We start from the raw sequence: 72089 nt of genomic DNA, 5'->3' as shown, positions 1-72089 counted from the left end.
ACCTTTGTTCCCGGTTCGTGGCACCAACCGGGACCAATGCCACCCCTTTAGTGCCGGTTCGTGCCACCAACCGGGACCAAAGGAGACCTTTGGTCCCGGTTGGTGCCACCAACCGGGACTAAAGGGGGGCACTGGTCCCGGTTGGTGGCATGAACCGGGACCAATGCTCCGTCTATATATACAACACTTGTGAAAATTTTCGTTCAGTTCTTCGATCCCGCCCCGACGACGCCGTCAGGCTGCCCCTCTGCCTCGCCGTCGCCGTCGTCGCCCCTGCCTCCGACGCCATCCCGCGCCGCCCCGACGCCGTCCCGCCTCTCCCCGACGCCGCCGGCCCTGCCTCCTCTCGTCGCCCGTCGCCGCGCCCCAACCCCACTGTCGCCGTCGCTGTGCCCTGCTTCCTCGTCGCCGTCGCCGTGCCCTGCTTCCTCGTCGCCGTCGCCGTCCCCGTGCCCTGCCTCCTCATCGCTGTCCCCGTGCCCTGCCTCCTCGTCCCCGTGAGCTCATTCTCCTCGTCGCCGGGCGCCCTATCTGCATATGCATTTTCTAGCTAATTAAGTTTAGATGTGTAGTTGTATTAATTTAGATGTGTAGTTGTATTAATTTAGATGTTTAGTTGTTGTAATTTGTTCATAAAAGAATATGCAAAGTTAAATTTTTTTTTCTGTTCATAGATTTTTTGGGTGATATTATTGTTGAATATGCAAATGTTTGTATGTTCATATGCAAAGAATATGTCGATTTTTTCATAGAATTTTTATGGTTTTTTTCTGTTGTAATTTTGTTCATAGAATTTTTATGATTTTTTCTGTTGTAATTTTGTTCATAGAATTTTTATGTTTTTTTGTTCATAAAATTTTCTTTGTCAATTTATGTATATGTTCATATTGTGTATGTATAGGAAAATTGTGTATGATCAGAGTCATTTATGTATATGTTCATATTTAGAAGAAAAAGCAGGAGAGGAAAAAGGAAAATAAGAAGAGGAAGAAAGAGAAGGAGAAGAAGAAGAAGAAGAAGAAGAAGAAGAAGAAGAAGAAGAAGAGGAGGAGGAGGAGAGGAAGAAGAGGAGAAATAAATAAGAAGATGAAAAAGAAGAAGAAAAAAGAGGAGAAATAAATATTCAATTTCTTCTTCTTCTCCTCTATTCCTTCTTCTTCTCCTCTATTCCTTCTTCTTCTCCTCTTTTTTTTCTTCGATCTCCTCCTCTATTAATTTCTTCTTCTCCTCTTTTTTTCTTCTTCTTCCTCTTCTTATTTTTATCGGGTATGTAGTTGTCGATATACCCCCCCTCCCCGATAACTTTTAGTAAGTACTACTTAGAAAGTGTTTAATATAATTAGTTAGAAAAATAATATAACTAGTTAAACTAGTTTGTTTTTAGTAAGTACTACTTTATTTTATTTATAGTAAGTGCTTAGTTGTTGAACTAGTTGATTTAATAAAACTACTTTATTTTACTATAGAAGTAGTTTATTTTTAGTAAGTACTACTTTATTTATTTATAGTAAGTGCTTAGTAGTTGAACTAGTTGATTTAATAAAACTACTTTATTTTACTATAGAAGTAGTTTATTTTTAGCAAGAAAATTAATAGAACTAGTTTATTTTTTAGTTCAAGCAATTATTCCCGCATCGACGTCGACGATGCCTATCCCGCATCCTTCGTCGTCGACTCGGCGGAGGAGGCCTGCTTGATCAGAGGGGCCATGTCCGGGACTAGGCTCCCCCGGGCTGGTATTGGGAGGTGCTACCTTCCGGGGGGCGTAGGTTGGTGAGGAGCCAGCCCGTCGTTGACCCGATCCTTGTTTGGTGGCGGTCGCGTGGGCCAGTGACGGTGCCGAGGCTTCCGGACACCGCGGAGGTGGTACGTCACCGTGTCAGCGAGGAGGACGAGCACGTCCGTCGCTACATGGTTGCGTTGGAGGGCAGGTTCGACAATACCTGGCAGGTTCTTCAGGGATCTCACTGGAGCTATGATCCTGTGATGGTTCCTTCTCTTTGGGTGTCCACCGCCCGCGCCGATACCCGTCGGGCGCTACGGTTCTAGCTGTATTAGCGATGCTATATGTATGATAGTATTCGAGGTGTATTAGTGATAATATTCGACGATGTACGGACGCAAGAGATGATGTAGTTTTGCTTATAATTGAATGCATGCTAATTTGAATACTACTTTATTTTACGATTTGGTTTTGCTTATTGAATGCTCAAATTGGAAAACTACTCCTACTTTGAATGCTAAAATTGGAGAGCACTATGCAAGGCGTATGCATTTGATTAGTTGATAGCTTATAGGGTTTTTGTTTTTGCAGAAATCTAGGAGCCCCCTCCATCATCCCCGCCGTCGTCCCCGTCACCGACCCCCCTCCGACCTCGAGGTGAGACCAGCCAAATCTCCATGTCAATATGAGTCCTATAAGATATTTTGAAATGTTTTTGCTCATATTTTCAACCATTGAAATGTAATGGCCATCAAGTTTGAATGCTCATATGATGTAGATAAAAACATGTATATTTTCGTTCCGGCAAATTTCAGGCGCTCGATATGTCCTTTTTTAGAAAGATAATTAAACGATATTTCGGGTTGACTTTAAGTCTGTCGAGTCTCCACCATATATGAGAGGACGAAGAATCCCGACTGTTGTCGTGGGGGTAGCTTATCGTTCGTTCCCGTGTGCTAAACAATTTGGTGTAATGCACTCGGGAACGAAAGGAGGAGCTACCATCACCGACGGTCGCAAATGTCAGAGAGGAATCAGTGAGGGAGAGTCTCCACCATATATATATATGAGAGGACGAAGAATCCCAACTGTTGTCATGGGGGTAGCTTCTCCTTCATTCCCGTGTGCTAGACAATTTGGTGTAATGCACTCGGGAATGAAAGGAGGAGCTATCATCACCAACGGTCGAATATGTACACCACGTGAGCTGAGAGTTTTCAAGAAAAGACTCGACAGACCGATAGTCAACCCGTGATGAATAATAATGATCTAATTTAGGTTTTTTAGTACATATATTTAATTGTACAAGTTTAATATTTGAATTATGAACAGAAATATCATACTCGGACGACAAAAGTCTCCCGGGGGAGTGCGACTGGTGCCACGACAACCGAGGTATGTGCGACAGGCCTCACCTAGACGAAGATCGGCGCTTTAGCATTAAGCTCGAGGAGACCTTCGATGTTGAAACGGTACGCAACGACGACAAGTGTTTTTTTCGTAATTAAGCACGACTTCAGCTATTTCAACATGTAATTTTCATCTTTTACAATTCGATTAGTTTATCCCATGCCATGCAAGACGCTATGTCTTGTAGAGGATGGGTTTTGAAGACCATGAAAGTATGGAAACAAAGAAAATTCGCCTAAGGACCCATCATGGTATGGATTTCGAAGTAAATCTGTACAATTCTGAGAGCGTAACCCATTTTGGTTGCAAAAAATGGGAAGCACTTTGCAAGATGTATGGTTTTCATGAGGATATATTTGTCACCATGGATCTTGGTGATCCTGAAATCGACCAAGACAATATAGACATTTGGGTCCTTGTTGATACGCCTCCAATTCTACCGCTATGTGAGTTTCTCAAACATAGTTATTAACTAATTTATATTGTTTATTTCAAAATAGTTGACAGCTTATTTCCATTGACATCTTATTTTCATTCTTCAAAGAATGTGCGGAAGATGGTAGACAAAACCCACTACACCGAGGGCTCTGAATAACTTATCATGAGAAAAATCATCTGATCGCATTTTGTACTGATATTGAGAATTATAATATCTACAATCAAACTCCTCAACATTATGGTCAATACGTGCCACTAGTGCACGTGTTGAACTACGGTAACTACCATGGAGATACCCTGGTAAGATTTTTACTATTACGACATCCGTGCATCTTTTGCATACTTCGAAAACTAGTACATCATTGCTAACTATGAACTTATTGCTATGTTTTTCAACAGAGAATCCTGATGGATTGTGTGCCTCATTTGATGTATCAGAATGGTAGCCTTGATGTTTTGAACATACATCCAGGTCATCCTACGAATCTCAACTGTCCATACCGGATTTCTAAAAGAAGTGGAGACATGCAATCAAAGAATGGAAAAAATGTATGGACAGTCGTAAGGAGGTTCTTGGAAGCAAAAGGAAGCGAAGCGCAAGAATTGGAGACAGGATGATCTCCATTCTCCATAATGGAGAGTCAGGGTCTATATTGTTTTATGCTATTTTACCTTAAAGAGGGTATTTAGGTCCTACCTAATACTGATGATCATGTGCTAAGAACAATTAAGTAGGGTTGGTTCGATGACTATGAGGATGATGATCGTATGACTTGTTATTAATAACGAGTAGAAGTTGTATGATGATGATTAGTAGGACTTGTTATTATGATGATGCATGATGCGAGCATGAAGAGTTATTATATATCAGTGGGTGAAATGAACATGGATTGGATTGAAGTGAAGGCAACATGCATGTGGTGCATGTCGAAAGTAGTACAATCCAAACTTTATCAAGTTAGGAATAGTATTACTTTCGACATGCACCACATGTTGCCTTCACTTCAATCTAATCCATGTTTAGGCATAGAAGTAGCGTTGGTAAACCAAGCATGGAGATAAGAGATGACACTTCTCTCTATTAGCTAGCTAACAACCTAAATTAACCCCCAAAACCCCTAAACCACCCCCTTTTAAAAAAACAAAAACCTCAGCTCCTGCCAGCTGCTGACGCGTGGATGCCTTTTGGTCCTGGTTGGTGCCACCAACCGGGACCAAAGGCCCTCCTGCCTGGGCTCGCCGCAGCGGCCACGTGGAGGCTCATCTGTCCTAGTTCGTGTAAGAACCGGGACTAAAGGCCTAGGGCTTTAGTAACGACCCTTTAGTCCCGATTCCACAACTGGGATAGATGGGCCTTAAGAACAGGGGCAAATGGCCCTTTTTCTACTAGTGACCCGTTCTCCGCCCTCGTCCGGAAGTTCCCGGTCTGAAACGGAGCTCGGCTCGCACGCATCTCTGCGATTGGACTGGGCCATTCCTTCCCCGCCCGTCGGCCCGCATCCGTTCATCCACTAGCGCCGGCAGCTCCTCTGAGTCCGGCCGCCACCGCCACCTCAAGGCTGAGCGGTTCGTCCGCCAACATCTCCACGAAGCGGTGCTCTGCTTCACCGGCCGTGGATCCCCCAGTAATCCAGCCATGGCTTCAGCTTCTATGGTTTTCGCCGGCAAAGCTATTGCAACGTCAGTCATCACCAATATTATCAACAAGGCCCACTGGTAGAAAATGGGCCTTTAGTCCCGGTTCGCAAAGGCCTTTAGTCCCGGCTGTGCAACCGGGACTAAATATGCGCGACTAAAGACCCCCCCCCCCCCTTTAGTCGCGCCTCTTACGAACCGCGACTAAAGGCCCGTCCACGTGGGCGCCAGGGGTCCATCGGGGCGGAGGACCTTTAGTCCCGGTTCTCGTGGCTAACCGGGACTAAAGGCCCGTCCACGTGGGCGCTAGGGGTCCGTCGGGGCGGAGGACCTTTAGTCCCAGTTCTCGTGGCTAACCGGGACTAAAGGCCTCCTCCGCAGGTTTAGGGTTTTAGCCCCCCTAAACCTGGTTTCTTTTTAATTTGTAGTGTTTTATTTCTTTTATATTTTATTTTAATTTTGATGAAGTTTCAGTACACATATTCTACGCTACTATATACATGCATATGAAATTTCAAACAAGAAGAATTCAAGAGGAATATATAATATATATTCAATCTCGGGTGACCATATACAACTTCGAACAAGTTTCCATACACAATTAGGATGGATGACCATATACAACTTCGAACAAGTTTCAATCTCGGGTATGCATATAAATTTCTTCGTCCTCGGTATAGTGTTCTCCTTTAGGATTGATGACTTCCCTCATGAAAAATCCTGCTAATTCATCTTGAATTGGTCGGAAGCGAGCTTCTGGACTAAGCCTCCTCCGCAAGTTATCCGTCGCCTTCCGCACGCTATCCGATGCCTTCCGCTCAGAGGTGTGTCTCCGGATGTTCTCACAAACATAGTATCCACATAGATTGGTCCCTGGTGGCTGCTTATCCACATTAACTAACCTTCTAAAATCTAGCTCATGTTTGAATTCACCGACAATTTCTTCTGAGAACCGTCTCCAAACCCTACAGGGCAAAGAAAATTAAATGAACAAGGGAGTTATTAGTTACTTGATATTAGGAAATGAACGAAAGAGACCGATCGATATAGAGCTCAAATGATTGAAAATAATTACTTTTGCAGCATTTTTCTCATGTCGGCCCAACGCTTTGGATCCGAATCCATAGAGTCCATGATTAGAACTCTGGAGGTGTGAAGTTCAATATTTAGCAGAATCCAGTGGAACCTGCGGACACGTTACATGCACAGTCATGCATAACTCATCGATTAGACATACCATGCATGGAGTAAACAAAAGAGAATGGGCACAAGAGAGAAACACTCACCCAAAATGGTAAGGAAATAGAATATGACTTTTGAGTTGATGCTTTCTAAGAAACTTGTACAAGTCTTTCTCCACGTCTTCGGGGTGATTTTGTAACACATGTCCATTAACGATATGTGGGTCAATGAACCCAACATCATGGATGTTTCTTATTTTGCATTCCCAAATCTTCAATCTGCATAATAGCGTACGCAACAATATAGTTAGGACAATATATATATATATATATATATATATATATATATATATATATAGTGCAGGCAATGAAGAACGAGATGAGGTAGAAATAAATCACTTACAGAACGTAGCAACTCAGCATAGATTTGTCGAGGTCGCGCAGATTGAACAGCTGGAACAATTCACTCATATGAACTTGTACAGAGTACCGTTTGGTGTGATGCTCCTCTGTAACATCCGCATAAACATATTCTTTGTCGGCCCATGTTATGAATTGCTTGTACCAACGTAGCAGATTTCGCATTTGTGGTGGTAGACTCTTTTCCCGCGCAGGCTCGACGAGAGGCCCATTCCGCACATATTGTAATGCTATCTCACATACTGGCGCATCCTCAAGGCCTAAGAAGGCACGAAGAGTCAAACCCATCTCGGACGCTTGTTTCATGGCACTCGCTACAATCAATCCAAGTGCTGCCGCAGCTGCTATGATCTCGGGGTCCTCTTCCGGACCGGCTTTCACTATGAGCGGGGGGATCGATTGTTTATTCTGCATCCTGAGCTGGTCAACTTGTTTCCCTCTTTTTTTACTTTCTTCTTTCTCCTCCTTCAATATTTTTGCTTGCCTACGAATTTCATGTCCATAGTCGTCAGGCATATTCAGCTCGGCTTGGGACGGTGTCGTCAAAAAATCCTTAGCCCACTTCTTTTGCTTCTCAGTGAATACTTGCTTGGGCTCAGGCTCTTTTATCGCCTTCATATCCGCCTTCCATTTCTCATAATGAGCAGACGCGGCCAATTTGGTTTCAGCTTCACTAAGTTCCCAAGGCCTTGGGAGGAGAGGCTTCAGTGATGGCTCCGGTACCCTTGTGGTCTTAGGTACATAAGGGTCCGGGTTAATAGTCCAGGAGCGGGTTTCCTTGCTGTGCGCCTGCTTCTGCTTCTTCGTCGGAGGTGGATTGGGGGGCGTCGTACCCGCCGGAGGAGGATTGGGGGGCGTCGTACCCGCCGGAGGTTGTGGATCGGGGGACGGCGTCGAATGGCGTGAAGGAGGTGTAGGTGAACCACCACGACCACCACCACCGCCACCACCACCACCACCACCATCGGAGGGGGGTGGACTTGTTAGCCTTGGCGCCTCGCCTGGAAACACTATGTACTTCTTTTTCCATAGAATGATCTGGCGCTTGACATCTCCAAGTCTTCTCTCCCCTTCGGGTGTAGCTTTGTCAATCTCCAGGTCCTCAAACCCTTGGACTATGTCTTCCACCGTGACACGAGCATAGCCATATGCAATGGGGTTGTTGTGGTGGAGTGCTCCAGGTGTACAGGGTAAAGCACTGCCGCTAGCTACCTTCGTGGAAACGTTCCCCACGGGATAATGCAGATCACATTCTTTCATCTCCTTTACATCATCCACGGGGTAGTGAGGCTCCGGTGCACGAATCTCGATCATCGGTGCACTAGCACCAGGCGGGGCATCCGTGGAAGCCACGCTGCTTCTCCGCTGCTGGGTTCCGCGATCCGCTTCATGATCTTCATGCGGCCCTGCAGCCGATTTTTCTTTTACTAGTTCATGCACGGTCTGCTTCAACTCATGGAGTTCCGATGCAAACTTCGCCATAAGATCTGCATCCCGGTCCGTCTTTCTCTTACGGCTTCTGTAACAGTACGGGTCATTGTCCTGGGAAAACCCTACTTTCCACGGAACTTTGCCTTTGCCTCGTACACGTCCTCCGTGTTCATCATTCCCGAGGGCTGTTGTCAGTGCGTCTTTCTCTCTGTTGAACTTGATCAAGCCCTCTTGAGCTTGGGTCATTGCGTCAATAAGGGCTTGGGTGGGAGCAAACTTTTTCTTCCGGTGAACACACACCCCTGTCTCCGGGTCTAGCGATCCCCCATGCTCGTACCACCAGCTTTTGGCCCTTGGGTCCCATCCCTCTGTACCTAGAGGGATTCCTCGCACCCTCAGGTCCTCCTCCATCTTCTGCCACTTAGGCTCCGAAAGGCGGTATCCTCCTGGCCCCATAATATGATGGAACTTTTTCTTACTCGCATTATCCTTATTTTTTTCGATATTTCCTTGAAATCCTCCGATTGCTTCTGCCTCACAAATTCTGGCCAATCATCTTTCAGTTTCTCATGTTGTCCATTGAAATCCGGAGTCTTGCCCTTGTTGACATAGTCACGGGTTAAATTTTTCTTGAAGTTCCGGAATGCTTCGCCCATCTTCTGAAGAGCGAACTCTTTAACTAGCCTCCTCCTCTCACGTCCACCCGGAACCTCGTTACCGAATTCATCGACTTTGTTGTATTCCGGAGGTAGAATGAAATGTTCCATAAGCTTTCTCCAGCAATCCTTTTTCGTTCTCTTGTCGACAAAACGGAAACCAAGACGTGCCTTCTTTGGCTCCTTCCATTCCTGGATGGTGATCGGGACGTTGTCTCTAACAACGACTCCGCATTGGTTGATAAACTTTGAGGTGTGTTGTAGGGGCTTGCCGGTTTCACTGACAAACTCAATGGCATATGTTTCTCCTATTTTCATCGCCTTGGATTTGCCACGCTTTGTCGTACTCGATCCGGCCGAGGGCTAAAAAAAGAAAGAGAGTCGCGCGCGTTAATACATATGTATTCACATTTCAGTAAGTTTGTATCACGAGAGGCTCAATGTATATATATACCTCGCCGGAGGTGGTTGCTACTTGTAGGGGAACGCAGCAGAAAACAAAAAATTTCTGACCTACGCACCAGCCCAGGACCACTATGGAGACTACATACATGGTTTGATCTTTTTTCGTTACCGACTCGTAGCGCAGCGGGAAGTAGAGTCGATGACGATCGGCGGTGCAGATCCCCGCAGCTAGGATTTACAACCTCCCAACCGCGAAGATGTGTACCCTCATCTGCTCCTCAGACAGCCCTCCGGGAGGCGGTCGAACAGCCCCCCCGGACGGTGTCGCGGACAGCCCTTCGGGAGGACCTTCGAAACTCGAACGGTCACTCGGACAGCCCTTCGGGAGGACCTTCGAAACTCGGAGGTCACACGGACAGCCCTTCGGGAGGCACTCACGAACTAAGACCGAAACTACGATCTCTCTACAGAGTTGCACACATACGGTGTCATCTATCCAGCAGGGCTTCGCCGTCTAGAACTAGTTCCTGCCGGAACCCAGACAGCCTTACGGCTCTACGAAACTCTTTTCGTGGGAGGGAGAGAAGAAGCAAGATAATGCATGGCATGTGTATGAGAGCAAGGGATGAGTGTGGAGGGCTGCCCCTCCACCTCTATTTATAGGAAATCCCAAGGGGGTAGGGTAGTTTCACAAAAAACCCAAAATGCACATGAATGAAGTCCTTCCACAAGGACCTAGGAGTGAAACCAAGGAACAAGAGGGTCCCCAAGGGGGGATACCTCATGTGGCCGGCCACACCCCCATGAGGGGCCCAAAAAATGGCTCCTATCCATCCATGTCATCCCCAAGATCTTTTGGAGCAAAGCCCCAAAAGGTGGCTTTCCATAAAGTAACCATAAAGCTGATTTTCACTATTCACGATGACATTTTTCAGCGTCTGATCGAACTGAAAATATTTATGTGGGCTAAGAACATTTCCAGTACCCACTAAAATGATTTTCAACGCGTTCCGAAACAATTCCGGTTTTAGTGATTTTCATCTGCGAAACGCATCTGAAGTGGCTCCGGCAGCTCCGAAACATTTTCGGTTTTTATCTCAGAAAATTCCAAAAAGCTTCCAGAATGATTCTGGCATCCTCCAAGAATTATCAGGCATGTGCCGAAACCAATTTGACTTAATGGTGTATCCCGAAACAACTTTTCGGTATCATCGAAACTTATCCGATGACCTCTCTCTGCGGTACGATTCCGCTGTCCGAAACTTTTCGGTGTCCGAAACTTTTTCGGTGATTTTCTCTCAGACTGCCTGTCTAGTATTCAGCAGATAGATGACCCTTAAGCGTGTGACCCTATAGGTTCGGTGAAGTATAGACATGACCCGGAACCCCTTCCGATCAATGATCAACATCGGAGCCGTGGACACCCATATTGACCCCTATACCCACACGAATAAATATTCGAGTGAACCTCCAGTTGCCGTGTGCTATTCCTGTTGCTTCGCGATATGTTACAAATACCCGAGGTGAGACATGTTGGCATTCCCGTGGATCAACAACTTGTCCACTATGCTAGTTACCTCGTTAGCGGTATTGTTCTCTTTTCTCGTTATCGTGTTCCGGCATCCCCGTGATCAAATCACAAAGTGTCTGGCCAGACGATGATGGATACCGTAACACCGAGAGGGCCCAGAGATATCTCTCCATCGTCGGAGGAGCAAATCCCAATCTTGAGCTATCAAGTTACTTGACACACTTTTCCATGAACCCGTAAGCCGCCGTAATAGCCACCCATTTACGGATGACGTTTAACAAACCCCAAAGTTCATGAAGCAAGCATGAAGAAACTCGATACTCTCATGGTCTAAGGAATCATGCAAACGTTAACCATCTCTGTGTTATGTACCAATAAACTTGTGACGAATGAATCTCATAGCATAACATCAATCCGGGTCGATTCAGCACAAATGTTCTCTTAACATTGTGCCCTCAAAGTTGCTGGCATAGACATGCCCATGACCAGGAAAACAGAATCATCATGCAACACTTGAGCTAGTCTTAGAGGCCAGACTAGGAATACTTCTTACCGTTTATTATTCCACACGTGCATTTGAGTCTTCCTCCGAGCCTCGTGGATATTGCAGACTCGAGAATCATTGCAGTTATAGCATGGAACATAAACATAATTATGAACTCGGAGATAAATAATATCATTTATTATTGCCTCTAGGGCATATCTCCTACACTACTTGCAATTCGAGATCGTCGTTTGTTGACGGTTGACCTCCGTCGACAATGTCCGTTCCTTCACCTTCTTGATCATCGACAATGTCTGTTCCACCGTCAAGGTTCAGAAAAGAAGAGACTACATCCTCTTCTTGCTCATATTCTGAGCCTGGCACATAAGGAATCTCGTTGTTGATGATGCCCATTAAATAACGTTCAGCCTCCGGATCCCTAAGCGGCTCGGCTCTATCGTCCGCCATATGTCACTCCTGCATGTAGTAAAAATTCTTTAAGTATAAAGGAATTAAAAAATAAGATTAAGGGGTCATAGAGGAGGAGGAATTAAAAAATAAGATTATTGAGCACTAATTTGCATAGAAGTTTTTGTTTCGCACTGCCAAGTATTTTGTTTTTCCTTTTCTTTTTTCTTTTCTTTTTCCTTTTCTTATTTTGTTTTTCCTTTTCTTCTTCCTTTTCTTTTTCCTTTTCTTCTTCTTTTTCTTCTTCCTTTTCTTATTTTGTTTTTCCTTTTCTTCTTCCTTTTCTTCTTCCTTTTCTTATTTTGTTTTTCCTTTTCTTCTTCCTTTTCTTCTTCCTTTTCTTTTTCCTTTTCTTATTTTGTTTTTCCTTTTCTTCTTCCTTTTCTTCTTCCTTTTCTTTTTCCTTTTCTTCCTGCTTTTCTTTTTCCTTTTCTTTTTTTTTCCTTTTCTTTTTCCTTTTCTTCTTCCTTTTCTTTTTTCCTTTTCTTCTTCCTTTTCTTCTTCCTTTTCTTCTTTTGTTTTTCCTTTTCTTCTTCCTTTTCTTCTTCCTTTTCTTTTTCCTTTTCTTATTTTGTTTTTCCTTTTCTTCTTCCTTTTCTTTTTCCTTTTCTTATTTTCTTTTTCCTTTTCTTTTTTTCTTTTTCCTTTTCTTCTTCCTTTTCTTATTTTGTTTTTCCTTTTCTTCTTCCTTTTCTTTTTCCTTTTCTTATTCTGTTTTTCCTTTTCTTATTTTCTTTTTCCTTTTCTTATTTTCTTTTTCCTTTTCTTCTTCCTTTTCTTTTTCCTTTTCTTCTTCCTTTTGTTCTTCCTTTTCTTTGTTTGAGGAGGACGGCGGCGGGCGGGCGGCGGGAGGCAGGCGGCGGCAGGGGCAGGGGCAGCGACGGGAGGCAGGCGGCGGCGGCAGGGGCAGGGGCAGCGGCGGGCGTTGGCGACGGCGAGGAGGAGCGGGCGGCGACGGGGCAAGGCGCGGCAACTGCGAGAGTGCAGGGCGTCGGAGCTCACTGGGGGCAGGGCGAGGTCGGGGAGGCGTTGACGACGGCGAGGTCGGGGAGGCGTTGACGACGGCGAGGTCGGGGAGGCGTTGGCGTTGGCGACGGCGAGGAGGAGCGGGCGGCGATGGGGCAGGGCGCGGCAACGGCGACAGCGACGAGGAGCAGCCTGGCGGCGTCGAAGCACAGGGGCGTTGGCGTCGGGGGAGAATGTGGAAAAATCCTAAGTGCCACCTATATAGGAAAAGCATTAGTCCCGGTTGGGGAGACCAACCGCGACTAAAGGTACCCTTTAGTCCCGGTTGGGGACACCAACCGCGACTAAAGGATACCTTTAGTCGCGGTTGGTGTCCCCAACCGGGACTAAAGGTTCTTTCGCGCCGCTTTCGTTCCCGCGCGGAAAGAGCCTTTAGTCGCGGTTCGTGTCACGAACCGCGACTAAAGGTCCTTTTTCATATAAAATAAAACTAATTCATTTTAAAATCTTAAAAATACAAATAATATATCAAAAAAATCAGAAAAATAAAACTAATTCATTTTAAAATCTTAAAAATACAATTATATATCAAAAAATCAGAAAAACAAAACTAATTCATTTTAAAATCTTAAAAATACAAATAATATATCAAAAAATTCAGAAAAATAAAACTAATTCATTTTAAAATCTTAAAAATACAAATAATATATCAAAAAAATCAGAAAAATAAAACTAATTCATTTTAAAATCTTGAAAATACAAATAATATACCAAAAAATTCAGAAAAATAAAACTAATTCATTTTAAAATCTTAAAAATACAATTATATATCAAAAAAATCAGAAAAATAAAACTAATTCATTTTAAAATCTTAAAAATACAAATAATATATCAAAAAAATCAGAAAAATAAAACTAATTCATTTTAAAATCTTAAAAATACAAATAATATATCAAAAAATTCAGTTCATCGATCCCTTGAAGGTTTGACAAAAGGTTTGATACATCATTCAGTTCATCGACCAAATACAAATCATCCGGATTTGCCATCATACGTTTTAATTCACATGATCCATTCAACAAAGTTTGGTACAATAAATTATTACACATCAATTCTTCCCTTGTGTCCCTGCTTGCTTACGATTGTGCCATATCTCCTCTATGTAACCATAATATGTGACCTTTTGCCCATTCTCGGTTGCTGCATCAAAGCGGACACCACTGTTTTGGTTGGTGCTCTTTTTATCTTGGGCGATGGTGTAAAATGTATTCCCATTTATCTCGTACCCTTGGAAAATCGTTATAATCGAAGATGGTTTCTTGGCCAACATGTACAGCTGATCTCCAACATCATTGTCATTCATTAAATGTTTTCGCAACCAACTGCCGAAAGTCTCCATGTGGGCCTTTCTAATCCAGGATTCAGGCTTCCCCGGGTTGTCCGAACGTAAAATATTCTTGTGTTGCTCGAAGAACGGAGCCACCAAGCTGGAATTTTGCAGAACTGTGTGGTGTGCTTCAGTCATAGAATGACCGTCCATACATATCGTTGATTTCCTTCCGATCGTGCCTTTTCCACTTAGTCTCCCCTCGTGCCGCGATTGAGGAATACCAATCGGCTTAAGGTCAGGAACATAGTCAATACAGAACTCAATTACCTCCTCATTTCCATAGCCCTTGACGATGCTTCCTTCTGGCCTAGCACGGTTACGAACATTTTCTTTAATACTCCCATGAACCTCTCAAAGGGGAACATATTGTGTAGAAATACAGGACCGAGAATGGAAATCTCTTCGACTAGGTGGAGCAGGAGGTGCGTCATAATATTGAAGAAGGATGGTGGGAACACCAACTCGAAACCGACAAGGCATTGGACCACATCGTTCTGTAACCGTGGTAGATCTTCTGGATTGATTACCTTCTGAGAGATTGCATTGAGGAATGCACATAGCTTCACAATGGCTACTCGAACATTTTCCGGTAGGAGCCCCCTCAAAGCAATCGGAAGCAATTGCGTCATAATCACATGGCAGTCGTGAGACTTCAGGTTTTGGAACTTTTTCTCCGCCATGTTTATTATTCCCTTTATATTCGACGAGAAGCCAGACGGGACCTTCATACTGCTCAGGCATTCAAAAAAAATGACCTTCTCTTCTTTGGTAAGAGCGTAGCTGGCACGACCTTGAAACCATTCCGGATGCCGGTCATCTGGGTCTTTCAAAAGTTGCTGGTCCTGCCGTGCTTCCTTTGTATCATTTGTCTTCCCATACACGCCCAAGAAGCTTAGCAGGTTCACGCAAATATTCTTCGTAACATGCATCACGTCGATTGCAGAGCGGACATCTAGGACTTTCCAATATTCTAGCTCCCAAAATATAGATTTCTTCTTCCACATGGGTGCGTGCCCGTCAACTCCCCGCGGAACTGATTGTCCGCCAGGACCCTTTCCAAAGATGACTTTCAAATCCTTGACCATATCAAATATCTCAGCACCAGTACGTTCCGCAGGCTTCGGCCGGTGATCTGCCTTGCCGTTGAAATGCTTGCCTTTCTTTCTTACGTTATGATTTCGGGGAAGAAATCGACGATGACCCAGGTACACGTTCTTCTTACAATTAACCAAACGTACACTTTCAGTCTCATGTAAGCAGTGCGTGCATGCATTGTATCCCTTATTTGTCTGTCCTGAAAGGTTACTGAGAGCAGGCCAATCGTTGATGGTTACAAAAAGCAACGCTCGTAGGTCAAATTCCTCTCCTTTGTGCTCATCCCAGACATGTACACCAGGTCTGGCCCACAACTGTAAAAGTTCATCAACTAATGGCCTTAGGTACACATCGATGTCGTTCCCGGGTTGCTTTGGACCTTGGATGAGCACTGGCATCATAATGAACTTCCGCTTCATGCACAACCAAGGAGGAAGGTTGTAGATGCATAGAGTCACGGGCCAGGTGCTATGGCTGGAGCTCTGCTCGCCCAAAGGATTCATGCCATCAGTACTTAGACCAAATCTTATGTTCCTTGCGTCAGCTGCAAAATCTTTGAACACTCTGTCGATCTTTATCCATTGCGTTCCATCAGCGGTGTGTCTCAACTCCCCGTCGGACTTACGGTCCTCTTTGTGCCATCGCAACGACTTGGCATGCTTTTTGTTCCTGAACAGACGTTTCAACCGTGGTATTATAGGAGCATACCACATCACCTTGGCGGGAACCCTCTTCCTGGGTTTCTCGCCCTCAAATCGTCACCAGGGTCATCGCCTCTAATCTTATAACGCAATGCAGTGCATACAGGGCATTCATTCAAATTCTCGTATTCACCGCGGTAGAGAATGCAGTCGTTAATGCATGCATGTATCTTCAGAACCTCTAAACCTAGAGGGCAGACAACCTTCTTTGCTTCGTACGTACTGGCGGGCAACTCGTTATTCTTCGGAAACATATTCTTCAACATTTTCAGCAAATTTTCAAATGATGAGTCACCTACACCTTCCTGTGCCTTCCATTTTAGCAAATCCAGTGTGCAGCCCAGCTTTTTCAGACTATTATCGCATCCTGGATACAACGACTTTTTGTGATCCTCTAACATGCGATCCAAATTCTCCCTATCCTTGTCAGTTTCGCAGCGTCTCCGTGCATCAGCAATGGTCCGACCAAGATCATCAGCGGGCTCATCATGTGCCTCTTCTTCACCTTCACCTAACCCTTCCCCACCTTCAGCATCATCCTCCATGAAAGTTTCACCGAAATGATCATGATAGTTGTCATCGATATCATCCCCTTCTTCATCTTCTTCCATTCTAACCCCTCTTTCTCCATGCTTGGTCCAACAATTATAGCTTCGCATGAAACCGTGCCGAAGCAGGTGCATGTGAACGTCTCTTGAGGAGGAGTAACCCTTCTGATTCTTACAGACAGCACATGGACAGATAATAAAACCTTGCTGCTTGTTCGCATTTGCCACTACGAGGAAATCTTTCAAACCCGTAGTGAACTCGCCGGAGAGTCGGGGACCGTACATCCATTGCCGATTCATCTGCATTATTATTATTATATAAAGTATATAATTAACCATCATGCATTTGTTAAACTAACTAGCTAGAAATAATACAAGTTAAACAATGAACTACACACATGCATATTTTATCAATGACACATGAAAGGTTCAAGTTGCTAACCGCGATCGCGGAGGAAAAATAAATGAGAAAGCTCAAGTGTGGCTCGGACACTTCATATCATGTTTGTTTCAGGCTCTCGGGCATTTCATCGAACACCTTGTGTGCATAGGAGGAACCAAAAGCAAACCCACCACCCCCTTCTGAATATTGTGAAGTGAGCTGAGTGAAGTGAAGTGAGCTGAGTCCTATATATAGGGATGGGCCTTTAGTCCCGGTTGGCCTGGCCAACCGTGACTAAAGGCCTTCGGGGACCTTTAGTCCCGGTTGGCCAGGCCAACCGGGCCAACCGGGACTAAAGCCCCTCCCGTCCGCCAGCTGTCGACCGAGCGCGCTGGGCCCAGATAGTTGGTCGCGGGTCTCCTCCCGAACCGCGACTAAAGACCCCTTTTGTCGCGGTTCGATTATTTTGGGGACTAATGGGGGCGTATGGAAGCCTCTTTTTCTACTAGTGGCCTTTGACTATTTAAAAGACAACCAGAAAGCTGGAGGGCTCAAGACCACCAGAGAGAGGCTGCTCCCACAGATACAGGTGTCTTTGATGCCGTTCATGCCGAGGAAATCAGGGATCAGAGCAACGCGTTGGATGCATGGCTGTGGCAGCTCCGAGATGCCATCGAGGAAGCTGAAGACGCTCTTGATGAGCTTGACTACTACAGGCTCGAGGAGGAGGTGCAGGTGCCAAGGCAAGATAACAAGGTGCGTCGCTCTCTCCGTAAGTACAAGCGCAAGGTCATTCAAGGTTTCAATCGTGCATTCAACATGGGGTCACTAGAGAGGCTGAGAAATTCAGTCACGACTTTGGATGATGTTGGGGCGGGTGTAGAGCGTTTCTTCCAGGTTCTCAACCACTTGAATAATGATAAGATGAAGGAACATAAACGGGACATGGAGTTTAGAAACTCGCGCCAGACAAGCTCACAGCCTCGTGGCCTTTTGCTTGGTAGGGAGGAAGAGAGGAAGATTATAGTCCAGTGGTTGACCAAGCCTGAAACTAGTGCCAGCGATATTGCTCTGTTTTCTGTAATTGGTATCTGTGGGATAGGGAAGACGACACTTGCTCAAGATATATGCACCGCTGGGGATGTCAAAGAGCAATTTTATTTCGTCATCTGGGTTTGTGTTTCTCACGATTTCGACATTGAGACACTAACAAAAAAGATCCTTGACGACATAACTGGAAGAGAGACAACCATGGTTGGTCTAAATGCGCTACACAAAGCACTCAAGGAGAGGCTGAGTTCCAAGACCTTTCTCCTTATACTGGATGATGTGTGGAATGATGAGAGGTATGAGGAGTGGGTGAATTTTTTATGTCCATTGAAATGTGGGAAGGAAGGAAGCAAGATCCTGCTGACAACCCAAATGCAGTCGCTAGCTGATGTTGCTGCAAGAGCAGTGCAGCGGGAAAGAACACAACAGGTGGAATGCCAGTCTTTAAGATTTTTTGGGTTGGAAGAAACTGACCTCCTGCTTCTTTTGAACAGGCATGCATTTTTTGGTGTTAATCCTGATGATTACAGGAACCTACAACAGATCAGCTAGAAAATGGTAAACAAACTAAGTGGTTCTCCATTGGCCGCAAAAGTTCTTGGTGGATTCTTGAACGGCAACAGGGATAGTAGCACGTGGAACAGAATTTTGGACTTGGGTGTTCATAATGTACAATAGGGAAGTGAAGGGATTATGACGGTGTTGAGGCTAAGTTATCAACATTTACCAACACATTTGCAGGTGTGTTTCAGGTATTGCATTTTATTTAATAAAGACTGAGTTCACAAAGAAAGAATTGGTGTACTTATGGATGAGTTCAGGACTGATCCAGCCATTGGTGGATGACATGATACAACCAGAGGATATTGGAATGGAGTATTTAGACACATTGTGCAGAAAGTCCTTTTTTGACATAAAATCAAAGCCTCATGATAGTCGCGTTATCAAATGTTGTTTATATGATGAATATTATGAAGAAAGATTTGTTATGCATGATCTCTTGCATGAGTTGGCCCAGTCTGTGTCAGCGAGTGAATGCACAAGAGTGGACTTACATTTCTCTGGTTCTATTCCGAAGACTATCCGTCGTATATGCATTGAAATGATAAACCCTGCTGTTGTTGAACAGATTTCTCATGCAAAGAGACTGCACACACTTCTTATGCATTTTGAAGACCAAGACGAGGTAGATCAAGTGCACATCCCTCTTTTGTGCGCCTCCCCTCCTCCATGTTCGGCGTGCGGGCCATCCTCGTCGGGCCGCGCTTCCTTGGGTCGCCGGTTCTGTATAGGAGGCGCTGCTGGTGGCGGGGATCTAGTTCGGGCGAAATCCCTGGTCGGCCATGGCCGGCCGCGTCGACGGCGACGCCTGAGGGCGTCGTTCCCCTCCTTGGAGGCGTCGGTATGGACTGATCCCCTCACTTCCCCTTCCCCTAGGTCTCCCGGGCGAAAGCCCTAACTTTGTTGGGCGGCGACGGCGCTCACGGCGTCGTTCTCTTCTTCAAGGCGCCGCTTTGGGAACCTTGGGACTGGGTGACGATTGTGGGTGGGGGGCGACGGCGGTGGTGCGGCCCTATCCTAGCATGGATCTGCGTCCGTTGCTTGTAGATGGACTCGCGTAGGTGGATGTCGTCGTTTGGCATCATGATGGCGTTGATGGCAGAGGTACCTTCCAAGGTTGGCACCTCAATCTGCTCTGAAGATGGAGCAGTGAAAGATGGTGGCGACGACACATGTGAGTGTGTCGGACCGGTTTGTGCCTCGGACCCGGTATGTGGCTCGGTCGGGGCCTCCGGCTTTAGATGTTAGGCTTAGGTGAGAGGTCTGGGTATTTGGCCCAGCTTGCACCCCTTCATCATATGGATTGGAGTAGCGGCAGATGTTGCCAAGATGGCGGATTCAGGCATATTGTTGTACTGCTTTGTAAGGTCCTCGAGAATAATCAATAAAATGGCCGCATGCATCTCCCAGATGCAGAGGCCGGGGGTCATCCTCCTTTTCTAAAAAAAAGATCAAGTGCACATAATCAGTAAAGTTTTGCGTGTGGCCAGAAGCTTACGGGTGTTATCCATAATAAAAAAGTCACCGTGTAAGCTTCCTGATTCAGTGGGTGGTTTAATGCACCTTCGTTATTTGTCTCTTAAGTGGGCCTGATAAAAATGACACATTTGTGTTGGTTTCCGAAGCTTGTGTACAAGCTTTATCACTTACAAATAATGAAGTTCGATGATCGCCAACTCGCAGCTCCTTGGAAAAGGGAAATGGACAGAGTGTCCAACCTAGTTAATTTACGCCATCTGCACCTATATTCCGGAATAATACCAATGATTCCTTGTGTAGGAAAGCTTACTTCTCTCCATGAGCTATATGGTTTCTGCATCAAACAACAAGATGGTTACACTACTGGTGAACTAAAGAATCTGATGAACATCCATCATTTATATGTTTCTGGTCTTGACAAGGTAAACAGCGTAGAAGAAGCTGCTGAAGTTATGTTCGACCAGAAAAGGTGTCTGTCAGCAGTAACTTTAAATTGGTCCCAGGCTCTTCAAATTCATGCATGCCAAGCCAAGCTGAGTTGGTTCTTGATAAACTTGAACCACACCATAATTTACATATAAATTGATGATTCATGGATATCCTGGTTCTCGGTCTCCATGTTGGCTGCAAAACCCCACTCTCATTAATTTGACATATGTTTCCATACGCAATTGTGAAAGATTGCAGCATCTTCCACCTCTTGGTCAGTTACATTCTCTACAATATATTTACATAATTAACTTGGAATTAGTAGAGGGTGTGGATTCTTTGTTTTATGGAAGTGAAAAGCCTTGTGAATTGCAATATCTGAAGGTGCTAGAGATTGAAAGCATGCCAAGATGCCTGGAATGGGTTGGATTGGAGGGTAAGAATGTATTCCCTAGGCTTGAGATGCTAAAAGTTCGTGACTGTGATGCGCTGAGAACATTGCCAAGTGTACCTACCAGTATTCGCCATGTTGAAATCCATAAAGCTGGTCTGTTGGCTATGCCAGAATATTTTGGTAGTTCTGATACAACCTCGTCACCATCATTGGACCTAGCTCTCTCTAAGCTCATGATTTGAAACTGCCAAAATCTAGAAACTTTATGGCAGGGATGTTCTCTATCTGCACTCGAGGAGTTGTCCATCCAACAATGCCCAAGCTTGTCATGTCTACCGAAGGATTCATTTGGTTCACTTGCCTCCCTAAAAACCTTTAAAGTAGTGAAGTGCCCAAATTTAAGGACAGGAGAGATTAGGTTGCCCCCTACCGTGAAATACATTACTTTAGGATTGTGCGGTGAAGCTGAACAACCACTAGTTCATTCACTGAAAGGTCTTGATTCGTTGGTAGTGTTATTCTTAGATGGTTGTGCACTGTCACTTTTCCCTTCAGAAGTGTTTACATGTTTGGCAGGGCTAACTATTATGGTGTTTGGTAATTGTGCAATTACATCTCTTCCCTTGGCTGAAGCCTTCGCAACATTGACAAATCTTGAAAACCTATCCATATGGGATTGCCAAGAGCTAGTTTCAATCAATGGGATCCTTGGGAGTCCATCACTACTGTCACTGCAAATCGAGGGATGCAATAAGATCACCGCAGATCAGTGGGTGGATGACGCTGCTAGTTTTTCTAGCCTATATGAGCTTGATATTGACAATCCGCTGCTCTTGCTAAGCGAGCCATTACAAAGCATCTCGTGTGTCAAGAAACTTATAATTGCTGGTGGTCCTGAACTGAGATACTTACCTGAGGATTGGTTACTGCAAAATGAGGCACTAAAAGAACTAAAAGTATCTGATGCTTCTCACCTGATATGTCTGCCCCCACAAATGACGAGTCTGAGCTCTGTCGAATTATTCGATATATCCAATGCGAAATTGATCCAGAGTTTGCCAGACATGCCTGCTTCTCTAAGGAGTCTACGAATAAACGATTGCCACTCTGAGCTCAAGAAGCGATGCCAAAAGAATAAGGGACTTGATTGGGATAAGATTGCACATATCTGTAACATAGATATTAGCTAAGAGGTAGCAAAAGGTTATGATTCCTGACCTGCAATATGATTGGCCAAACCTAAACGCAGGCCAGTGTATGTTGGTTTCGATGGTGTTTGCCTTAATCTGTAAATAGCCAATGTGCCTGCGTACGCTCTCCAAAGAATGCACTGTTTTGGTATGTCCAAACTTCCCAATTCTTGTATTTTTCTTGTAATATGATCTGCCAAAACCTAGGAGCTTTAATATAATCTGCCAACACCTAGTTGCACTTCTGTATTTTACCTTTTTATTTTAACACACGTGGGAGCACACGATGTTAATGAGAAAGTGTTAAGATAGCGCAAAGTAGCAAATATAAAAGTATTTGCTTTAAAAACGGAAGAAGAAAGTATGTGTATTGCATTATCTTTCTACCATAATCAGGCTCACATGCATCAACCGTATCACTATGGAGCATTTGGTTCTGTGGTCTCGCTAACTATTTTTGTACTGACTACTGAACCGATCATTTGTGTTTCTTGAAAGTTGCAAAGTAAATATTATTTTTTATTTGAACTGGGCTAACCCCCTTTCCATTGCATAGAACGGAAATACACCAGTCTTACAAAGATAACAGGAGACGGGAAGGGAGGGAAGCGAGTTCAACGCACTACTGGGAAACCAGCTGTTTCCAGCTGAATGAACTGGAGAAATAATCCAATGATCTTATCAGGTACTACCGGTCTTCAATCTGCATTAAATTGGCTTATGGAACATGGAAGTGACCCAGACGTTAATTAGCTACCATTGGTTTGTTTGGTACGAACATTCGTACATACCCTTATTACTTTACTCGTGAGGAGACGAATGCATTCTATATTTTAGATTTTGTTTTTGAGCTTGGATACAATAGTTTCACATGACTACATGGTAGTGTACAGACACCCTCTTCAATTTTTTTGCGGGGGTACAGACACCCTGTTTAAACAGTATGCAGACTTCTTCACAATAAGTTTTTTCCTTGTTGTGACATGATAATTCTCTCATTTCTCCTGGTTTTGCTAAGGCTGTACAACCATGTACAATATGTAGTGGTATGTTATATGTGTATTCCTCCAATGCTTACTTTGTAATGCAGAGTATCAAATAGCTCAGTCAGTACATGTTAGTAGTGTCAAGTGAAAGCCAATTTGAAATTCATTAATGCAAAGAATAAATTTATTTTTAGACAGAACTTTTGTTGCTGTAGGGAATATCTGGTGTGTTCTTTGCGTGTGGTGACGATGATGAGACTAACAACAAATGCTTTGTTACATGAGCGAGCAAGGGAAATGGCAGCATGCTTGTTGGTTACAAAGAGATGAGTGGAGTTTCAGAAACTGGAGAAGCTGCAGGCACTGAAACTAGAGGTCTGGTCATGCATGCATCTTTCTTACAGATGCCCTGCTCTTTAGTCTTCACAATTTCAATAATCCAATCTACTAGTGCACTATATTTCTTTCTGGTCATTTTGTCTGAAGCATGAATTCCTTGTCACTTGCAGGGAGCGACACATAAAAAACTCTGCAACCAAAGAGATTTTCGTTTGGGTCATGGCTTAGAATAATGTGAGCACCCGCACATCGATCCTTTCATTCATAGTTCCATCCCTATGTTCTCCAAAGTATTATGAATCCTGTCCTATCAACTGCCCAAATCTGCCCCTTTTCGAGCGAGTATTACTGATGTTCTTTGTGCATTACTTATCTGAAGCTTCCATTTTATGGTGCAGAATCTTTGACACCTGCTCACCTTGCTTGCAGTTGCAGGGAACGACAACACCCAGGACTCTGCATCTTTCGTTTTTCATTCAGCTTCAACACCAACACTACTTGCATGGCACGACAACACAGCTTCAGAACCAGTGCTGATGCTGGTGCCGTATCGGTGCCTTGGTCTATTCAGTCTACGCAAGAAAAGCCTTAATATCATGATGAGCAACACGAAAAGCCTGGCTGCAGCTGGGAATGTGATTCCATCATTGCATCCTACGTACAAACACAATCTTACAACATCTTCTTGTGCTTCAGTTCACAACTGTCAGCTCGGAAAATCAACTGTACTTTCACTTTGTCCTTTCAATAAAAACACCCGTCATCAATTACTACTGCGAGACTGAATCACAATTGCATTTCCTTTAATAAGTCTATCTAGCAACTCCTATTGAGTAATTTGCTAATTGAGTAAGATGCATTTAAATGAACTTGCAGCATGTTCAATGTTGGGATTAACCACGTTGTCCAGTCCGGCTCGAGCTTGGAACCGTCACCGTGTAGGTTTTGGTATTAGCTAGCCTAGGTGCTATTTATATACTTTGTAACCTGCCCCTGTAATTGTACCAAACCCAGTTCAATAGAAAGATATTCAATGGGAGCGACACGCTCACGTAGCCATCAATCTCGGCGTCTCGTGTATCCCGTGTGTGTCCACGGCAAGTAGTACTTTGTAAGTGTGTCTTGTCCAGCTAACCGGCGACTCGTTCAAGCTAGCTAGCTGTCGTAGCTAGAATCGATCCACCTGCCTGAGTGTCTTCTTGGTTGTGTTGTACATGCATGTGTTGGCCAAAAGAATCGGCCGGCTAGAACGCATCAAGCAGCCGGTTGTGCATGCGTGCCACCTCGACAGAAAGTACTCGTCAGTGTCACATCGTACGGGACCAGTGCAAACAATTGGTATCAGAGCTTGGTTTGTCGTTCGTGATCTTCGGAAAGCACTCGAAGATCATGTCGAACACAGGCAAGGAGATCGTGGCGGCAGCAGCGGGAGTACCGATGCCGATGGTGGGGTGTCGCAATTCTCCCATCTGGATCAAGAGGACTACGCACTATGGGCGATGAACATGGAGGTCGCGATGGAGGGGGTTGAGTTCTGGGAAGCCGTCGACCCCGGCGGCGCTGAGTATGCGAATGGCGCGGTGAAGTATCAGATTGATCGTCAGGCGTTAACGGCTATCTACTCCACAATGCCGAAGGATGTGCTGCAGCACCTCGTCAGAAAGAAATCATCGAAGGAGGCATGGGAGACCATCAAGATCCTGCACTAGGGTCATGACCGTGTCAAGGAAGCACACCTTCAGTCCCTGATGAGAAGCTACGAGTGCCTGAGATGGATGAAAGTGGGACGGTTCATCAGTTTGCCTCCCGTCTCAAGACTCTCGTCAACGGCATACGCAGCTAAGGTTCAACTCTAGAATAAGTTGCCATCGTCCGACGATTTTTGCGCACCGCGCCGGCATGCTATATCCAGATCGTCACGTCGATCGAGCAATGTCTCGACCTGAAAACTCTCACGGTTGAGGATCTCGTCCGAAGGTTCAAGCCCCATGATGAGAGAATTCGTCTCAGTTTCGGCGACGTGGAGGCGAGTGAGCACCTGATACTAACAAAGGCGCAATGGATCGCCCTGTCAAAAGACAAGCAAGGCGGATCCATGAGCAGCGGCAAGAAGGGGAAAGGGAAGCAGCGCTCGGAGAGAAAGAACTTCGCCGACTCGGATGATGAGGATGCGCCTGCACCACTGAGGAGGAAGTTTGACATCATAAAAGTAAGGTGTTATAAGTGTTCCCTCCTCAGTCACTTCAAGGCTAACTGTGAGGAAGCACCGAAGCTGAAGGCGCTCATGGCTAAGAAAGGAGACGATGGAGATATGATGCTGATGTGCGAGCTAGTGGATGAGTAGGATCCAGATGATCTTGGTCAGCTGGACACAGGTCCGGTGAGTGCATCCGCGCCAGTAAACCCAGGCGAAGTCGTAGCGCCAAAAGACCATGACACATGGCGTGATGGTGTGATCACGCTAGAACCAGGAGAAGAAGTGGAGCCAAAAGTCCACAACAAGGGGCGGGACGGTGTGGTCGCGCCCGAAACAGGCGAAGCTATGGCGTCAGAAGACCATGACACACTACATGACGGTGTACGTTTATATTGTCCTTTTCGCACCCAGCCTGCCTCATTGTTCAAAAATGGTGCCGCAAGATATCGGTGAATTAACATATAGTTGGAATCCACTTCATTTAAGAGGACTAAACCACCTTAATTTCATCATTAATTGTTCTGGGAGTGGCTAATATGCATCGAGCGAAATTTAAGTTTGGCTAATAGTGATTTTTTTCATCTGGTTGGAGAAATGGCAATCTAACTCTATGATCGACCATGCCACCTATAAGCTCGTGAATGACACAAGCCTTTTCATAATGTATTGTTTTGAAATCTATTTTTTTAGATAAAGGGAAAAGCATTGCGCAAATAAGAGGATCTTATTGTGAAACACTTATAAACGAGGCCTGTATTGTTGCTTATGTTGGACCATCATGGACCAAACATGCATTTATGCTTTTATGGAAACCATTTGGTGATTTGATTGGCCAGCAAAATGATCTCAAAATAAATTCAGAATACAATCAAATTTAAAACATACATTTTGTTGTCAAGATCTGTCAATATGTCGCCTTGTATATTTTCATGCAAGTTTAAGAATACAACTCACGGTCTATGTATATGTATGCAAACTACAATAAGAAAATAGGTGCACTTGTGCAGGGGTAATATATCTCCATTGCTGAGTTGACATACATGATTCAGTCCACTAAGAAAAGTAGGGGAGTAATAAATCTTTGGAGTTTTAAAAGCCCTGCAAAATGCAAAAAAGAAAAGGCAATGAGCTGTGAGTTGAAAACATGAGTAATGGTGCAATTGGCCCATATAAAAATATAAAGCCACATTGCTTGTTGTCTTAGTTACATGCTTGATGGATAGAAAAAAAAATCTCATTGAATGATATTAGGCCTAGAAGGTCATGACTCCTATTTTAGTTCCACTACCATGTTTTTTTGGAGATTATGATGACCTTTTTGCGACTACGACTCCTACCAGTCCTATTTTAGTACCGTGGATAACCTTTGGTAGGTGTTCATCTTTTGGGAAATTTGGATCCTCTGATTTGTTTATAAAAAATCAGTTATAAAACCAATGGTACATATGACCTAGGTTAACATGCATGCCACTAGAGGAAAATGTTACAGGTGGTGGGACCAATTCATCCCAAGGGAAGCAATAAATTTGTAGGGAACAAGCAACGAGTTTAACTATGGTTTAGAAATCTCAAAAAAGATAGATAAAGATTAAAAAAATCAAGGAAATTGAAGGATACCAGTAGTGCATACTTATAAACAGGGCATCCTTGGTGCGTTTATTTAACTTTTGGGGACCGGACTTATAATGCTTAGGTGGTACAATTCTTTGCGGCTTTATGGAATGTCAATATGTTGCAGGTTTAATACAATTCAATAAAATTTAAATCATATGTTTTGCTATCATAGTTTATTAATACAATTTTAATAAAATTTAAGAATACAAATCATGATGTCAAACGAGTCCATATATGCAAAGTAGAAGAAAGATGTCGGGAAATTGTGCAAGGATAAAAAGGTTGGTATTTTAATTGTTGACTTGGCATACACTCTTGAGTCCCCTAATTTGAGCAGTGGCATGACGAGTGGTCAGATTTGAAAGCGTTAAATGCGTCAAGAAAGGTGCAAATGTACAATTCGAGTGAAATGGGGCAATGGTGCAATTGGACCTTATAGAAATGTGTGGCTACATTATCTGATGTCTTAGTTTCATGTTTGAAGACTTCTAAATAATTTTATCATAATTTTTAATGGTGCACCCCAAGGAGGACTTATTTTGGTAGAAATATCATGTTTTATTTTGAGATTTTAAAGAAGTTGGGCAAATTTCTTGGCTACTTTAATATATTTCCGTCTGATAGTAGTTCTTTATATTTATGTTCTTTAGGATGCATACCTTGTGTTTTACACAAGGAGAGACAACCATCACCACTATGTACATATGTGTAAGCTTTTACGTGGATGTATAAAAACAAAAAGTGGATGAAGAGGAATTCGGTTTTAAACTTTGGTCTAGTAATAAATTGAGAGGATGCAGTGCTCTCTGCTTATAAATGTGCCAGTATACTAAGGTTCCTCGTCTCGACAAGCTAGATGTGGTGTCTTTTGGCCAAGAAGGACTGGCTCCCCAACCCCACAAAGGACTGCATCATGGCCCAATTGGACTTCTTAAAGTAGAAATATTTAGAGTTGGTGAATTTGAACCCCAAATACATCTCATAATAGTTGGTATTTGCACATCCCGGTGAGTTATGGGTAGGAATGCATCCCTCGTTGGAGGTGTTCGACTACCTTACTTAATGCATAAAAACTACAAGAAGTAGCGATATGGTGGAGGTAGTGGGCGAAGCTAGCCATCTCGTCTCTGCTAAAAAAAGTAGATGTGTTGCATCCTAATGTCGGCCCAGAAATCTTGGTTAGCTCAAGACCCAAAATTTACCTACCGCTACTGCAAAACCCCCACGGTGGTCCAGCATAGGACAAGATGATTTTTTGCTTTAGATGACTACTGATCCTTCCCACCACTTTCAGGAGAGACTCACTTGACAGTTAAACATATTATAATCATCACCAACAAAGGTATCATCAACTGTTACACCTCCGATGACTACCTAAGCAGTTAGATTAACCCACTAGGTGCTGGCAACCAAGATCCCCACTAGGTGCTTGCTTGTTTTTAAGGAAACAAGTGATGATTTTTCTCAAAGATATGTTGACCTGGTTTGTAAGTCGTTATCCCAATTCTTGGATAAAGTCACAACCCTTTACATGCAATCCCCGGTGAAAACTTAGGTCATTTATGGATCATAATGACTCCCACCTCCTCATCTACACCACTGGAAGTTGAGGAGTTTGTCAACAAAGACAAAAAAAATTCATGGAGATCCAGAGGAAGCTAGCTAGGAAATTATTCGTTCCTTTTATTCCCCTTCCAGAGATATATTTGAAATACAAGGAAACAAACCCCCTTTCCATCTTCTAGACCTCTTGAATGTATGTTACTAGAGTAATGTGTCTGGACACTCATATGTAGACGTACTATGTTTGTTCATGTTGGTACGATATACCTCCCTGATTATAGACCTATACACCCGTACACTGCCCTTCTCTCTATTGTCGTCAACAACCTTCTAGTGGATCATAAGATCGTTGGTGTACTAATATCTGACATGGACCCTCTCACTAGTAGAAAAAGACCCATTTGTCCCGGTTCATGAGGCCCATTTGTCCCGGTTCGGGAACCGGCCGGGACTAAAGGGTCGGTACTAAAGCCCAATACCTTTAGTCCCGGTTCTTATACGAACCGGGACAGATGGGGCTCCACGTGGATGTTGCGGCTTGCCCTGGCAGGGGGGCCTTTTGTCCCGGTTGGTGATACCAACCGGGACCAATAAGCTACCACGCGTCATCATTTCAGGGGGCTAGGGTTTTTGTTTTTTTCTGAAGGGGGGGGGGGTTGGTGGTTTTAGGGGGTTTGTAGGGTTAATTTAGGTGTTTCATATATTGTTTTAGCTAGATAATAGAGAGAAGTGTCCTCTCTTATCTCCGTGCTTGGTCGATGCTACGTACTATACGTATAGAGAGGACTCGACACGCTAGCTAGTAAGCAAATGAAGGAAACCATTAAGTACAGAAGATTGTCATGAACATATGCATACAGACAGAAGTGATATCGACCTCTCCTCCGAGAGATTGGTCGAACAACAAGTTTTCGTATATCTATCCGACGCTACTACTGGTTACATATATACAATATAAGATCTCTTACAATCCCCTAATATCTGAACTCAACTTCCACATGGTATTCTCCGGCTTTATTGATGACGTGATCAAGAAAGAATCCCGCCAATTCCTCTTGAATTGCTTTCATGCGATCTTGTGGTAGGAGTTCATCCCGCATCTGCCACGTCTAATTTGAACAAGAGGCTCACCACGGTGGTGCCGGCGACGAGATCGGTGCGGGCGATCGACAGCGGTGAAGACGGGGATGGGACGTGATGGACCGGTAAACCTAGACAAATCTCGGGGAAAATGGAGCTTGGAGGTCGAGCTTCGAGAGGAGAAAGCTTAACTAGTGTGGCTCGGGCATTTCATCGAACACCTCATGTGCATAGGAGGTGAGCTAGAGCACCACAAAGCTCTCCCCTCGCCGGCAAGAAAAACAGAGCAGTGGAGTGCTCTGCTCGCGGGCGAGGGTTATATATAGCCACCTCATTGGTCCCGGTTCATGGCTGGGACCGGGACTAAAGGCCCCCCTTCTGTCCCAGTTCTAGGCACGGACCGGGACCAATGGTTGTGGGCCAGGAGCGAGGACCATTGGTCCCGGTTCGTGCCTAGAACCGGGACAAATGGGTCCACACGAACCGGGACAAATGCCTCCCGAGGCCTGGCCGGCCCCCTGGGCGCACGAACCGGGACGTATGCCCCCCATGGGTCCCGGTTCGTGACAGAACCGGGACTAATGGGCTGGCCAGGCCCCAACCAAAGCCCTGTTTTCTACTAGTGTCTCCTTCATTTCACCTTCAACTAAAAATGGCATAAGATCGAATGTGTACTGATCACTGACATGGACCCTCTCCCTTCTTCGATCTTTGACTACAAATGCCATTACGCTATGTGTGATGAATGCTTTGTGTATCATCTGTGTACTACGTGTGTTCCCAAATTTTCTTGTGTGATGGACATGTTATGTGATGAATGATATGTGTGATGATGGGTTGATGACAAGTTAAGAGATGACAAATCCAAGATCGAATCATGTATTATGCAAGAGAAATCACATGCATCTCCTAGATCCAACAATCTTTGACATTTGTGTATCACAGTTAATTAAAGTATCATTTGTGGCGAATCCTAAATACAAGGACCTATAACTATCTAACAACATATGGTTCGCAACCCATCTTTGCTGTGGTTTCTAAACAGTATGTGATATACATGTTTATGGTCGTGCTCTCCCCTAAAAGATAGTCATTATGTGAACTGCTTGACTATCCTTAACAATTATATGAGTAAAGACATTATCATTCACTTCAGTAATAAGAGAAGTGTGTATATCTTAGGATGTGAACTCAAATGGCTTAGAATTATTTTAAGATATTTTAAATATTCATGCGATTTCTTGGAACATTATGAAACTATAATTATCTTTGCGGTATGCATAGAAAGCAAAATAATATAAGCACTTAAGTATGGTGTGGAGGCTTGTATATTTAGCTTCAATCAATTTGTTGTTAATTTTGTGTGTTCAATGCATGTAATTATACATAGTAATTTGTTCGCAAATACATATGTCAGGTGTTTTATACCACTTCATTTTCTTTCTTAAACTATTTCTTGTTATGGATTGGGGCAACACACACAACCTAAAGAGCAATATTTAAACCAAGGAAGGTTTGGATCAAAACAAATATACATGGTGTTATTTATATGCGGGTTGATGCATAAGATCATAAAGACATCGATTTATAAATATGGTGCATGAAGCGCTATAAAAATGTTTAGACCCATGATAGCTAATAATTTTTCCAAACCTGTAGCAGTGTCATGTCAAGTTCTATCTATAAAGGTAATAGAAGGAATGCATGCAAGAAGAACACTTCAACTTATGACCAGGAAAGTATATGGGCACATTCTGACATGATTTCTAAAAAACCATATTGTACACCACTTGTAATATCATCCTCAATTCTGGTTCGCCAAATGTGGAAACATATTTATTTTTGTTTCGATCAACATTAAGATTGCTATTGCGATTAAATATAAATCTTACATTTAGTTCCCACATAATATTATTTGTGAACAAGGTAAACTATGGAGATAAATTTGAATTCAGGGTACATACCAATAGCTAAATGACATCTGGATGCATTTGGCTCTCTTTGACAATAATTATCTCAGGCGATATACCAAAAGTAATCAAAATATTTATTATTTCCTGAACCCACATATATTGTCTTTCACAATTGACTTTGACTTCCTTAAGGGTCTCCATTAATAGGGGATGTTCCAGTTGATAATGTTCTCCGTTAGATTCGACCACCTCTTTAGGCTCCTAGAGTAGACAAATAAATTCATAAATGTTATCGACCGACAATCAATTTTCAGAAAAGATATAGTCATAGTGGCCATACCTCTAAAAGTAGGAGATTCGGCTCCTCTAGAATAGGTGAGTTGCGAAGAACGCGTGCAAGTCCATGGAGGTTAGCAACCAAAAACCATTCATTGAGTATCAGTGTCCTCAAGTTTCGAAATGTAGGGCATCGCCGCAAATCCCTATCAAAAATGAACTAGATAAAAGAGAATAAGAATGATGTATTTTTAGGTGTATTAAGTATATGCAAGTGTGGAAAGCCATGTGTTCTAGTATTGAAACATGTAATAGCCAAAGTTGATTATAGTAAATTGGTGAAAGCAATAAAGAAATATGCATTTCTTATCTCTAATAAATAATTAGACATACCAATGTTGGCAATATGCAAAGAAGTCCTAATTTTTAAAATATAATAACTCTAATATATGGTTTCAAGTTACATAGTGTTCAGGGCTCTATAGATTAATATTCTTGTATGGTGTTCCAACAAATCCAAAATAACAGCCCACTAGAACATAATAGTAGAAATCGACATGTATGTTGTTTCTAGTGTTAGAGTAATGCATATATACATTTTGATTGCATGTTACTTCAATAGAAAAGGTTACAAAACAATATAAGTAATTCAATTGGTGGATAATCTACCATAGATTGCAAGAGCAAGGAAATATGAGCAATAGGGACGCCCAAAAAGTGCAAACATACCATGCTTGGTTCACTTAGCAACTCCAAGTAACTGGCATTTGATAAACCTTCCAGAAGAATGCTATCATATTTGTAACCATCAGTGCAACCAAAACCGCAGTCCACATTATCACATCCCCAAGATTTATTATTGTTACAATAGTCTAAACAGTCCTCGCCTAGACTGACATATCCAACTTCAAGTGAAGGCATGGCTTCAAATAAAGGAGTATAATGCCAAATATCAGTTAACTTAAGAAAGATGAGGTTGGGGACAGAAATGTGAGTGCGTGCACCCACTATCAAATTCACATTCCACTGCAATCAGGCGCTTTAATGACTTTGATATAATGTAATTTGCTTCAATCCAACAAAACATCAGATCTATTTCTTCCAATGCAGGGCAGCTTGAGAAATCAATAGTGCTAGCTTTTAAGCAAACCTTATCAAGCTCTAACCTCTTCAAGTGCTTGGAGATGAGAGCTTGATCCCTGAACTGTAGGAAATCATCCTCTATACAGCTAATGACTCTGAGCTCCTGAACATGGCAAAGATTCACGATATGAAAGATCCATGTGTCTATCATGTCATGCATTTCTACCTTCTCGAGATTAGTCAACTCGATATCACAAACAATGATTGCGGTGTTTCCACGGCCACGCAAAAAATTGTCTATTAAGTTGTTACATTTATCGATTGTATCAGAAATACGTAGGGTAGGCACAAATTTCCATATGTAGCTCCAATTCTTGGAAAGAACACAAGTCCTCACGGCCTCATTCAATGATAGGAAGGATACTATGTGCTCAAGCATATCATCCGGGAGGTCTGAGATTCCAAAATTACAACTCTCTTGCGCTAATTTCTTCCTCTTGTTTATATCACCCATTCTGCAAATTGGTAGGAGGTGATAGTGATGTGGGGGAACAAACCAAGCAATTTATGAAATAAATCAGGGGAGGTGTGATAGTGATGAGAGGATGAAATTGTGGAGAAAAATAACCTGGGTGCTCCACGGGTGGCGCAGTGGATTAGGGTAAGTGCTGCTCCATGGCGTGGTAGCTCCAAAAGTATGCCGATTAGGAGGTCAGATGACGGAAAGACCTACCACCCACTAGAAGATCTCGATTGAAGTGTAGATCTAGGTGGAGTAGATTGGAGGGGCGAGGGAGAGGAGACAGAGCGGATCGTGGCGGTAGAAGGGGCGAGATCTCGGAGATATAGTAGATCTGGGTGGAGGAGATTGAGGGGAGGAGGAAGAAGATCTCAATGGCACAGTAGATCTAGGTGGAGGGGGTTTTGTGGGATGGGGGAGGAGACAAAGCCGATCGTGAGAGGGGCGGGGGATTAGGGGGGAGAGGAGGAAGATCTTTGTTTGAGAGAAGATCTTGGTGGACGGGATTGGGGCCTAGGGGAAGTAGGGAGGAGGAGGAAGATCACCGTGGTAGAGTAGATCTTGGTGAAGGGGGTTGAGGGGAGGGGGAGAGGAGTAGTAACAGGGGATCGTGGATGGTCGAGGGGACTGAATGAGAGGAGGAGGCTGAGAAGATCGTGGGAGGTTGATGAGATCTGGGAGAGGGGGGAGGAGGCAACGCAGATTGTGGGAGGGGGTAATTAAGCTAACGCGTCAGGGGAGGAATTGTTCAGTCTAGTATCTTAATGGGATCATGGTGGGGGTTGGGGTAATCCAGTTCGAAACAAGGTTGTGATTCGTTTACATGGCATTTTCGTAATGGGGCATCGCTATGAGTAACGTGTCTGAGGTCCAAGTGTAATTTGATAATGAGCTAAAATCCCAAACCAACCACCACCATAGTGTGTGTAATTGTGATAATATCATTTCTAGGGAGAAATTATGCACTGGCTTTCCTCCCAAAATTTTAATGACATGAACCATATACCAATGCACGAATATTCTTACCATGGCCTTTACATGACTTGGAGCATGTGACAAATAATGTACTGACCAAGAGTTGTGCACAAAAATCAAAATAAAATGTATACATTAAATGCATAGTGTTGCCATCCAACGTGATGATGATGGGGTCCAAAGTAGTAAGGACCAATATGGTGTTAAAAAGTGCGACACAACTTAATATTCAGCTAAAAACAATGAAGACATACTATGGATCGATTTATTTTTTGGTGCCATTCACTAGCAGGAAACCACATCCCCCCCCCCCCCCCCCCCCCCCCCCCCCTCCCGGAAACAAAAATGGACATCAAACTGGACGATACTTACATTCTCTTATAGCCGTTACATGAGTCCATTTTATGAGTTTTCTGTTCTTAAAACAGCTGCATGAAGAAAGAAATTATAGGAGCTGGCACATGCATGTTCTTACGAAACCTGAATGTGTATCTATTGCTTTTACGGTTAATCATATTTCCGTATACTTCTATTCAGGGCACATAAGATCATCAATCCAAGGATATGAATATTCCAACCTTTCAACTAAAGAACTAGTAATGTACACATCCATTTGTTCAAGTGTGAGTGTGTTTTTTCAAAGGCCGAGCTCCACGGCACCTCCTATCAATGCCATCCGACCATTTAGGGATATGTGCACAGCCTAAATAGTTTGCAGAATGTAGCAACAGAAACGACACCATTTGCAGAGCGCACTTAATCACATGCATGCATAACACGGTTCTCTGACATGACTGCCCACAGTCTCACACGCTCTCTCTCCGCATGCTCACTCTCTTTACAAACAACATGACATGCAGAAGTCAAATCTCAAATATCTAAGGCTGATGTGACTTTTCTTTTCTCTCTCTCCTCTCTCCCAGCCTCTATCTTACGAAAAAAATGTTTTCTCTTTCCTGCTGCCATTTGTCCTTTCTCACATGAGATTATAAAGAAACGCTTGTGCTGAAATAAAAATAGAAAAATAAATGCTCTCTCTCCTTTCACATGGGCACCGGACTGAAAAGGTGAAGAAAAAGGGGTAAAAATAATTGGGTGTGAGGAGCTGGTGGTCATGTGACGAGGTTCACATAAATTCTTGGGCTGCGAGGTCTGCAAAGCTGTGCTGTCTCAATGAATGAACAGTGCATATGCGTCCACCAGAGTTTAGACGCAGCAGGTATCCCATCAGAGTTGAAAGACCTTAATCACTCTAGCGTACAGTGACACTAGCCTGCAATTGTGCGAATCTCCAGGAACAGAAAGGAGCATGGACGGCAGAGATAGTGGGTACCGAGGAGCTTGTCCTACACTATAACTTTCCGTTTGTTCAATCCACCCATCCAACAAATGGGAAAAACTCTGGCTAAGATTGACAAAGTACGAATTGAACTTTTGCAGGGCTGGGGTGTTGTTGGGCCTAGAGTACCACCATAATTTATCCTCCTACACATTTGGTTCTATTTGCAAATCAGTACCTCCTACGAATCAGATCCTTAGTCAATCTTAGAAATTATGGTCATTGGACATAATCTCTAACAAGATTATGGCAGACCCAATATTCTGAGTTATATGTATCAATATGACTTGTACTATTGTTTCTTATATAGAAAATTGACCTGCATTTTTATGGCTATTTGACAAAATGTTTTTTCCTGAGTTTTTTCAAACCCTACATACTTCACTGTAGCAATAAAAGAAACACATGGTATGTATTTTTATGAGTTTTATGTGCATATTGAATTGCTGCCACTGATAAACCTACTCTAGTTTACTATTCCCCATATTACTTTTGAACTACTTTCAGGAAAAGATGTTGCGACCTTACCTATTAAATTACTCCCTCCGTTCCTAAATATAAGTCTTTGTAGAGATTGCACTATGAACCACATACGGATGCATATAGATGCATTTTAAATGTAGATTCATTCATTTTGCTCCGTATGTAGTCTATTTAGTGAAATCTCTACAAAGACTTATATTTAGGCACGGAGGAAGTATGTAAGAACAATTGGAAAGAGAGGAGCGGAAATAAAAGGTTGATGTCATGTTTAATTATTTGATAAAAGTTTGTGTTTCTCTCCTCGTGTGGGCTAATTCCATTCAAATTTTTCCCTCGTTTCAGAACCACATTGTGAAGAAACCTAAAACGGCGAAGGCTAGATTATTCTTCACAGTAAAGCTTCTTCTCGATTTATATATGCTTCTTGAGTGCTTCATCTAAAGTAAATTTGTGTGTACTTCAGTAAACGACCTGCATATATATCATGCGGTTCTGCCTTAGGATGATGACCATCTAAAAAACTTGAGGAGCCAGCAAGCCACTCTCAGCACAAGGATGACGCGCTTCGAATTTGGAGGAACATGATTCCACTGGGTTGATCAGATATGTCATTGGTTATAGTGGAAAGCGTTAGAGTTATTGTGGTTGCTCGTTGCACCGACACTCTACCATATCGGTCAAGACCACGTCTGTCAAGGACGTTTTGGAGTGCTAGGAATGCTAAACTACTGCTTAGTAAAGGTGAGAAGGGTGGTGTGCAACACTGTCGCTCAAGCACATGGATAAAGAAAAGAAGAAAGAAAACCAACAAGCGCTGACGGAATATATATTTAGTCCATATCATCTGAAAATGTTACATCCAGTTTCACAAGAAAGCAATGGCATTGTCATGGAACCATAATGAAAGAGGTAAATACATTGAAAGTCTTAGAACTTGCGCGCGGCGGTCAGCTTGATGCACAAAATTGCAAAATACGTGCTTCTGGTCATCAAACTTGCGCTGACGTGTTCCGCGCAAATAAGATTACATTTTTGTACGCGGGTGTATTCGCTGGCACGTCAGCATGGACAGGGCCCATTGTCAATGGCTATGAGCGGCTGAACTGTAGTGCACATGTTTTTTTCTAGGAGAGGCTGAAGTGCAGTGCACTTTTTTTTTGTGAAACACCCTCGGTTGTTTTATGTTCTTACAAGTCGATGTACGGTTTAAACAAATGGGTAGGTGTGGGATCGAACGGGCGGCATGTCACACTAGTGCACGTCTCCTAACCAACCAACCTGATCTGCTTGATGTTAAATACGGACTACTACATATATATTCTTTTGAATAAAAGGACACATTCTGAACTATATTTCATTTTCTCTAGATTTTAAAATTTAAAATTATTCGGATTCAAACAAAATTTCCGTTTTTCTATTTTTTTTGCGTACATTCATTCTGCACTATATTTTCTTTTATCTATATTATTTAGGTAAACTTTATTTGAATTCAGACAAAATTTAGTTGATTTTTCTGAAAACTTTATGTACATTCATTCTGACATATATTTTCTTTTATGTAATTTTTCAAATTTAGAACTATTTCAATTAATAGAAATTCTTCATTTATTTGTCCAACAAAATACGTACATTCATTGTTCACTAATATCTCCTTTTATCTACATTTTGAAATTTATAATTATTCAAATTCAAATAAAATTTAGTTTATTTGTCCAAGAAAATTACGTAGATTCATTCTGAACTATATTTTATTTATCTAGATTTTTGAATTTAGAATTATTTTAATTCAAAAAATATGTTGATTCGTCCAAAAGATATTTATGTACATACATTATGAACTATATTTTATTTTATGTAGATTATTCGAATTTGAACAAAATTTGGTTGATTTATCCGAAAAATGTACGTAGATTCGTTCTGCACGATATTTCGTTTTATCTATTTTTTAAAATTTATTAAAATTATACGACTTCAAACAAAAGTCTAGTTGATTTTTCCGAAAAGATTTCTGAGAATATAAGTTATCTTCTTACATAGAAAAAAATAAAGAAGAATACATAAGGTAAATTGTGTTTATCTGTTTAAGTCTATATAATTGTGGCCGGGTGGTTGGCGCTCGCACACGCAACGAGCTTATGCGATCGTAGGTTCGAAACGGGGCTTCCCCTTTTTTCACACCTTTTTCGGTTTTGATTTCTACTTTAATTCGTATACTCTATCTTATATAAAGAAAATTGTGCTCATTAAACGTCAACCGTCAGCAGTTCAGGTTGCTATCTATGCGTGGTGAAACCCAGCAGGTAGTGGGTACAAATCCTAGGCACCGCTCCTGTATTTGTCATTTTATTATTAGAGGAGTTTCATCGTTAATAAATAAAATGCATGGGGGCTTTCTAAAAAAGTGCGCGCGGATTACCCGCCGACAGTGGCCTCCTGCCATGTTGGCATGCCACGCGTGCACGGATACGGTCGGATACTATAGAAAGCACCGTATATGAATGGTAGGACAAGTTAGATGACCGAAAACACGTATTTTGCAAGTTTATGCACCAAACTGGCCGTCATGCGCAAGTTCTATGACTTTAGGTCTATTTACCTCATAATAAAATGAGTTTACGTCGTTCATGGCATGTCAGAGTAGGTTATGTTTCTAGTATTATCGATGCTAGACGCACCACCGGGACAGGGGGCTAAGCGGGGAGAAGCTTATTCCATCTTCAAGGAGTCGCCACCGTCTCGTCTTTCTGAGCAAGAAAGCAAACCCTAACAAAACTCGAAGAAACATCTTAAAACATAATCCTCCCGCCTGCAAGGGCCGGGATCCACGGTGCCGCCATGGCCCTAATGCCACTGGAGACGGGGCGTTCTGGCGGCGGCACCGACATGAGGCAGAAGAACCCTAGATTTGTTTGGGGAGGAGGCGGCCATGCTTTATACTAATTTAGCGATTAATATTAACTTTAATGACAAAAATAAAAGGCCTGCACACATTGACACTAATTGCTAAAATAGTACACCATCCGTCAGTCCAATAATGTAAGATGTTTTTTGGCAGGATTTTTACTCCCAATTAGGTTAATAGATTGGAAAATGAAGAAGGAGAAAAAACTCTGCTCGCATTGTACTGTGTGCCCTTCTGGTATAGCTTGCTCGCTTGGGTTTCTGCTACTGATTACAAGCACTGAATTTTCAATGCTGTTCAACTGCTGCTGCCTACCATATTCGCCATTTTGTCGCTGCTGCTGCTGCTACAAAGCTTTCTTTTGCCCAGGCGCACTACTAGCTACAAAATGATCGATCAGACCCATTTATCATGGTCGGCAGATAAGGCTGTCGATCTTTTTAATAATTTTTGATTATTTTTGTGCATGTTAATTAATTGAAGGAGCATAATTTGACAAATATCAAAGTGATGCTCTTTATTAATCACAGCACTAAAAAGAAAAGCCTCTCAGCAGGGCACATCAGCAAATAGCACTGTTGTGGTCTTTTTAGTTGACAGACTGGGCTGGACTTGGATGGCCCAAATTCAGTGTCGACTTTTTCTTCTCCGTCTCCACTCCACTGCACTGAGCGAGAGGAGCTGGTGATTTCGCTCCCTGCCCCGTCCCCATCCCCGGAGCCGAGCCACCGGCGATTCGCGGCGGTCAGGCCACCCATTCTCCTTCCTCTCCCTCTCCATCTCCTAGTGATTTCTTTTTTCTCTCTCTTCTTTCCCGGCTGAAAACCCTAGCTCGACCCTCCCTCCCAAACCCTAACATTCCTCAACTGCTGCAACGGCTGATTGAGAGAGGAGAGGGTGTTTCAGTAGCTAGATGATGGATCCTGATGAGATTCTCCAAGGACAAGGGTAAGATTCCCCATCTAGTTCCTCCCACTCTTCATTCTGCGCAGCGCCTTACTCTGTCTTTCTGTATGCCACATATGAATCTCGCAGGACTTGTGAACCATGTCATGTAATAGGATTAGTTAGGACCTGCTTAACTTTTATATCTTCTCCTATCTATCCCTTTTACCTCTCTCACGCTTGTTTGAACAACCGAATACTTGTACCTACGAGATTGGACGAACCGCGTAAGTTCCACATCAGTAGATGTCCAAGGTTTCACTGTAGAACATCAGGTGTAACATATGATTCTAATTCCCCCTGTGCCTCCTATGCCTAGTTGTTCAAACACTTCATCCCGGAGGCCCTTGATCGCCTTGTTCACCCACTTCATCAGGTTGCACTCCTCCAAGAGCAATTTCCCAAAATTGGAAAGGAGGGTGCCTAATGCACGATGGCAATCTCCATGGCCATGTTCCCTAACTTTTCCCTGTGCGTTCTCTTTTCCCCCTCTCACTTGTATCATTATACAAGAATAGGATTTGATGAGGGAACTAGCGGGCATGTAGGAAGTATTTATATATGAAGGTGTGAGGGATATCACCTTGGTAGGAGGGTATCATGAATGGCGAGCGTTGCAAATGCATTGGGCATGCATATTTGCTCAGTTCCCGCACATGCACATGGTATATATAGTACCATCTAACCAGGTTCCATTTGTCATCCTCAACTAAGGTCTCAGCTACTTCTACTGTTCTGTTATGTTGGGCTGGACGATACCATAAATTCCTCTATGCACTTCTACACTTGTAAGTTGTATCCTTTCTAGTACACTACAGAAAGAACAACATGGACGTCTCATGACAGCCGGGAGGAGACTTGGAGTCAAACATGCGCTAGCTTGCTCAACTCCCTATGTTCCGTCCTCCACGTACAACAGGTGATTGCTATCTATCCTAGGTTGTTGTGTTCGTGCAAGTTCTACCTACTCTCGGAGTAGATCGACACTATAACATTCAGTTCGCATTTGAAGCTCTTCATCTAATCTGCTTGTTGTGGCACCAGTCTCATTTTCACTGAATAAATTAGTGTTGGTTGCATTTAATTTTTCTAGATGTACAGTATCTAAAACTAATGAACCAGGAAGAAAAACGTAAAAATTGTGAGAGCTAATATACATACCGGTAAAGTTGAGGCTTTCTGGTGATAGCCTGAATGAAAAGATCCGTGAATTATTAACATGCACATTTTACCCGCTAAAATGAAACATATTTTTTTGATTGATTAGTAGTCATGCATGACAATAACGATGGGCAAATCCTATTCGGAGCCCGATACTAGTAATTTTACTAACGGGCGCACACCCCGTCGTCACGTTTGGGCCGGCCCGTGTGTAAAACGACAGACACCCGACCACACCACTTGTTGCTTACTTACATTTTTTTTGATCTTTTCTTCTTTCCTTATTTTTCTGTTCCTTTTTTTCCTTTTTCAAATTTTTGAAACTTTCTTTCATGAGGAATTTGTTTTCGGAAAGATGAATAAACTTTTTCTCACGTTCGATGGTTATTTTTTCAAATTTTATGAATTGTTTTCAGATAAAATGAACTTTTTTCAAATTTGATGAACTTTTCTTTAAAATCGGTGATTTTTTATGAATTCAGTGATTTTTTTTTTCAAAATGATGAAAAAATTTCGACATTGATGAACTTTTTTCATATCAATGAAGTTTATTTTAAAAGATTGATGAACCTTTTTCAAATTCGATGAACTTTTTTTCAAACCGATGAACTTTTCTTCAATTTTTTTACTTTTCTTTGAAATTCCGTGAACTTTTTTGAATTCATGGTTTTTTTTTCATTTCGTGCGATTATTTTCTCACACCAGCGTCTACGCGTGGTGCAAGGGAGCTTCTGTTGCGCTTGAAGCGCCGAATAGGAGCTCTAACAGTCTCTACCTTATATTCAAAATACAGCTTTGAAGGCTAGAGTGAGTGCAGGCAAATCCCCAAGCCGTAGTCTGAGATAAAACAACCAGCTTAGGCAAACGACGTCTTGTATGTGCCGCTCAGTGCGGCAAATAGTTGTCGACCATTTGGATATGCGAGTTTGAGGGGCCGGCCCATGTAAAGCATTTCCGTGTTGTGTGTTTCTATCCATTTTTTAACGAGTCACTGTAGCGATACTGTAGATCGACCTCTGTAGCGACCCATGTTACTGTATCAGCCTGTTTTTAGTATTTTTGTATCCAAATTTTTCTGAATATGTTAATGTTTTTTGGAAAATTTGAATATTTTATTTTTAATGCTATGTTGAATTTCTGAACATTTTTAAACATGAAAACATTTTTTATAAGTCTGAACGTTTTTAGGAACTGGGAACAGTTTCTTAGACCGGGATAAAAAAATCAGATGCTGATTTTTTTAAATGGGATCATTTATTTGAATTTGAAATAATTCGACCGATAGCAATGTTTCTCAGCGTTCCGGTTGGTTTTTGAAAATTTCGGCAGGAATAAAGAACCTTACTCTAAGCTGTAGAGAAAGGATAGGAAAAAAGGTTCCTTTATCAGTCATCACCATTTCATGGTGGAATAAGTGGAAGCCTCACAATTCGATGATTTTCCACAATGAAATCGAGGTTTCACCTATTGGGATCTAGCCTTCTCATGTTGACATTATGGTATGGTCCAATAGATGCACTTCGGCAACTTCAATTTTCGTTCCATTAGAGGAGTTATGATTTTCCTTCTTGCTTCATGTTTGTAATACTTTCTATCCCCTGTATGTAGCTTCTCTAAGTTCTTCGTTTTTGGTTTGGTTCCTGATGACTTTTCCCCATCACAGTGTTGTCAAAGTACACTACAAAGGCAATAGCCTTGACCTACACATTGGACTATAGAACATAATAGAAGAGCCCATTGCACGCAGCCAGATTTGATTGAGTTTGGTTGACGATGATAGGTGCGCCCAGGCTAGTAGGAGTTGTACCATGTGCATCTGCATGAACTTAACATATATGCATAGCCATGTGAAATATCTTTCACATTTTCCGAAGCTCCACATTCTACCTAGCCTTCTTATTCTTCCCCACTTCTCCATTTGCATAGCATGCTAGTTCCAGTTGAGACATGCTCCGGTGATATATAACTTGATCCTTTCATAATAAATTTGTCCCCACTCAACTTCATAACCATCAGAGGCAAGCATGCTAATTCCATTATATAATCATTATCATCGAGTTGGCCATGAGGCATTAGGCACCCTCCTCCTCAAGCTGGGGGGGGGGGGGGGGGGGGGGGGGCGCTCTTAGAGGAGTGCAACCTAAAGAAGAGTGGGAATCAGAAGATGGGGTGCCTCAGGGATGAGCAATCGTTCTTTGTAAGGCAGAACCATTAATTTGAAGAATCTACGAATGGAACCCTGCAGCTGGGGGACAATATTATATGGGCAATTTTTCAAGTAAAGATGTTCCTACGGAGGAGGAAATAAATTCGCACTGGTTAGGACTCTACCACGAAGCCATAACCGCACGAAAAAACCGGCATTTGGGAGGAACCGGTGTTTTTCAAAGTTTGTAAAAACTGATGTGTGAGAAAGAACCAAAGAAGTTCCGTCAAAAAAAAAAGAACCAAAGAACCGGCAGCGGTACGAGGAAGCAGCGGTGTATACATTGGATGGAGTCCACACCCAACTGATGGTGTCCTCGATGTCGGCTTGCAAGCCCACCTGGCTCAAACGCAACCAAACATGAGTGAGTTGCTGGAGCTCGAACCTCGCTGTGATCCTGTGCAGACCGGCCATCCAGCCATGAGCAGTAAGTGCCTGGGCAACCTTGATGTTTTTGCGCCTAGATAGCTTGAAGATGTCTGGAGCCGTGTGCCGCAAAGCCTGGCCGTCGAGCCATCGGTCGCTCCAGTAGCTAGTGCGCTGACCATTTCCAACCGTTGTTACATAAGTAGATGCCGAGAAAAGAGCCAAATCATCCTTGGTCACATTGGATTGAGGAACTAGACCATGGCTCTTGCCCTTATCGTAGCCGCAGGGCACGTCCAAATCTTCTTAGATCAAGGACAGCTAGACCACCCATAACCTTGGGACGACACACTGTTTTCCAGTTCACAAGAGCCATGCCACCAGCAGCGTCCGGCTTGGAGCGCCACAAAAAATTCCTTCGGAGCTTGTCAATCTGCTTCAGGGCCCAAATATCCAGCTTGAAGAGGGAGATTAGGTATACCGGGATCGCCGAGAGTAGGGAGTTTACCAGCCGGAGGCGGGCATCGCTGGAGAGAAGCTTACCACGCCAACGTTGCAGCCTGGATGCCAGCTTGTCGAGGATTGGTTGGATGTCAGATCTCGTGATGTTTCTAAAACGGAGGCAAGCCCAAGTATCAAGGGAACTGGCTGATAGGCACCGGGAAGCACCGAAGCAGCAGCTGGAGGTTCATGTGTTCACAAGCAATAGGAAGGAAGACATTTTTCTGAACATTGGCTTTTAGCCCAGACGCAGACCCCAAGAGCAGCAGAATTTGCTTAGTAATACAATTTGCTTAGCAATTGTGAAAAGCATCGGGGAGAGAGGGTCTCCCTGACGCAGGCCTTGCTTGTGGCAAAAACGCAGACCAGTCTCTACATTCACCAGGATCCTAGAGAAGGTGGAGGACCATAACAACGCAATCAGGTCACACCAACGTTGGCCGAACCCTAGTTGATCTGGACATGAGTTCGAGCAGGTAACTCCAAGACACATTATCAAAAGCGTCGGCAATATCCAGTTTCAGCAGCAAGGCCGGCTCTTTGTTCTTGTGCAGCTTTCTGCAGGGCATTTCTGACATAAAGAAAGTTGTCTTGGATCGAGCGGCTCTTGATGAAGGCACTTTGAGAGGGGGGTGATCTTGAGCAGGAGGGGTGCGAGTCTGTTGAACAATAACTTGCATATGATCTTAGCAATGGAGTGCATAAGGCTGATTGGCCGAAAATCCTTGATCTTGGTGGCAGCATCAGATTTTGGCAGAAGAGTTATATGGGCAGAATTGAGCAAGAACCACCACTTTCCCCTGAGAGAGAACAACTGATTGAGGGTGCAAATGAGATCAAACATAACCACATGTAACTTCACTGTGCAAGAAAAAGAGCAGCACAAAGGGATCCTTAGGGTACAACACTAACAGGCATCACAAGCTCGTGGAGTAGATCAGTACTCCTTGTTTTCCAAAATGCCTGACTAGTTCTATTTATTTATTCTATAACACATTTGGCATCTCACAGAACTTCAAGTAGCTTCACCGTGCAAGAAAAAGAGCAGCACGAAAGAGATCCCATGAAACACAAATAGTACTGCTAAAAGTAACTTCACTGTCCAAAGAAAGAGCAACACAAATAGATTATAAGCCAACAGTTCTGCTTAGTTGCAAATACCTCACAAACTCAAATTGATCACTTTTGACTACTCACATGGTCTTTATGCGGCAAACACACCAACCATCGTCATATTGAAAGCACACAGGATAAACTTCAAGTCAAATTGAAAGCACACAGGATAAACTTCAAGTCAAATCGAAAGCACACGGGATAAAGATAAACTCCAGGTCAATTACTACGGACCAAACAGAGCCGCCTATTACAGACCCCAACATGTGGTCAGCTGTCTGAGTTGCAGCACAAACTCAATCAGCGCCATCTCTGATCCTCGGCATGCCAGGGTGACCTCCAGCATCAACACCATCACCGGCGCTCCCACCATGCTGGCTGTCCACATGTTCTTCAGCTTGCTGCGTTTCCGTGTCTTGTTCCAGCATCTCCTTCTCACCTTCCTGAGTACCTATACCCAACATGAACATACTCAAGTTGCAGATATATATTCTGGAGCTTGCGAGCAAAATAAACAATAGGTCTTACTATTCGACAACACTTGGTAAATTTCTTTTGAGAAAAAACACAGTAAGAAGCATAATAGACGAGGTACCAAAGGACCACATACAAGTTGGAGAATCAATCTTCATAACTCATCCTTTTTTTTCGAATTAAATAGCACCGGTCCCATTTCATATTGCATGACAAAGATAAAGACAAAGTCGTCACAGAAAGGTTGTCACAAAGGGACAGCACTCTTTTCTGAACAACAACGACTTGAATCAAAAGTTCAAAACCTAAAGCCCTTGCTCCAGCCAACATACATACAAAACAAACTAGACAACTTAAGAACTCCCTTAGGAGACCAAACAGAACATAACCACCACAATGTTTGACGCACCCCAATCACAATTTTATTCATGTGCTTGATGAGCGTTGCCACAATCATGGAAAAGGTAACAGCTACCAAACCATGTAAATGAAAATACCGAGTATCAGACAAGTTGTTGGATAACTATACAAGGAAGGAGTTAACTAAGAAAGCTTACCACTTGCTATTGTTGGTGATGCCAAAATTGATGGTGGAAAGTTGCTATATGCAAGCGGATTAGGGATCCATGTCTTTGAAGAACACACCCTTTTAAGCTGGAATGTCTTGAAGTCTAGTGAGAAACAACCATAGCCAAGCGACGGGCTTTCCACATCATATATGAACAAGTGTTTCCCATTTGAACCCGCAGAGTAGTGCAAAAAATGAACTGAGATCGTCTTCTCCAACTTCCACTGCATGTAAGTCCCACCATTGTTTCTCCAAATTGTATAGAATTCAAGTCCATTTCTGCCTACTCCTGGCACAAACATCCCGACTCTACCTTCCCCTGCCTCCACAATGGCTATATCCAGAAAAGAAAAAGATATTGCTTGAGGTGGGGGGTTAGCAATGTAGAACTCTATCTTCCGAGTGTCAAGCACCAATATTTTCTTGCACAGATGTAACATCCAGTAGAAACAGCCATGCGCGTATTGGCGTGCGGCGAAGAGACAATACCCTCTCAGTGGCAAGTTAGCAACTAAAGTATCCCAGCCCAGGGATGGAATGGCTCGCCATTGTCTGGTACTAGAAGAGAAGACAAAGGCAACCATCGTAGTTTCACACCATGCCATCAAAACCACTCTAAATGACGTCTCTTCCACAGCTGTTGCCTCCCCATCATTATCGCAGGGAGGCAAAAGGAAGATCTGGTACAAATAATATGCCTCTTCCGTAAAGTGTGGATCCTCCACTGGATTTACTAGATCCTCGGGGATTGGCGGGAGCAGGAGATACCGCCGGTGCAGGGGGTCGCACACCACCATCTCCTCGAAGATTCTCCCCTTCTGACCGATACCAGCCTCATGGATTTTGTTGAGGAGGACACGGCCATCGCGGATGTCCTGGATGGCCCAGTCGTGGCTGGCGCCAGGAAGGAAAGAGAAGGAAAAGTCAGCGGCAACAGCGACGGCACTGGCTGCCGGCGCGGAGGGGTGAGGCGGGCTGGCAGGGTGGAAGACTCGATGATTGTCGAGGAACCCGAGGAGGGGCGGGTTGTGGAGCTTGCGGAAACGGCGGAGGAAGGAGCGGTTGGTGATGATGTTGTAGAAGGAGATGCAGCCGACGGCGGCGCGGATGAGGTCGGCTGGTGTGGGTAGGCGAAGGAAGATGTCCGCTACGAGATCGTCGGGGATTGGCAACGAGGCCATTTTCTGGCGTACGTGCTCATCCACTCGGGTCTCGCATGGGTACGGCGCGCCGCCGCCGCCCATTCTGTCGCCGCTAGGTTTGGAAACCCTAATTTGGTGGTTTGGACTGAGAGCAATGTGATGACACTTCTTGCTGCATTCTGGACATTTTGCAGGGCCTTCTTAAAAATGTGCCAAGTATACACACCAAGTCCAATCATATCCCTTCCTTGCGGATGCGACGGCCAAGATCTATCGAGCGGGACTAACTTATGGTGCTTTCATGTTTTGTTCTTTTCTTCTCAAAAGTTAACACGAATAATCCTTTACTTTGCCCTTTTCTCTACACGTGTTAAAATAGTAAAAATAACAAATCTTAAACAACAAGAGTAACACTCCAACGTGCATAGTGCAGAAAAATGTAAATTGCTCGAGCATAAACCCAAGGACAACAAACCTAAGGTGCAAATATGCTCACACCCAAGTCGAGTACTCGAATGACAGGGATGAATTGGTCCAAGGGATTCACAGAATAACCTATCCCTTCACCGGTCTAATCAATGGCCGTGACACAAAATCAGTTCAGCTTCTCGTTCCTCGACTCTACCGCATATGGCAGTGAGGACAGGTGTCACATGTCTAAAAAAATCACACCAAGCCCAATCACATCCCTTCCTTGCACATGCGACGGCCATAAGAAAAGATTAACTTACAGTGGCTTTCATGGTGTGTTTTTTCCCTTTGAAAACACAGGTAGTCCTTGCCTTATACCCTTTTCTAAATAGATGTGAAGGTAGTAATTTTTCCCTGTAACAAGAAATCACACTCCAACAGTGCATAGCATTGAACAGAAAATTGGTCGAGCATACATTCAAGGACAAACCTGAGCTGCAAATCTGCTCTCAGATTAAATCAACCCAGACGGCAGAATTAGTCCAAGGGAATAATCCTAACCCTTTACCAGTCTAATGAAATGCTGGGACGCAAAATTAGCTCACCTTCGCTGTCGTGAACCCGGATGTGCATTAGATTGCCTTCTTGTCCTTTGGAAGACTCCCTTTAACGACTTGACCCGATTGCAGATACATGTCACATCAGGGAAACTTCCTTTCATGCACGTTCGCTGTCTTGACCCTGGGTCGACAAGAATCTTCCTGGCTCAATCACCTGCGGCACCCACAAGATTAAGTTTAATCAGCTAGCTTTAGTTACTGGCGATAATACTAATTACAACATTTGAACAGGTCATCCATGCATCCAGGATAAAAGAGTCGGTCTCCGGTCTTATATGTGAATTCAGATTCACCTGGAGGCTGGGGCCTACCAATTACCAATTTAGCACTACACTGATTCCATTTCATAAAAGAAACTCCAGTTGTATAGATAACAGATGTGACATTTCCATCAAAGGGGACAGGGAGGTTAAGCCAAATGGAGCACGACGGGATAAGTATCTGATCATCAGGTCATCTGGTAGGTGGCAAGATGCTTTCGGGGGAGGCAAGTTGGCCCAAGCAAATCTAAATTAACGAGAAAAGGGGGGATTTCACTGTTATAGCCATCATATTGACATCTAAACGCGTGGCCCGGTTTTTCAAGGACCTGAACCTCCTTTTAGCTTTATGCTAAAGCCGGGCAAAGGTGATCTCTGTCCAGCATTTAAACATGTGCCTAATATAAGAGCAGATTTGCCTTTCCACCTAAACATGGCACTAATTTTAGCGCACTAGTGTGTGATCATGACCAATTGGAAACTTTATTTTGTTGATATGCTACATAGAGAGAAACAATTTACTGGAGAGTGGCATACTGCATTAAATATATTTTTTCTGCTGCAGTTGTTCAGTGTGATCATATCAGGCATTTTGAAGATAAAAAGTAGTCTAAAATTGAATGCTCCAATTGGTAGACCAGAATTGCCACACCTAAGAATAGGATCCATATCTCTTAAAAAAACATTGTAATTTGTTTGATAAAAATATATTATAGGTTAGGTTCGTAAAACTGGCTAAAACAAAACTGCCAACTGGACGCGGTCTCACATTTGGTTGCTGAGCGGACAAGCTATCGCATACCCCCAAAACCACCTCTGACCGCCTCTACACCCTGATTGGACAAAAAAGAAATGCCAGTGGGGCCAATTAGTCCACATCTTTTCGCTATATAAGCATAGCCAAGTTAGAGAAGGAGAGCTAATCATAGGACAGACAGAAAAGGAGTCAGGACCAGACAAAGAGATGGCAAGAGCCTTACCATGGCTAATCTTTGCAGCCACCCTGCTGCTGCTAGCAAGCATCAAGAGCAGCACAGCATCCAGGATGGCGAAGCCTGGATGCCAAGAAACATGCGGCAACCTCACCATCCCATACCCCTTCGGCATCGGTCAAGGTTGCTTCTACAGTGAAGGGTTCGATGTTTCATGCGAGAACAATCGTGTGTTCATGCATAACTCGAGCAGCCAAATGGAGATCTACAACATCAGTCTGGCAGGAGGGCAGACCCGAGTCAGCACCTTTATTGCCTCCAAGTGCTTCTACAGCAACAGCAACAACACAGATGGATGGGTCTCATCAAATACTGCTGATTTCTTTAAGATATCCACCAAGGCGAACAAATTAACAGCAGTTGGATGCAACACCCTTGCATTCCTGGGAGGCTATAACGAGCACAGTGTGGGAGCTGGGTGTTTCTCGATGTGCGCGGACAAGCAAAGTGTGGATCACAGTGGGCAGTGCTCTGGCATGGGCTGTTGCCAGACATCTATTGCACCAAACCTCAGTTCCTCCAATATATCATTCGATGACAGATTCGACAATTCGGAGGTGCGTGGCTTCAACCCATGCAGCTATGCTTTTGTCGCAGAGCAGGATTGGTTCAGGTTCGAGGCTTCCTATCTCGAAGATAATAAATTCACAGAGAAGTTCAACAACGGGGTACCTACTGTGCTTGACTGGGTTGCTGGACATGAAAACTGTGATGAAGCAGGGAACGACATGTCATCTTCCGCCTGCATCAGCAAGAATAGCCATTGCATCATGTCGCCAAATGCTACAGGATATCTCTGTACCTGCAGCGATGGTTTTGCAGGCAACCCCTACCTGGAAGGAGGATGCCAAGGTCGATAACTCACTGTAACTCACTTCTTTTAACTTCGCCTTAAGTTATCTGTACACTGATCTTCAGTTATTTATCTATCCCTTTGCAGACATCAATGAGTGCAGTTTTCCAGATCAGTATCCTTGCCTTGGAATCTGCAGCAACGCAATTGGGGACTACAGTTGCTCATGCAACTCTGGGACTACCAGTATAGATCCAAAGAGAGAAACCTGCAAACCAATTGCAGTTTCAGAAAGAGCTAGATTAACAAAAATATTTATAGGTAACCTTCATATACTCAGGATATTTTGTAAGTGACTCTGAATAGTGTGGATAGGTCAAACTGATATAGCACATATAGGGAGGCATCAGTGACATTCATTCCTAGAAATCTAAACTTAGCTGCATATATGAACAAATAAGAAATGACACTTTTTCACTCTTATTTGCAAAATATACATATTAGGACATTCATCCTACCTTGTCCTAAAAGTATGCACTGTACTCGCAATAAAAATAAGGTGCAGAACCAGGTGCCGTGTAGCCTTGTGCATAAATGCTGGTGGTAAATAAATTAGTTATAAACAGTATCCAGGTGCTGTGTGTCGCAAGCATCACAGCAGATCATAGATAAATGGTACCAAAAATTCTTACAATAGAATGTGACTTCTTATATTCGTATGCTGTTGGTGCTCATCTAGTTTATTGGAAAAAAAATGCTGATTTGTAATCTGCCTAAAACTGATTACTACTCCCTCCGTCCCATAATATAAGAGCGTTTTTGACACTAGTGTCTTATATTATGGGATAGAGGGAGTAGTAAAAGTTTTTTTAGTTGTGACGAAAAGGCTTGGGTTATTTTTACAGCCCGCGTAAATATTTTTTCGAAAAGGGGGCAAGTGCTTTGAGCACCATTAAGCATTATCTACAAGACCTCAAGTAACTGAAATAATGTTATTCTTGGCAGGTATTTCAGCATCTGCTGTACTTCTCCTTATCTGCATTTTTGCACTCCTGGTTGAATGTCAGAAGAGAAGGCTGGTGAAAGAAAAGCAGATATTCTTCCAACAAAATGGTGGCCTGCTACTATATGAGCAAATCAGGTCAAAGCAAGTTGATACAGTGAGAATATTCACAAGGGAAGAACTAGAGAACGCAACGAACAATTTTGACTCAAGCAGAGAATTAGGAAGAGGTGGCCATGGAACTGTTTACAAGGGAATTTTCAAAGACGGCAGAGTGGTAGCCATAAAGTGCTCAAAGGTTATGAACATGGTACAGAAAGATGAGTTTGCGCAGGAGATGGTCATACTTTCACAGATAAACCACAGGAATGTGGTAAAGCTTCTAGGATGTTGCTTGGAAGTGGAAGTTCCAATGTTGGTCTATGAATGCATCCCAAACGGCACCCTATTCGAGCTGATGCATGGTAAAAACAGAAGACTTTCCATCTCACTGGATACACGTCTCAGGATAGCTCAGGAATCTGCAGAAGCACTAGCATATCTGCACTCATCAGCATCCCCTCCCATAGTTCATGGAGATGTAAAATCTCCAAACATTCTCCTAGGCGACAACTACACAGCAAAAGTGACTGATTTTGGAGCATCAAGAATGCTTCCTACGGATGAAATACAATTTATGACAATGGTACAGGGAACTATAGGTTATCTTGACCCTGAATACTTGCAAGAGCGTCAACTAACAGAGAAGAGTGATGTTTATAGTTTTGGAGTTGTGCTCCTAGAGCTCATTACAATGAAGTTCGCAATTTATTCTGACAGTGCTGGAGAAAAGAAAAACCTTGCATCATCCTTCCTTCTGGCAATGAAAGAAAATGGACTTCAATTCATCTTGGACAAGAATATATTAGACTTCGAAGCGGAGCTGCTCCAAGAAATTGCTCAACTGGCAAAGTGTTGCTTGAGTATGAGGGGGGAAGAACGGCCATTAATGAGAGATGTCGCTGAGAGGTTGAGATCAATACGAAGCACCTGGAGAGAACAATTGATTCAGAATCCTAGCAGGGAAACTGAATGTTTGCTTGAGAACTCGTCACACTATGACCCTTCTAGCACTGGACAGCACGGAAGTCTGATGGCGCTAGATCTGGAAAGTGGTAGATGATAAATTGCTTATGAAATCACAGATTGTAGCAGAGATTGAATTTACTATTTCGTGCCATAAATGTCATGCAAAAATGTGTCATTTTGTTTTTAATTGTAACAAACCTCCTTGCATGAATAGCAAACTTCTATGTACCATGATTTCAAGTAATTCCAGTATGTTAACAACAAAGAGTTGCTAAATTGTGTTAACTTTTTTTTTACCATCACCTTCCTAGCATGTGCTTGTATCCACTGAATATAGTTCCTTCTGTATAACCTCTGATATGCAACTCCTGTATATATCTTGTATACCTTTTACTCTATTTGACAATATATTACTGTCAGAGCCTCCCCTACAGTTTTCCAGTAAAAAAACAAATAGATGCTATAGCGTTGCCTATTTTACACCATGGAAGTTGTTGATCATACATTACAGGTATTTTAGAAGTGAATGCAAATCGAACCCCAAAGCAGTGAAGGGTGCAAAAACTTGCCAACGCTTAAAACTAGGCTCGAATTGAAAGTAGAGTAATTATCAGTAACAAATTTTCATATGAGATTCATTGCACCGACAGTGGATAGTACTTACCAATAAGCAGGAAAAAGTAGGGGGAAACTACGTTGATAAATTCAAACTCGAGCCTGTGCGCATTTATTAAGCAGAAACTTACCCGCTTCCACTATCTCACATACCAGTTGCAAACATAGAGGCATTAATTCTTTTTTTAATTTGTACCAAGAAGGGAAAAGATATTTTCATTTTGGATTTTTCCTATGACTCAAGTAATTAGCACGAACTTACCCGCTTCCACTATTACACTATTCTCCATGAACAAAGATACTACAATATACCGATGACCTCAAGAACACCTCTAACTTAGAAAAAATTACACCTCAGGCTAAGGTATATGTATGGTACACATGGAAGCCAGAATTTCTTGATATTACAGCACAGAATTTGTCACAGATTGGTACAAGTTTATGGACCTGATGAGATACAGCACATGAATTGTGCTGTGTTTTTGCTAATTCCTTAAAAAAAACAGGTCTTTCAGCACTGGGTACACCCTCTAAAAATACAGGTATTTCCTTTTCCCTTTTTTTACTTATATATAAACTAACTCAATAGCGACTTGTCAGAGACATTTCTTAGCTGAGCTGGTAAGTTCCCCTGTTACAAACTAGTCCACACCACAATGCATAGCACAGAAGAACACAAGTTTGGTCAAGCGTAATTCAGGGACGAACCTGTGGTGCAAATCTGTTCTCGCGGCGGAGTCGATCAAGACAGCAGAACTAGTCCAAGGTATTCACAGAGCAAGCTTACCCCCTTTACCAGTCTCATTCAATGCCATGACACGAACGAGTTCACCTTCACTTTCATCGAGCAGGATGTGCATATCTCCTTGTCCCTTTTGAAAGATTCTCTTTAATGACTTGACCTGGCCATGGATTCAAAGTCGCCCTGATCACATCAAGGAACCTGGGTCACTTCCCGGCTCAATCACCTGTGGCAAGGCAACATAAGGTTAAGTTTTAAATTAGCTGCTGCTAGTTACTGGTGACAATGCGTTACAGTGTTTGAAGGTAAATACGCCAACGAGACATTTCATATATTGCAGCCAGGATAGAAGAGTCTCCCCAGTTATATGTGTGTCCAAGGTCGCCTGGGACCTACCAATTGCCACTATAATCTGCACCGGCTACTTCCGTTTCATAGAAGGCTAGTTGTGGATGTGACATTTCATCAAATAAGCATGGTGAGATTAAGCCAAATGGAGTACGTTGACGCAGCAAAAATCTGATGGCCCGGTCTTCTATGGTAGGTGGGGAGTTGCTTTCAGAAAAGGCCAATCCGCCAAGCAAGGGATATAGAAGGGGGAAATTGCACTGCTATAACCACCATATCGGCCAATATGTAAACGATGCCCCAGTTTCACCTGAACCTTCTTTTGGCTTTCTATTAAATCTGGGCAAGGCGCTTTGTGTCTAGCATCTAAATGCGTGCCTCATATAAGAGACATACTTGCTTTTCTGCCTTAATATTAAACTAATTTCAGCACTCTGGCAAGCTGTGATCATGACCAGTTTGAAACTTTATTTTGTTAAAAAGTAGTGTAAAAGTTAATACTCCAAGTTGTAGACAACGAGCATGATTGGTTTGCACCAGGACTTGCCAACTATTGGCAATTTTATGTGAGATAGTCAAGACAACTCGGTAACCAACCAAGCAGTACCCAATATTTGGCACAATACCAAACATTGGCATGCCAATTTTTGGCACCAAACCAATTATGCTCAACAATTTCCATGCATAATTTGATAAAGAAATACAAAAGGTGGGTTCGTAAAAGTGGCCTGCCTCCCTCCCTCCCTCTCTCAAAAGATAAAAGAAACTGCCAATTAATTAGCGGTCTCATGTTTGGATTGCAGAGCAGACAAGCAAGCTATTTTTATGACTGAAAGAAGGCTAGTTCAAACCCCAAACCACTTCTGACCTAGTCTACACTCTGATTGGGAAAAAAACATGAAAGATCAATTAGTCCACATCCATTTCGTTATATAAGCATAGCCAAGTTAGAGAAAGGGAGCTGAATCATAGGACAGGCAGAAAAGGAGGCAGAAATACACAAAGAGATGGCAGCAGCCCTACCATGCCTAATCTTTGCAGCCAGCCTGATGCTAGCAAGCATCAAGAGCAGCACAGCATCCAGGATGGCAAAGCCTGGGTGCCAAGAAACATGTGGCAACCTCACCATCCCATACCCCTTCGGCATCGGTGAAGGTTGCTTCCGCGAAGGGTTCGATGTTTCATGCGAGAACAACAGTGTTTACAGGCATAACTCAAGCAGCAGAATAAAGATCTACAACATCAGTCTGCTAGGAGGGCAGGCCCGAGTCACCACCTTGATTGCATCCAAGTGCTTCAACGAGACAGGGGGATGGGCCTGGTTAAATACGGGTAAGTTTTTTACAATATCAACCAAGGCAAACAAATTAACAGCGGTTGGATGCAACACCCTTGCATTCCTGGGAGGCTTTAACGAGCACAGAGTGGGAGCTGGGTGTTTCTCGATGTGCGCAGACAGGCGAAGTGTGGATGAAAGTGGTCAGTGCTCTGGAATGGGCTGTTGCCAGACATCTATTGCGCCAAACCTCAATTTCTCCAATGTAACATTCGATGACAGATTCGACAATTCTGAGGTGAGTGGCTTCAACCCATGCAGCTATGCTTTTGTCGCCGAGCAGGATTGGTTCAGGTTTGAGGCTTCTTATCTAGAGGATAATAAACTCAAAGAGAAGTTCAAGGATGGAGTACCCACTCTGCTTGACTGGGTTGCTGGAAATGAATACTGCAATGAAGCCGTGAAGAACATGTCAACGTATGCCTGCATTAGCAAGAATAGCCGGTGCATCACGTCACCAAATGCTACAGGATATCTCTGCACCTGCAACAATGGTTTTGCAGGCAATCCATACCTGGAAGAAGGATGCCAAGGTTGGTAACTCACTTCCTTCTTTTGGGTTCACCTCAAGTTATCTCTGCATCCATCTCAAGCTATTTCTCTGTTCTTGAATTATGTGTGCAGATATAAACGAGTGCAATTTCCCAGATCAGTATCCTTGCCATGGAATTTGCAGTAATATAATTGGGGACTACGATTGTTCATGCAAATCTGCGACTCAGAGTGCAGATCCAAAGAGAAAAACCTGTGACCCAATTGCAGTTTCAGAAAGAGCTAGATTAACAAAAATGTTTGCAGGTATATGTTCCAAATATGTCAGTAAATATCTCAATAGCATGGATAAGTCAAACTGATATAGCGCATTAGTGAAAGTAACATTTATTCTAGAAAGTATAATCTTCTGCATAATTTAAAAGATACCGATGGTAAATTACATACTTAAATAGTGGCCAAGTGCCCGTGTGTGACAATAGATCACACACAAAGTTCATAACATAAAACAATGCAGAGTTTCTTACAATTGGATGTCATTGGTTGCTTGTACTTCACAACAAGAACTCAACTTTTCCCCGGAAAAAAAAACTCAGCTTTGCACTAAAAACACTATTTATATTAATATAAAGCAAAAAAATGAAATATATCGAGCACAAATTTATCATTTAGCCAATAATAGTACCTCTCATGCAAAAAAAAATTGTAATTCTGGAAACTGTATACAGATTTGCATTGGATCAACAAGCCACAGATGATAATCTCCTCCAAAAAAATTGGATACTTGCACATGCATGCATTGTATTAGTTGTAGTAATAACTAGAGCCAATTTTTAGAACATGGTACATATGAACCCAATGTTTTTAACTTAGCAAAAATCGTGATGTATTTATGCACAACAAGTTTCATAACTTGCATTCTACAGCAATTTATTCGATATCTCATTTTTTTTCTTACTTTTGCACAGCTCGTAGATGATCATATTTTTCCACAAATTTTTTCTGAATACCATTTTCCTGATAACGACAGCAGAAAACCAAAAAACACAAAAGGCTGAAGGTTGTCATATAAATAATAGCTGCATATGCTACATTGACTTACATGCAGATCAAATGCCCACTTTTATCATCGCATATCGCATAAGGAACAAACGCATACCTATTTATGTGTTCAAATGTACTAAATGATAAGACTATTAAGGCTTTCTACCCCTTCCTTTCTTCTTTAATACAAAGATACACAACTCACCTGCGTGTTCAAGAACCAAAACTGAAAGAATATTATTCTTGGCAGGTATTTCGGCATGTGCAGTACTTCTCCTTATCTGCATTTCTGCACTCCTGATTGAATGTCAGAAGAGAAAGCTGGTGAAAGAAAAGCAGATATTCTTCCAACAAAATGGTGGCCTGCTATTATATGACCAAATCAGGTCAAAGCAAGTTGATACAGTGAGAATATTCACAAGGGAAGAACTAGAGAACGCAACGAACAATTTCGACTCAAGCAGAGAATTAGGAAGAGGTGGCCATGAACTGTTTACAAGGGTATTCTCAAAGACGGCAGAGTGGTAGCCATAAAGCGCTCAAAGGTTATGAACATGGACCAGAAAGATGAATTTGCGCAGGAGATGGTTATACTTTCACAGATAAACCACAGGAATGTGGTAAAGCTTCTAGGATGTTGCTTAGAAGTGGAAGTCCCAATGTTGGTCTATGAATGCATCCCAAACGGCACCCTATTCGAGCTGATGCATGGTAAAAACAGAAGATTTCCCGTTTCACTGGATACTCGTCTCAGGATAGCTCAGGAATCTGCAGAAGCATTGGCATATCTGCACTCATCAGCATCCCCTCCCATAGTTCATGGAGATGTAAAATCTCCAAACATTCTCCTAGGTGACAACTACACAGCAAAAGTGACTGATTTTGGAGCATCAAGAATGCTTCCTACGGATGAAATACAGTTTATGACAATGGTACAGGGAACTATAGGTTATCTTGACCCTGAATACTTGCAAGAGCGTCAACTAACAGAGAAGAGTGATGTTTATAGTTTTGGAGTTGTGCTCCTAGAGCTGATTACAATAAAGTTCGCAATTTATTCCGACAGTGCTGGAGAAAAGAAAAAACTTGCATCATCGTTCCTTCTGGCAATGAAAGAAAATGGACTTCAATTCATCTTGGACAAGAATATATTAGACTTCGAAGCGAAGCTGCTCCAAGAAATTGCTCAACTGGCAAAGTGTTGCTTGAGTATGAGGGGGGAAGAACGGCCATTAATGAGAGAGGTCGCTGAGAGGTTGAGATCAATACGAAGCACCTGGAGAGAACAATTGATTCAGAATCCTAGCAGGGAAACTGAATGTTTGATTGAGAACTCGTCACACTATGACCCTTCTAGCACTGGACAGCACGGAAGTCTGATGGCGCTAGATTTAGAAAGTGGTAGATGATAAATTGCTTATGAAATCATAGATTGTAGCAGAGATTGAATTTAATATTTCGTGCCTTAAATGTCATGCAAAAATGTGTCATTTTGTTTTTAATTGTAACAAACCTCCTGGCATGAACAGCAAACTTCTATGTACCATGATTTGAAGTATTCCAGTATGTCTAAAAAGCAGAGTTGATATATTTTGTTTTTAATTGTAACAAACCTCCTTATATGAACAGCAAATTTCTATGTACCATGATTTGAAGTATTCCAGTATGTTTTAAAAAGCAGAGTTGATATATTATGTAATGTTTTTTTTAGTTATCATCTTCCTCTAGGGATCTAGTGAACAGTTCTTCCATAAAGGCTCAGATATGCACCTCCTGTATATATCTTCCAACACCTTCTACTCTTCAACACCAATTTTACTTTACATCATGGAAACTGGTGATAATAGATCAAAGAAATTATAGTATTTTACAATCACAAAAGTGAATGTGAATCAAACCTCAGAGCAGTACGGAGGGTGCAGGAACTTGTAGGCACTTAAAATTAGGATTGAATCGAAATCAGAGTATCTACCAGTAACAATATTTCATATGAGATTTATTGCACCAGCAGTGGATAGTACAATAGAAAAGGTGAAAGGTTATACAAAAAAGTTTATTCATTATTTTCCCCTTTCACTAAGCATAAGCAGCATGCCATTTGTTGCACTAAGATGATGTACTGAACCTTTCAGATAAATGACAAAAATGTGTCTGGAGAAACCAATAAATCAGAGCATAAATGGATAAGATAGTGTACTTATGCTGCCGACAACAAATTTTTTGGGGGGGGGGGGGGGGGGTAATTTGTACATGGCATGTAATTTTTTGATAGATTTTGTTAACTGGGTAATGATCTCTTTGTGCTAATAAAAAATAAGTGATGAACAAGCCACGCACCTCACTCTTGTTATCAGTCATTGCTGCAAGGAAACACTGCCATTTCTAGCTTTTCGTCTTAGAAATGCATCATGGATATGGAGACTTTCTTATGCATGTTCCATGTTGTTATACAAAATCTGACCCATACAAAAAGGATAGGCACAACATGTCGGAGGGGTAAAAAACCATAACAGATTGCCAAGTTCTAGTATCCAATAGTGTTACAGCTAATTTCAGAAATAACAAACTAAAACACTGTGAAACACAATCAGAGGTTGTTAGATGGGGTAACAAGCTTTTCTCGGCAAAAGCAATCATAGCACATCCCTCCGTGAATATACAACAACAGACGACTGAAGGTCTCTATCAATCTTGAAGTGGGAATGGAAAAACCTCCTAACCTGTCAACCATGACACATGTTAATGAGTCCTTATCAAGGAGATAAGGAAGGAAAAAAATGGCATTTAGTATAAAACTGAAACTGATCATACAATGTAGTACGGCTCATCCATTTCACTGAAAGAGATGTAACAGTAATTGTGATAAACAATTAACTATGAGAATTACAACAAATGATATCCTAATGGTATTTACTGTTGAGAATTTTGGAAACTGGACTGTTCTCTTTGGCAAAGATAGTGCTCACCACTTGGAAGCAATTGGAAACTCAGGTTATATACTTTTATGCTTATTCTTACCATTTCATAAGAAATACTTTCTAGGAAGCCAGAAAATGATGTTCTTAGGAATAGGACTATAGGTGTAATGGTGTATGCTATTCAAATCCACCTGAACCTCACAAGAAAAGGACAAACATTCAAGTGTGACCTCTCTTTGACAATAGAGTTTTCTTTTTTTTTTACTGTGCTAGCTAGATTGTAGCCCTTGTAGAAGAAAAGGGTAGTCAATATCATATTTGTTGAAGCAAGTATATGGCACGGTTCTTTGCCTGCCTTCCTTTCAAGTTGTGTTTGCTATGACTTTGATTCGACTGCTTATGCGTAAACAAAAATGAGCATTTGCTTCTCGAAAAGAAAAGGGCATTGTTACTAAGGTGAAATGGCATATTACCTCTTGAAAGGAATCGTGCAGAAGCAACTGAATAACATGTCTTTCTTCAGATTCAAATAACACAATGTGACTGAAGGAAGATAGATTTCCAAAAACCTCACCCACAAAATCAAGTGGGTTCATGAGGAAACGGTCTGATTCATCCAGGGTCCCTTTATTATCACTGAGAACATGAAAATTAAGTCAGGGGTCATTGACTATGTCCTTTGGCACAACGTAGTAACATCAAATGTCAAATCTACTTGACTAGAAAGAGTAAAAAGACAACCACCTGGGAGTACAGTCCAAAAAGCGCATAGGTAGGCTGCTATGTAAGGTAGAGTAATAAGGCGTCGAATGGCAAGGCATGAGAAAGAGGACACCCTTAACTCTTCCATTATGGGCTTCTTTTGATAGATAAAACATGACATCTTCAGTTCCTCTCTGCCACAACAAAAATTGCAGATAGCTATATAAGAACATATCAACAGGTGAAAAAATATCTTGGAAAGGAAAACTAATCAGAGGTAACAGTGAAACAAAGTATTCCATAGAACAAGTTTTCCGTACAAAGTAATACGATAAACATCAAAAACAAGGCAATGTTGACACATACACACAAAGAGAAGGGCTTACTTGATGGAACAGGGACATATATAAGGCCATTGGAACATTGGTTATGATGAGAAGAATAACAGAAAGTTGCAACCTTGAAAAGTGTCTTTTCCCATGCAGATTTTTACCCTTGAATTGCGACATTGCAGCTAAGAAGTAACCCGAGAACATCAACGCTAAAGGTAGCACTGGAAGAACAAACCTGTGGTATTCAATCTATTATATGAGTGTGAATACAAAAGATATTAGTTGATTCCAAGAACGGTATACACTAATGAGAAGAGACGAATACCTGAACTCTTTGTGTCCAAGTATGCTATAAACCCCTAATACCCAGGCAATTAAACCTGAAAGCCTCCATTCTCGAGACTTTATGACTCCAAAAACTGAAAGTGGTAAGAACGTCCAAATCATAGATGGAAAACCTTGGGTGAAGTACCAGTGGAAGACATGTGTTCCATAGTAATCTCCTCCTGAAGAAAATAGGTTGAATTTCAAAAAATTAAGTGGCACTATGACCCGGGAACCATACATCCACCAATCAAGGAATGTTGTTGCTGCAAGGACGATGGCCCTGCATAAATATGAAACAACAACAAAAAATTATATGGAAGTTTAATCAATTGTGACAGAAAAAAAATAAAAGAAGAAAGATGCTACTGTTGCCAATAAAGATAATTACTGACAATATAATATTCTAATTTGTTACAACTTCATCTTACAACTCTGACTATAAGGAAATGCCTTGCTGATACCCTACGAACATTGCACCTCCCACCCACCCAAATCCAGTGAAACAAACAAGAAACGATACAGGAAAGGCATAATAAAGGAGTCTAAAAGGTCTACCAAGTATGACATGAGTTTAATGATGACTTCTTACCCTAGAGGAATGACCTCAAGAAACAGAAATCGACATTTTGATTTTATATAAATGAAGTCCAAAAGACCAACATACAACCATGTTATGGCACTTGTTGGCCGAATGGCGCAGGCTAAGGCTGCTATGAGTAGTGCCACTTTTCTTGAATGAGGACTTTGGTAGCTGGAAGCCTGCTGCTTTGAAATAACTGAAATTCCCTTGGAAGACTTGATTGCAATAAACCAATAATAGAGTCCAGCCACAGTCAAAACTGTCTCCAAGCTGTTTGATAGAGTCCGTGTAATGCAGAAAAACATGAACCAGTTCACCAACTGCGAAAATAACTGTAAATGATTTGTTAAGGATGCCATCCAGCAGGTAACTGCAATAGTTACTCGTGAAAGTAAAATTATATCGACACAGATGAGTTTAAGGATACTGTCCACTGGGCAACGTGCTCGTTGAAAATAAGTTTGGAGAGTTTATACAAGTATAGATCTCCAAACGCTGCAAATACTGACTGTAGAAGCCGTGGAGCCATCACCTACAAAAGAAGCGATTAAATGGATAAGAACATGCTCCCTATATGTGGAAAATGGTAAACCTGCTAAGTTACGATGGAGAGGGTGGGGAAGGGGGTATCTGGGTAGAGGTTTACTAGCCATATTAAATCCGCTACCCAATTGGCTATAATCAATAGAAATAGAAAACACATTCTGGGTGTTCTGGACGACATTTGCATCAGAAAACAAAATGAATAAGGAATGTAATTACCCTCTTACCGAACATAGCCTATTCAAACTGAGGTCTCGTATTCCTGGACATGGCTCTCACTCTACCGCTAGAATAGCAGAACCTATGTTCACTGACAGTTCAAGCTCCACATGACTTGTGACTAAAAATCACATTTCTCCCCTCCAAGTGATATTTGCTCAAAAATATATCTAGCACAGACACTCTATCGGTTTCATTTCAAAAATGCCGGAGTAATTACCATGAACCACGGGGTATCGAGGTGGAGAAACGCCAGAAACTTGTAAAGGGCGGCGAAGATCAGCGGGTGGAGGTAACCTCGAAGGCCCCGCTTCCACTCCCAGGTGAGGTGGCCGTACCTGCAAAAGCAGCACCCAAAATCATCCAACGCAGCAGCAGCAATCCAGCATCGAAACTTCAGGATGCGCGAGCGGACAGGGCATCCCGTAGCGGAACGGGACTGCCTCGCGCTGTTGAACGGGCACAGGGTCGTCCGATCCCGATCCGGCTAGCGTAGCTAGCACCCGCGGAATGGGGAGCGAGAGGCGGCGAGCTTACCCGAAGGCGACGCGGTGGGCGACCTCGAGGCACTGCCAGTGCTCGTCGGGGTTGAAGTAGGTGCGCACCAGCAGCGCGTTCACCGCGCGGAACGCCAGCGCGAGCGCCAGCACCCGCCGCTCCGGCCACGGCCGAATCCGCGGCGCCTTCCCCGGCGACTGCGGAGAGGGGTCTCCTCCTCCCTCTTCCGGGGGTGGCGGCGGGCCCGCGGCGTGAGGTCGCCTGCGGTGACTCATCGCGGCGGCACTCTCGCTCTCTTCTCCGGCGCGGCTGCGGGCAGAGGAGGGGATTGGTGAGGCTGGCGCGTGGGCCGGCAAGGAAACGAAGGATTGGCCAGTTATGACTCGCTGAAAGGGGCTAGCGAGATGGGCCGGCCCACCAGCGCCGATGCCACAGAGTCTTTTTCTGTTTTTTTACGTTTTAATTTTCGTTTTTTACTATGTTTTGTACTTTTGTTTGTACTTTAAAATATTATAGATATATATATTACAAAAGACAATCTACTAAAAACATTTGAAAAAATGTTGAAAAAGTATTTGAAAAATATTAATCAGCATTCGTAAAATGTTGAACAAGTATTTTAAAAATTGTTAATCAAGCATTCAAATATATTGAGTATTTCAAAAATGTTAATCAAGCATCCAAAAAAATGTTGATGTACAGAAAAAATGTTGATCATGTACTAACACTGATGAAATTTTTAATCGTGTATATAAAAATGTTAATCAAGAATTTGAAAAAACAAATGTTTGAAAAAGTATTTAAAAATGTTAATCAAGCATCCGGAAATGTTAAATATGTATACAAAAAATGTTGACAATGTATTCAAAAGATGTTGAATTAGTATTTGAAAATGCTAAATGTGTATAAAAAAACTGTTGAACATGTCTTTAAAAAATATTGAACTTGTATTTGAAAATGCTAAATGTGTATAGAAAAAATATTGACCATGTATACAAAAAAATTAAACTTGTAATTTAAAAATGCAAAATGTGCATAGAAAAAATGTTGACCTTCTATTCAAAAAATGTTAAACTTGTATTTCAAAAATGTTAAATGTGTATAGAAAAAATATTGAACATGTATTAAAAATGTTAAGCTTGTATTTGAAAAATCTTAATTAAGCATTTGAAAAACAAAATGTTGAATATGTATAGAAAAAATATTGACCGGGTATTCAAAAATTGTTAATATGGTATTTATAAAATATTTAAAAATGTGTATAAAAGAAAGGTTAACCATGTATTAAAAAAGAAACTTGTATTTAAAAATATTAAACATGTATTAGATATGTAACAATAATGTGTATTGGAAAAGAGTGAAACAATGGAGAAAAACCAAAAGGAAAAATATATGAAAATGAGACAGAAACGAACAAAACTCAAGAAAAAAGAAGGAAAACCAAATAAAACCGGAGAAGATCAAAGAAAAAAGAAGAAACCAGTAAAAACAGAGAAAGAAACGAAGAAAAACTAGTGGAAAACAAGAAGAAAAAAAGGAAAGTAAGAGGAAACCCGTCGTATTTCCTTCAAATAGTTTGTGCCCTTCTAAACTAACGTGCAGTCCATTCTGTCTTAGTGCCTACCAGCGCTTGGAAGGAACTACGAGATCTGAGATTTGAATGTTGCATGTGCTATTTTTCTCCCTACTTTATTTGTTTCAAACGCGCTAAGACGTTCGCGGAGCACTGATGAATGTGTTTGGTTGCAGCCAAACACTGGAATGGCACGGGTCCGACCCGTTCCTAGGCCTCGTTCTCACGTGACATATGGAACGGTCACCCACTCATTCCCGCGGACCAAATATTTGGCCCAGATGCGGAATGTGGTGAGACCACAAAACTAGACGGACGACGCGGAACCGCTCACCCCACGCACTCTCGCAACCCTAGCACCTCACACCCCATGGTGCGCCGCCTCCCGCGGACCGGTCACCCACTCGTCCCCACGGAACGAATATGTCTCGCATCCCACCACATGAGCGGAAGTGTCGTTGAAGGTTCGCGCGAGTTGGGCCGGCCCAGGCGCGCTAATATGTCTCTTTTTTGCTTTTTTTTTCTTTTTTTTGCGGTAACAAAATCAATCTACATAAAATATTTCAAAAATGTTGAGCGGACATTTAAAAAATGTTAAATGTATCTAGAGAAAATGTTTATCACGTATGTTAAAAATGTATACAAAATAATAAAATTTGCGTGAAACAATTTGATCTTGTATTTAAAAAATGTTAATCAAGCATTTGGAAAAATTTGTTAAATTTGTATAGAGAAAATGTAAATCATATATTAAAAATGACGAATTGTTTTCATCATGTATATAAAAACTGTTAATCAAGCATTTTGAAAAAAATAATTAAACAAATTTTTGAAAAATGTTAATGAAGCATTTGTGTTATGTTAAAAGTGCATAGGAAAAAACTTGACCATGTATTAGAAAAATAAAGAAATATGTTGATTATTTTATATATAAAAATTAATCAAGCATTGAAAAATATTGAACAAGTATTTGAAAAATTGTTAATCAAGCATTTGACAAAATGCTAAATGTGTATAGAAAAATTGTTGACCGTATATTAAAAAGGATGAAACAATTTGCTCATGTATATAGAAATGTTAATCAAGAATTTTAAAAATGTTGAACAAGTGTTTGAAAATTTTAATCAAGCATTTGGAAAATGTTAATTTCCATAAAAAATGTTGACTAGGTATTAAAAAACTGTTAATATCATTTGAAACTGTTAATCAATCATTAAAAATGTATAGAAAAAGTGAGGACCGCATATTAAAAAATGTTAATCTTGTATTTGAAAAATGGTAAAATTGTGTATAGAAAAAATGTTGACATATACAAAAACATATAATTTGTGTTGGAAAAAATTTAGACATGTAATAGAAAAATGTTGTTAACCTGTACAAAAAATAAAGAATAATAACCAAAAAAACAAAAAAGAAACAAGAAGAGAAAAAAGGAATATAAAAAACAAACAAAGAAATGCAAAAAAGATTAAAAATGAATAAACAAATCCAAATATTCAAATAAATATATTAAAAAATCAATCTGTGTAAAAAATAAAAATGTTAAATGTGTATAGAGAAAATATTTATCACATATAAGGAAAATGTATGCAAAAATATAATAAAAAAAGAAAACCGTAAAAGAAACAAAATGCAAAAAAGAATGAAAAAGGTAAAGAAACAAAATAAAACAAAGAAAAGGAAAAAATGCAGAAAAGATCGAATAGTCTGCGCTCCTAGTTCTTACCACAAATGGGACTTGGGGGAGTGGCTAGCTGATGACCCACAAGTATAGGGAATCAATCGTAGTTGACCCACAAGTACATGTGTGGATACATAGACAACACCATGTCCCTAGTAAGCCTCTAGTTGACTAGCTCGTTGATCAATAGATGGTTACGGTTTCCTGACCATGGACATTGGATGTCGTTGATAACGGGATCACATCATTAGGAGAATGATGTGATGGACAAGACCCAATCCTAAGCCTAGCACAAGATCGTATAGTTCGTTTGCTCAGAGCTTTTCTAATGTCAAGTATCATTTCCTTAGACCATGAGATTGTGCAACTCCCGGATACCGTAGGAATGCTTTGGGTGTACCAAACGTCACAATGTAACTGGGTGACTATAAAGGTGCACTACAGGTATCTCCGAAAGTGTCTGTTGGGTTGGCACGAATCGAGACTGGGATTTGTCACTCCGTGTAAACGGAGAGGTATCTCTGGGCCCACTCGGTAGGACATCATCATAATGTGCACAGTGTGACCAAGGAATTGATCACGGGATGATGTGAGTTACGGAACGAGTAAAGAGACTTGCCGGTAACGAGATTGAACAAGGTATCGGGATACCGACGATCGAATCTCGGGCAAGTAACATACCGATAGACAAAGGGAATTGCATACGGGATTGGTTGAATCCCCGACATCGTGGTTCATCCGATGAGATCATCGTGGAACATGTGGGAGCCAACATGGGTATCCAGATCCCGCTGTTGGTTATTGACCGGAGAACGTCTCGGTCATGTCTGCATGGTTCCCGAACCCGTAGGGTCTACACGCTTAAGGTTCGATGACGCTAGGGTTATAGGGAAAGTATGTACGTGGTTACCGAATGTTGTTCGGAGTCCCGGATGAGATTCCGGACGTCATGAGGAGTTCCGGAATGGTCCGGAGGTAAAGATTTATATATGGGAAGTCCTGTTTTGGTCACCGGAAAAGTTTCGGGTGAAATCGGTAATGTACCGGGACCACAATCGTTGAGCCTGCAAACTATGGGAGAAAAGCTCAATCGTTGAGCATGTGCTCAGATTGTCTGAGTACCACAATCGCTTGAATCGAGTGGGAGTTAATCTCCCAGATGAGATAGTGATGGTTCTCCATAGTCACTGCCACCAAGCTAGTAGAGCTTCGTGATGAACTATAACATATCAGGGATAGTTATGATGATCCTTGAGCTATTCACGATGTTTGACACCGCGAAAGTAGAAATCAAGAAGGAGCATCAATTGTTGATGGTTAGTAAAACCACTAGTTTCTAGAAGGGCAAGGGCAAAAGGGATACTTCATGAAACATCAAATCGTTTGCTGCTCTAGTGAAGAATCCCAAGATTGAACCCAAACCCGAGACTAAGTGCTTCTGTAATAAGGGGAACGGTCACTGAAGCAGTACTACCCTAGATACTTGGTAGATGAGAAGGCAGGCAAGGTCGACAGAAGTATATTGGATATACATTATATGAATGTGTACTTTGCTAGTACTCCTAGCAGCACCAGGGTATTAGATACCGGTTCGGTTGCTAAGTGTTAGTAACTCGAAATAAAAGCTGCGGAATAAACGGAGACTAGCTAAAGGTGAGATGACGATATGTGTTGGAAGTGTTTCCAAGGTTGATGTGATCAAGCATCGCATGCTCCCTCTACCATCGAGATTTGGTGTTTGCGTTGAGCATGATTGGATTATGTTTATCGCAATACGGTTATTCATTTAAGGAGAATAATGGTTACTCTGTTTATTTGAATAATACCTTCAATGGTCTTGCACCTAAAATGAATCTCGATCGTAGTGATACACATGTTCATGCCAAAAGATATAAGATAGTAATGATAGTACCACATACTTGTGGCACTGCAATTGAGTCATATTGGTATAGAACGCATGAAGAAGCTCCATGTAGATGGATCTTTGGACTCAGTCGTTTTTGAAAAGATTGAGACATGCGAACCATGTCTGTTGGTATATATGCATGAAGAAACTCCATGCAGATGGATCGTTTCGACTCACTTGATTTTGAATCACTTGAGACATGCAAATCATACCACATGGGCAAGATGACTGAAAGTCCTCGTTTTCAGTAAGATGGAACAAGAGAGCAACTTATTGGAAGTAATACATTTTGATGTATGCAGTCCAATGAGTGCTGAGGCATGCAGTGGATATCGTTATGTTCTTACTTCACAGATGATTTGAGTAGATGCTAAGTGTATTTACTTGATAAAACACAAGTCTGAATTATTGAAAGGTTCAAGTAATTTCAGAGTGAAGTTGAAGATTGTCGTGACAAGAGGATAAAATGTCTGTGATATGATCATAGAGATGAGTATCTGAGTTACGAGTTTGGCACACAATTAAGACATTGTGGAAAGTGTTTCACAATTAATACCGCCTGGAACACCATAGTGTGATGGTGTGTCCGGACATCATAGCTGCACCCTATTGGATATAGTGCATACCATGATGTTTCTTATCAAATTACCACTATCGTTTATGGGTTAGGCATTAGAGATAACCGCATTCACTTTAAAAGGGGCACCACGCAATTCCGTTGAGACGACACCGTTTAGAGACACCTAAGTTGTCGTTTCTTAAAAGTTTGGGGCTGCGATGCTTATGAGAAAAAGTTTCAGGCTGATAAGCTCGAACCCAAAGCGGATAAATGCATCTTCATAGAAAACCCAAAACAGTTGGGTATACCTCCTATTTCAGATCTGGAAGCAAAAGTAATTGCTTCTAGAAACGAGTCCTTTCTCGAGGAAATGTTTCTCTCGAAAGAATTGAGTGGGAGGATGGTGGAGACTTGATAAGGTTATTGAACCGTCACTTCAACTAGTGTGTAGCAGGGCACAGGAAGTTGTTCCTATGGCACCTACACCAATTGAAGTGGAAGCTTATGATGGTGATCATGAAACTTCGGATCAAGTCACTACCAAACCTCGTAGGACGACGAGGATGCGTAATACTTCAGAGTAGTACGTGATCCTGTCTTGGAAGTCATGTTGTTGGACAACGATGAACCCATGAGCTATGGAGAAGCGATGGTGGGCCCATATTCCGACAAATGGTTAGAAGCCATGAAATCCGAGATAAATGGATCTTTAAGAAGAAGACGGACATGGACGGTAATGTTACCGTCTATGAAGCTCGACTTGTGGAAAAGAGTATTTTCACAAGTTCAAGGAGTTGACTACTATGAGATTTTCTCATCCGTAGCGATGCTTAAGTCCGTCGGAATCATGTTGGCATTAGCTGCATTTATGAAATCTGGCAGATGGATGTCAAAACAAGTTTCCTTGCCAGTTTTCGTAAGGAAAGGTTGTATGTGATACAATCAGAAAGGTTTTGTCGATCCTAAGGATGCTAAAAGGTATGCTAGCTCCAGCGATCCTTCTAAGGACTGGAGTAAGCATCTCGGAGTTGGAATGTACGCTTTGATGAGATGATCAAAGATTTTGGATTTATACAAAGTTTATTAGAAACTTGTATTTACAATAAAGTGAGTGGGAGCGCTACAACATTTCTGATAAGTATATGTGAATGACATATTGTTGATCCGAAATGATGTAAAATTTCTGGAAAGCATAAAGGGTTGTTTGAAAGGAGTTTTTCAAAGGAAAACCTGGATAAAGCTGCTTACACATTGGGCATCAAGATCTATAGAGATAGATCAAGACGCCTGATGATACTTTCAAAGAACGCACACCTTGACATGATTTTGAAAGAGTTCAAATAGATCAGCAAAGAAGGAGTTCTTGGCTGTGTTACAAGGTGTGAGTATTGAGTAAGACTCAAGACCTGACCACAGCAGAAGAAAGAGAAAGGACGAAGGTCGTCCCCTATGCTTCAGACGTAGGCTCTACAGTATGCTATGCTGTGTACCGCACATGAAGTGTGCCTTGCCATGAGTTGGTCAAGGGGTACAATAGTGATCCGGGAATGGATCACATGACAGCGGTCGAACTTATCCTTAGTATCTAGTGGACTAAGGAATTTTCTCGATTATGGAGGTGAAAAGGAGTTCGTCGTAAAGGGTTACGTCGATGCGAACTTTGACACTAATCCGGATGGCTCTGAGTAGTAAACCGGATTCGTATAGTAGAACAATTATTTGAAATGGCTCCAAATAGCGCGTGGTAGCATCCACAAGATGACATAGATATTCATAAAGCACACACGGATCTGAAAGGTTCAAACCCGTTGACTAATAACCTCTCTCACAAGCATAACATGATCAAACCAGAACTCATTGAGTGTTAATCACATAGAGATGTGAACTAGATTGTTGACTCTAGTAAACTCTTGGGTGTTTGGTCACATGGTGATGTGACCTGTCAGTGTTAATCACATGGTGATGTGAACTAGATTATTGACTCTAGTGCAAGTGGGAGACTGTTGGAAATATGCCCTAGAGGCAATAATAAATAGGTTATTATTATATTTCCTTGTTCATGATAATCGTTTATTATCCATGCTAGAATTGTATTGATAGGAAACTCAGATACATGTGTGGATACATAGACAACACCATGTCCCTAGTAAGCCTCTAGTTGACTAGCTCGTTGATCAATAGATGGTTACGGTTTCCTGACCATGGACATTGGATGTCGTTGATAACGGGATCACATCATTAGGAGAATGATGTGATGGACAAGACCCAATCCTAAGCCTAGCACAAGATCGTATAGTTCGTTTGCTCAGAGCTTTTCTAATGTCAAGTATCATTTCCTTAGACCATGAGATTGTGCAACTCCCGGATACCGTAGGAATGCTTTGGGTGTACCAAACGTCACAACGTAACTGGGTGACTATAAAGGTGCACTACAGGTATCTCCGAAAGTGTCTGTTGGGTTGGCACGAATCGAGACTGGGATTTGTCACTCCGTGTAAACGGAGAGGTATCTCTGGGCCCACTCGGTAGGACATCATCATAATGTGCACAGTGTGACCAAGGAGTTGATCACGGGATGATGTGAGTTACGGAACGAGTAAAGAGACTTGCCGGTAACGAGATTGAACAAGGTATCGGGATACCGACGATCGAATCTCGGGCAAGTAACATACCGATAGACAAAGGAAATTGCATACGGGATTGGTTGAATCCCCGACATCGTGGTTCATCCGATGAGATCATCGTGGAACATGTGGGAGCCAACATGGGTATCCAGATCCCGCTGTTGGTTATTGACCGGAGAACGTCTCGGTC

At 42.2% G+C, this 72089-nt stretch overlaps 3 protein-coding genes, 1 long non-coding RNA gene and 2 pseudogenes across 4 annotated transcripts; 3 read left to right on the top strand and 3 right to left on the bottom strand.

Annotated features, from left to right (window-relative positions):
* The first annotated feature begins 5207 nt into the window (after nucleotides 1–5207).
* On the top strand, nucleotides 5208–22018 carry LOC123141831 (putative disease resistance protein RGA3; annotated as a pseudogene).
* Nucleotides 22019–26355: 4337 nt separating this feature from the next.
* On the bottom strand, nucleotides 26356–32101 carry LOC123141774 (uncharacterized). The gene is made up of 3 exons (XR_006470412.1): nucleotides 32000–32101; nucleotides 31711–31920; nucleotides 26356–26587 (listed from the first exon to the last, which is right to left on the bottom strand). It is a non-coding gene; the product is annotated as an uncharacterized lncRNA (long non-coding RNA).
* A 13445-nt stretch (nucleotides 32102–45546) lies between these two features.
* LOC123143098 (uncharacterized) lies at nucleotides 45547–50208 on the bottom strand. The gene is made up of 4 exons (XM_044561909.1): nucleotides 49985–50208; nucleotides 49774–49837; nucleotides 46561–48898; nucleotides 45547–45980 (listed from the first exon to the last, which is right to left on the bottom strand). Exons 3-4 carry the CDS (start codon nucleotides 47813–47815, stop codon nucleotides 45826–45828), a joined length of 1410 nt encoding a protein of 469 aa, XP_044417844.1. The 5' UTR covers nucleotides 47816–48898; nucleotides 49774–49837; nucleotides 49985–50208; the 3' UTR covers nucleotides 45547–45825.
* Nucleotides 49924–53125, top strand: LOC123143094 (wall-associated receptor kinase 5). Its single transcript, XM_044561907.1, has 3 exons — nucleotides 49924–50848; nucleotides 50937–51110; nucleotides 51795–53125. Exons 1-3 carry the CDS (start codon nucleotides 49969–49971, stop codon nucleotides 52952–52954), a joined length of 2214 nt encoding a protein of 737 aa, XP_044417842.1. The 5' UTR covers nucleotides 49924–49968; the 3' UTR covers nucleotides 52955–53125.
* Nucleotides 53126–55310: 2185 nt separating this feature from the next.
* LOC123143095 (wall-associated receptor kinase 5-like) lies at nucleotides 55311–59040 on the top strand (annotated as a pseudogene).
* A 799-nt stretch (nucleotides 59041–59839) lies between these two features.
* Nucleotides 59840–63899, bottom strand: LOC123143097 (mannosyltransferase APTG1). The gene is made up of 9 exons (XM_044561908.1): nucleotides 63596–63899; nucleotides 63279–63396; nucleotides 62724–62828; nucleotides 62306–62628; nucleotides 61715–61996; nucleotides 61444–61624; nucleotides 61100–61251; nucleotides 60829–60991; nucleotides 59840–60157 (listed from the first exon to the last, which is right to left on the bottom strand). The coding sequence occupies exons 1-9, from the start codon at nucleotides 63829–63831 to the stop codon at nucleotides 60071–60073; spliced, it is 1647 nt and encodes a 548-aa protein (XP_044417843.1). The 5' UTR covers nucleotides 63832–63899; the 3' UTR covers nucleotides 59840–60070.
* Nucleotides 63900–72089: the final 8190 nt, after the last annotated feature.

The sequence above is a fragment of the Triticum aestivum genome, chromosome 6D, assembly GCF_018294505.1.
Source record: "Triticum aestivum cultivar Chinese Spring chromosome 6D, IWGSC CS RefSeq v2.1, whole genome shotgun sequence".
Classification (NCBI taxonomy): Eukaryota; Viridiplantae; Streptophyta; class Magnoliopsida; order Poales; family Poaceae; genus Triticum; species Triticum aestivum.
This window is presented reverse-complemented; position numbering and strand designations above follow the sequence as displayed.

Excerpts from the sequence above, each read along its gene's own strand:
- LOC123143098 (XM_044561909.1), bottom strand. The coding sequence starts at position 47,815 with ATGGGCGGCGGCGGCGCGCCGTACCCATGCGAGACCCGAGTGGATGAG. Across the intron at positions 45,981-46,560 it reads ATCACCAACAATAGCAAGTG|GTACTCAGGAAGGTGAGAAG; the intron begins GTAAGCTTTCTT and ends TGTTGGGTATAG.
- LOC123143094 (XM_044561907.1), top strand. The coding sequence starts at position 49,969 with ATGGCAAGAGCCTTACCATGGCTAATCTTTGCAGCCACCCTGCTGCTG. Across the intron at positions 50,849-50,936 it reads CCTGGAAGGAGGATGCCAAG|ACATCAATGAGTGCAGTTTT; the intron begins GTCGATAACTCA and ends ATCCCTTTGCAG. Across the intron at positions 51,111-51,794 it reads ATTAACAAAAATATTTATAG|GTATTTCAGCATCTGCTGTA; the intron begins GTAACCTTCATA and ends TATTCTTGGCAG.
- LOC123143097 (XM_044561908.1), bottom strand. The coding sequence starts at position 63,831 with ATGAGTCACCGCAGGCGACCTCACGCCGCGGGCCCGCCGCCACCCCCG. Across the intron at positions 63,397-63,595 it reads GCCCACCGCGTCGCCTTCGG|GTACGGCCACCTCACCTGGG; the intron begins GTAAGCTCGCCG and ends CTGCTTTTGCAG. Across the intron at positions 62,829-63,278 it reads TCGATACCCCGTGGTTCATG|GTGATGGCTCCACGGCTTCT; the intron begins GTAATTACTCCG and ends CTTCTTTTGTAG.